Below are 72,089 nucleotides of genomic sequence, written 5' to 3' on the forward strand. Positions count from 1 at the left end.
CCTCAGATACCTCATTCTGTATAGCAGTTTATTCACAGGGCAGTAACACAGAACAAGCTCGAGCTGGTGCCTCCAAAGGAGGACATTCAACAGAGGGGCTCATCCTGGGCTTTTATACCTCCTCTATCTCCCCATGTACAGTTCTCACCCTTCCTTCTCAGACCTCAGCTCCTGTCCCCCTCTCCGTGTTCATTCACCTTGCTGGAGTCACCCATATTCATCCCCTTTAATTATCCAAAATGTCAGGAATTCTCAGCTGCTGCCATGTCTCTCAGCCTCCATTCCCTTGGCTGGTGTTGCCCAGCTTTCCTGCCCCTTGTTATCCCAAAGGTCGGCAGTTCACTGCCTCTTGTCCCAGGCTCCCATCCAGAGCTTGATCTGCATGTCAAACTACATTTCACTCTGCAGCTTGAGCTCCTTGGACCAGATCTATTCCTCATCACTGTCAAAGGCATTTCCAAAGCTTGTGCCTGCCTAATACACTTCACGTATACTATCCTTCTGTCCAAATAAACATCTATTCTGCATCATTTAACTTATTAAATGCCTTATGCCTTATTTACACAAGGTCCAGGGCTTTCATAATGCTATTTGTAAACAGTTTGCCTTGAATAATCCCCAGCTGATCTAAGTAAAGCATTCATCTACACTCTTTCCTAGTTTATCTGACTCCACAGTGCCAAAAGCCGTCTGTCAGCATTCATTCATGACACAGACCTGTACATGTGCAGTTAGCCAAGCTCTCTCACTTTTGGCTATTATAAAAATTATTACTCCCTTCCAGAAGAGGAGGGCTCCTTCATGAATGATCATAAATCTATCAAGGCAGCAGTTCAAATTTCTTTCAGTGTCCTGTAAAATAAAGATCCAGGGAGACACATGTATGTTACCCTATTTATTTTATCCTTTCACAAGCATCCACATAGTTTATGATGCAGGTAAGAATTTTTTTCTTCATAATTCCAAACAAGTGGACAGATACTTTAGATACTGTAATTATTTTATTTGTTCTTCTGGTCTTTTTTTTTATTTCTCTGCATCATATAATTCTTAAAAAAACTTGTATTATGTTCCCTCTTACAAAGTGACTTTTTTCTTATAATTTCACGCCAGAAACCTGTACTAATATCCTACTCTAATTTTTCAATGTTTATATTTAGAATAAAAACACATTACATGCATTTAACATTTATGTTTACATAAATGCTAATGGCATTTTCTCATTTATATATAAATTCTCAGTTTCATATTAAAAGTGCCCATAAAAGGCAGATTTGTTTGCAAACATGCACATCACTTCTTCAGAAAAACATCATACATTTTCTGCTTCATCATTCTGAAGCACAATAGCTTTATGCCTAATTTCATCTCTAATGTTTAAGAAAAAAAAAAAAAGAAAATGTAAGAAGGAAAAAAAAGGAGCTATTTGCTTATTAATTCCTGGAATTGATTATTCATTAATTCCAGGAATGGAAGGGTCTAGGAGACAAGCCTCCTACAGTAATAAAGTTTTAAATTCATTTTGTCTTGGTCCTTTTAGATCAGAAAGTGTCACCAAAAAACAAAAAACTATCAATAATTACATTAAAGATACTCCATAGGATTCCTTGTCCTGAGTTACAACGATAACAGTTAAATTGGTAGCCACTGGATTCTGCTCAAGAATATTACTGAGGATATCACCAAGGATATTACTGGGTTGCCCTTCTCTCAGATCTCATTGTCCAAAAGCTGAGCATGTCCTTTTGCCATACCTCCCAGCATTTTCTGCTTTTTCCAATGTGGTGGACATTTCTGTGTTCTGTGGAATTTCTTGGAGATCAATACCCAGATAAAAAGCATCCACTGCTTCCATAGGCAAAGAAAGACTTTTAGGAATTCCAGCATAAAGGAATATAACTTCCCATTCCATCCACTTTCCCTTCAATCTTGAGGCACAGAGAGCAAATCACCAATGGGTGCAACAATTCCCCCAGCTCACCTGGGCTCAGAACTAAACCAGGGTGCAGTACAACAGGTGCCCAGTGACAATAACATAGAAAAAGGATGAGAACTGGGCTGACAGTCAATATCAAGACTTTTTGCTTCATCTAATCTTGCACACATAATACTTTCAGAAATTTATTTCCTTTTCCCCCCATATTAATAGGTGATATCCAACACATTATATACAATAGGGACATATTTTCATACCAGCAGTAGTTATTCAGCAAGGATCCAAAGCATGAAACTTGTATAACTCCAGACTGAAAGTGGCTAAGCACGAACACACATCTCAAGACAAGACTGCTTCTCAAACTCTTACCTTGATTTGACTATCTGCACTTCTTGAGCATAAGTTTGTCACTATTTCAACATACTTCACAGATGGTACAATGGAAAAGTTCAGTGATTTGGTCTCTCTGGGAATAAAACAATGCAAGTTTTACCAGGCTTATCAAACAACTATTTTCATCATGACAAATTAAGATATCTCTGATTCTTTATTTTGACCCTGAATTTACTTGAGAACAGCATTTTAATTGCTCTGCTAGCAGACCTGGAACTATTTGGAATAACACCTTTTAAAACTGAAGGCTAGAAGAAAATCACAGACTATTGGCCTTTAATTATGGACACAGAAAAAAGCATACTTTCACTGCTGTCTTAAATGACAAATGTGCTTTCCTGAATGTTGCCCAGCTACAAAACCATGCAGCTCTTGCAGGTAGGTTAGCAGACTATTAACTGACATTAATTAAAAAAATAATGTCAAACTAGTTACAATCTGGTCCCCTTCAGTACTAGCAGGCTTTGCACAGCTCTACTTTTACACATCCCACTGAAAGACTGCATCTAAGAGAGCAGAGTAAACAAGAGTGCTCAAAAACACTGGTTTGTACAGAGTCAGCTTGCACCCAGCACAAAGACTGAAAAGGAACCAGGAACAGACCCTAATCAGAGACACTGTAGGATGAAAAGATCTTGGCTGGGACAATGGGATCAAGTGTTGATGTCTGAAAAACTGGGGGCAAAAAAATGCTCCCTGGCATTCTCCTTCCATAACAGTCTGTAATGGCTTTTATCCCTTTTCCTTCAGTTCCTTATTTTTCTCCATCAAAGCCTTTGCAAATATAAAGAGTAAAAAGAGTTCTGTCTCCTTCCAGCTGTGTACCCTTCCAAATTTTTACTCACACCCAACCTTGTCACTGTTAAGGCAGTCTGAGGAGCAGAAAAGTCCTTGACCCTGTGTCAAGAGCAACAGCAGAAACATCCCTAAATAATCAACACAGTTTACAGCACAAGTACAAAACACAGTCCCACACCAATCACTGCAAAGAGAATTAACCCTACCAGAGCCAAAACCAACACAATCACATTTGCAAGCTCTGGTGCTTGAAAGACCAGTGCCTTTCTACCCTTAAAACAGACAAAATTTAGTGTCAGACACATTTAGTGTCACCAAAATCAAAAATGATTGCTCACCCACTGGCTATAAATTAAGTATGTTTATTTTGTCAAGGGCAACATTTACTAGAAATTTTAAATAGCAAGCAAGTCACAAATCACCTAAATCATAATCCCAGCTAATTAAATTCTGCATTTAATGGACTAATATTTATCAACAGCTCACTAAAAATTAATTAAGAAATACAGTATCTGCATTTGCTGAAAACAAAAGTGTTATTAGGGGTTTTTTTCTGGTGTGCCAGTTACTTGAGTTTTTGCTTGGCTGAGATTTATTTTTCAGTTTTTTACAGGTTTTTTGCAAGCACTTAGAAGATTATTGTAAAATTGCTCCAGGCCATACTGCTAACATACAAAAGCCAATTACTGTTCTTTAATCAAAAAACTCATTCCTATTTATTGGAAAATAACTTAGTGGGGCTGTTCTCACCAATTTTTTATTCCTGCTTAAGAGAGTGGACACTTACTAAATATTGAAGCCTAGGAAGGCAATAGAGGGATGTTAGTAAAGCACACGTGCCAATTTACAGTCTGTTAACTTGTTTTGGTCATTTTAGTGTTTCTGACCTATACTTTGGAATTAATTACTGTGAACAGCTTTCTATTAAGCTAATAGCCTTCAAGGTATTTTCAGACTGAGATTTAGCATATGGGTGGCAGGTGATGCTTTATCTTTACTTGCAATGTATACTGACTTCTAACCTACCCATCCATCCACTGGTTTAAGTGTCAAGCCCAGAAACAGAAGACAAAAAATTCTGGCAACAACAACAAAAAAAACCACAACACAACAACAAATCATCGAGCTAAAAGGGAGAGGCACATTAACTAAATAAAAGGAAGGAAGCTCACTGTTCTGTAGTAAAGGGTGACAACGTGGGCACAGATGAAAAAGCAAATGAAAATTACATTAAAAGAGGTCTGAAGGAAGAAAAACGTGCAGCTAACTTAACATAGAAACGTGTTCTTGAAAGCTGTTCAAGGACCAAAAAAAAGATTTTATGGCACATGCAAAAAGGCTATTATTAAAATAACTAGGATGCTGAATGCAGGATCTGTAAATAACCAGATGTATAACAATGCAGAGTACACGAAGGGGAGAAAAAAGCAGTAGGGAAGTCCCAAGGAAAGAAGAACATGCTTCTGAGGTTAACAATAAGTGAAGAAAAAGGAGCTATACCACTAGCATGTGTGCTAATTAATAAGTTTCAGGATTTCTTTGGGAGTCTCTAAGGTGATGACCTAAACTGCAAAGGAGCAAAAAATAAGCAACCAGTTATCTGAAGAGACTTTTATACTAGCAGCAATGGTCAGGACAGAAATTTTGCATATCCTCCTTTAGGTAAGCTATACAAGTGAGTAACAACTGTGCCTTTTATTCCTATTTATTTGCCTAACAGGAGTTTGGTCAGTTCTCTGGGAATATTTTCTACTATGGGTGCCTACACATCCTGAACATGACAGATTCCTCGTCTCAGCTGTATTGTTTTTATTTTAGCACACTTGTCTCCAATACATATGATGTTTAAATCACATTTAAATTACTCAAAACATTACTTGCTTTGCTGTAAAAGCAGTAATCAAACACTTTATTTCACTGACATTTTTTTTCTTCATTAGCCCAAACTGAAGGAGCACTGCTTTCAGCAGTGGAGGATCAGTCACCTTGCAGATCTGCCTCCCAAATACAGAGTTCAGTCATAAAACTTTTTTACATTTTCTGGTTCTTGCATGCATTCACAGCTTCTACTTTACTAAAATTACTTTTTAAATGAACGTGTTCCTACAATAATATCTGAAATTTGTATGTTTTAAATCCAGAGCGCAGAAACACTTTTTGTCACACAAACTCTTCCCCAAAAGCCCTTTCCACAACACTCAGCATGAATTGCCAAGGCTGGAAAAGGAAGCAGAGAGGTAAACTCCAAGGAACCCAAAGCTGTGACCAGCAGCTGGCATTTCATTATCAGGACTCACATCTGTGCTCAGCAGCCACTGTCATTCAGAGAACCTCAAAGAGATTAATATATATATGAAAAAGTCTGTATTTAGTTGTAACAAATATTTATAGTGTACAGTCAAATTTACTTCAGGTGAAATTTCCACTTTGAATGAATACACTGGTCTGTGGGGCCCTACTTCAGAGAGCATGTCTAAAGAACACACAGAAGTTCTTGGATGCTGTTCTAAAGGTTTTCAAAAATCCTTACTCAAGCAAAATTTCCCATCTCTCTCTCTTCTTAAGAAGATAAAGAAGAAAGCTAATAAAAGAGACAAAGATAATATAAAAACTATAAAGTCCTTTCAATTCTTCTTATTCCCAACAAAGCCATCAACCACCCGTGAAAAATACAGCAGGAGTTGTTAACATGCATTGATTTGTAAACATTAGATATTTGATTGCAAGATTGCTGGAGAAAAAAACAAACCATCTTAGTGTAACACAAACCCACTTTACTTTTTTTAAACAGTTTTGGTAACTTTTATTCTCAAGTAACAAGTTTTCTACACCACTAGAGCATCTTTATGGATGTGTGTTACAAGACAGTACCAGTAACAGAATAACAAGAAAAAACTCCATATAAGCAAAAAATTAGTTCAAAGCATGCATACATTGAAAATTCAGCCATCCACTGCTCCAATTAGAGAAACTGCCACTTTTTGTATCAGCTGTCACATGTAAGGATCCTGTGTCTCCACTTGTAGATGCCAGGCAAGGCTCTGCTGCCTCAATATTATTTCACCTCAGTGCAGCAGGAAAAGGCACTCAGCAAACCACAAGTGCAGGAGCAGGTAGCAAAGGGTGTGAAATCTGATGGGCATTAGGTCATGCAAGTGGCAACAGCTGCAGCAGACCAAAAAAAATCCAGTGTGCAGCTTCAAACCACTTCTAAATACTTTATATACGACTCATAGTTTGGAAACATCCACAGCCAGCACCATGAGATACAAAAAAAAACCTGAGGAATAAATGTATACATTCACACACACTCAATAAATGTGATGATGTTTAAACAGGAAAGGATTTACTTCTGAACCCAAGAACCTAATAGAATTAATACACAGTTTTGGGTCTTTTTCAGCTTCCCCAGCATCTCCAGAAAAAGAGTCAATTCCAAGGGGGAAATTGAGTGAATGTATAGTATTTGCTGGTGCTACAGTTGGCAGATATAAGCCACACATAGCCAAATGGATCAGCTTCAAAATCTGCTTCTCTCAAAATCCCCAGCCCAGAGACAACTCCTCTTGGAGAGAAATCCAAAGAACGAAATCAGATTATGTTATCAAATTCTTAAAACACATGAATTTCCTTTGACCCAAATTAAGAAAAGCCCTGGCACTCTGTAAAACCCCTTAAGCAAGATCTGTGCATTTTCTTCTTTCAAAATTGAAAATAAAAACATTGTTCTCCTTTTAGTTACTAATATAAGTGTGTCATGCCTTACTAAGATAACCAGCGTGAACATAAAACACTCTTAAACTGAGCAGCTGCTAACCCACGATTCTCAAAAGCAGACACAAAGGTTGGAAAGTTCAAAGGATACTAAAGTAGTAAGATGCTCAGATCTCTGAATTAAATGAGAGTTTGGCATGCAATTCCTGTGGATTGCTTCTTAAAGGTCTTTGTTGAAAAACCACCAATAATAAACAGAAAATCTATTTTAAAAGCAACCAAGCTATCCATCAGTAGTTGACAAAGAGAAAGAAATTAAATTTAGGCTGGTTCATCTCAAATAATTCCAAATCAGCACACCCTATAAATAAAATTCCAGACCAGATTTCTCAATTGTGTTAATATCTGGTATACCTTTCCATGACATATCTGAGAGATCTGTTTTCTCTAAGCCCTTGTATCTCTTCTGTACAGCATAGACCCCTGGGTTACAGAAAATTCTTTCATCAAGTTCTCCATTATTTACAAATTGTTCAAGATACAAATTATGCTAGCTGTTACATCTGTCAAAAAATATTATTTTAACAGAAATTTATGTTTGCAAATGACAAAAAAAGCATAAGGACAACACTTATAAAATTTACATGAATTTTGTCTCTGAACAGCAGTTATTTAAATTCATTGCAAGAGCTTCACAGTAATTTCCAGTCCCCACAGTTAAAAAAGGATAATGGAGTATTCAATTCACTCTTCATGCAAAGAGATTTTATTATCAAAATATAATGTTTCAAGACATTAACAGTAATTGATTTAAATAATAATGATGGTTATTTTTTATTTAGCTTTAAATTTTTTTCATAAAGCATCATGCAAAACAATTTAAAATTATGGGACCTGTCACATAAAAAGATATTAGCAAACATTTATGATGACAGAAGTATCCTTCGTATTGCTGCCAGAGATAAAAGGGTCTTGGTTCTTTGGTTTATTAAGCTAAAGATCAGAAGAGGTTTGACTCTTGAGCATTTATGCTGCAAAATCATGTAAAAAAATCCCACTCTGCTACTGCACCTACACCCCAAAAGCACTCCAGCCATATCTATTGAACAAATCAAATGCAAGTTTCAAGGAAACTGGGCCAACACAGCCAACTGTGAACAGGGGGCAACAGCAGTAAATTGTCTAGATCTACCTAGCTGATAATAGTTCACAAAAGTTGGGATAATCCTCGTCTTTATTTGATGAGTTATTACATATTTTCCATCACAACCTGGTGTGCCTGTCTCTGCTATTCTCTTTCCTTCCACCTTGCCTCACTCATTTACACCTTGAGCAGTCTGGGGGCAGAGACCAAATCTTTATCAGAAACACCTAAGCTGCCTTACAGAGCCTGACCAGCCCCTTCAAACTCCAGTTTATGTTTAAATCTTGGGGCAGCCACATCGTCAGTATTAGACATTTCACTGAAGTGCCAGAGAACACAATGCCCTCAAGTGAAAAGACAGCCCTCCTTGTTTTATATTTTACTGAAGACTCCTAAATTAACTCATCATTCATTATTCTGTCAGACATTATTCTTTTCCATCTGTAATTGCTACGAAAAGGTCACCTTAAAATCATCTTTACACTCATCTTTATAAAATGAGTGTAAATATCCCTTCTCAATAAGAGAGGGATATTTAGCTGGGAGTCAAATAGTCCAAATTATATCTAATTAATAACAGTTCTGACCATGCCAGCAGACTAATTTGAATTAGATGACACCAAGTAAAACTTTGGATTTCGTATTCAGGTACTACTTTGGATTTTGAGCTTCACGGTCTATACTAGCTCAACAAGAACAGCTGAAGGAAAAGAACTATTTCTACCTCATATCAAATATCGTGCGAGAAAAAAGCCCACTAAACTTTAAGTTGCCCTCTCCAAACCACAAGTACCAGAGTAGCAGGAGCTCCCAGTTACTCCGAAGTTAGAGGACAAGCTAGAAAGTGATATATAGACTTCTGAGAACAGCTGAAATTATTCCCACACAGCATTCTGCTGAATGAATTTGAACAGGCTTACTCTGAGAACATTGACAGGCTGGAGGTAAAACAGTGTCAGTCTGCACAAAATCACGTTCTCTAGGGCCAGGTTTCAGCTTCCCATCGTTGCATTTTTGTGTGCAAAGACTGATGTCAAAGCTATTAAGTACATCTTTCAGTACTCATTTCCTAAATGCAGAAAATACTCCCCTTGGAAGAAGTACCCTGAGTGGTCAATACCCTGAAGCAATCAGGATCTTTTTTCTTTTTCCTCCCAGGAAAAAAAAAAAAAAAAGGAGCACAGTTCAGACTTTGAAAGGATAGGAACAGCTGTTCCCATCTGAACAGCCACGGTGCCTTTGTTATCCAAGATCAGAGGAAAAAACATTACTTTTAAATCTTCAACCAGTAGTACTCTGGAGAGAACGAACTGCTTTCTGAAGAATAAATTAAGGGTTCAATTAAACTTTACAACAGGTAACTACCGTTCTTACACACTTTGGGGGAAATACATTCAATGGTATTATTACAATCCTCTGCAAATAACTCAAATAAATCACATCAAATTGAAAAATTCTCTTCTCAGTTCAAGCAAAACGTTTAATATAAATAATTTGCAGATTTAAGAAGGTAGAGAAATATTAAAATACCCAGAAAACTGGCATTCTATCAGTCCTTGATGCCCCAATTGCAGGACTAAGCGAGCAGACTCATCCATTTCTGTAAAGATCTATGTGTGCACCAGGTCTTCTCATCCCACTTCTCATTTGCTACTTCCCAGAACTACAAATGCATATATAAGAATTGAGGTATTCCCAAACACCAAATAATGTGGCTTTAAAGATTTCATTTGTCTCCATGGATGAAGTATTTAATTCAGGTTAAATGACTATGTTTATGAAATAGCTTCAGGTTTTATTGTATTTCCATGATAACTCATCAAATGCAGTTTAGCTTGAAGGAACGTAAGAAAAAAACTTAATTAACACTAATTTTCAAAGTGCCAAGAGCTGCTATAGGTTAAAGAATTTTATCTTCATATGAGGATGACCTAAATAAATAAACAAAAAAGATACTTCTTCCAGACTACTAAGCCTATTAGTAAAGTTAATTGAGCAATATTGGCTTGGATATTCTAATCATCTAGAAAAGTTAAAGGCAACAGTAGTCTCTGAAGATACAAATTCTTTTAACTTTCTATTAAAACACTGACCATGATGAGTTTATTAGGCAGTGTATTTATCTCTAGATTTGATATATTTTAAGTGATTATCACGTTGGGCACTAGCTGCCATGTTGAAAGGAGTTCTCCAAGCTCAAGAAGGTAAAATAAAGAAAAACAAAACAATGAAACAATTGTTATGTTTTTTACCTGATTTAGTAAAACTGTTTAGGAATAAACTATTAAGGATAAAAGAAAAAAGAATAAAATAATATTTTCATTTGAGTGTAAATCTGAAAAATATTTCATGTACTAATAGGAAATGTTACAACACACTGCCATGACAAACTTCCAATTCTTAAACAGTGTACACATAAATTAGAAGTGAACATCTCCTTTTTATTGCTATGTATCAGACTGTTTTTCTTGGTTTCTAAACCAAAGATGCTGTAGCCTTTAACACTATTAAATTGCTTATTGGGTCAAAGCCCTCTTGAACTGTAATGCTTTTTTAATAAGATGTTTGAAGTGCTTTCATGCAAGCAAATCATTATTACAGGCAGAATCCTTTTTTACAATGAGACCATTTTAAGTGCTAAAACAACGATTTGCAATAAGGAATGGCTGCAGTACAAATAAGGCATAATTTACAGTAACTTTTTCTGCACGAAAGCAAACACTATTTCAGAACACCAAGGAATCAAGTGCAGCCACTTGGGTAAGATTATTAGAATGACTAAACACTATTCATGTAAGTATTGTAAGACTGTGGACACAATCAGCCTAAGTTTAACAATATACATATCTATAATGTGCAGAAAATGAATATACACACATCTTTTTCTCTCAATAGAGTCCCTGACAGTGTGCTACAATCAACCTAACAAGAGAGAGTGTTGCTTAAACAGTGTCTCAAATCAAAACCACAGCAATATATTCCTAGCTGCAGTTAATAGCATCTCTAAAATGTGTCAAACCCTGTAAAGCAAAGCCATGAGATGGCAGGTGAGGATGGCTTCCAGCCTAGAAGAGCTCTTGAAGCTGTTACCACATTTGGTATGGGATTTTGGTAATTGATTCTGCAGGAACCTCTGTAAGTTGTTCTCTGCTGGAAATCACTTATATCCTGTACCATTTGTTATGTCTATTCAGAGACTCTGTGCTGGAGTTGGCAGCTAAAGGAACTAGCAACAAGAATATTGTTGGCATCAACACTTCCTAAGTTTTCCACCCAGAAAATACTAAAAGAGGAGCATACCTACCTAAGCATCCCTTAAGGTTTATCAGATCACACATTTTAATTCTACAGTCAATATAAAATATGCCATGTCAATTTTGTCATTCCAGAAATCATTCAGCACTACCAGAGTTTCTTGGGATTTCTTCCAGTGTAAATATAACATTCAGAAACCTTTCTTGCAAATAACAGGCTGAAGGACAAGCTATTAGTCTTAGCTCAGTCACTGGCATCCTCAACACAATACCCACTCCCCTGGTGAATTCTCTGTCCCCAAAACACTGCAAGCCATCACCAGCAGTCACATACTACCTTGATTCGGAACAAGAAACAAACCACAAAAACTGCATTCCAGATGTCAAGAGCAAGAGCATTTCAGTGGGAACCTCCTTAAATCATGAATTTAATCACAGCCGTTAAGCCAGCGTAATTACACAACAGTAGATGTGATAATTGTCAGAAAGAGGAGGGTAAAGGGAAAGAGATCACAGATAAAAATTACAGCTTGGGTGTTCTTCTAGACTGATAAAAATATGTAGGATTGGATGCAGAAATGTGTTTCCAAAGATGACCTAGGCAAAGACAAATATATGCCTTGAAGGCTTGTCAGCTAACTTTCAAAAGTAGATAAACTGTCTCTGAGCAATTTTTTTTTTTGTAATCTTTATGAAGAAGTAATTTATTGTGGCAGAGATTATTAACTCATAAAATCATTATATATTTACATAGAGAGGGTTCCAAATATTTTACTTCAGCCTTTCAGTTTAAAACCCTTCAGTTAGGCACATACACTCAGATGAAGAATTTGGTCCTCTGTGCAGATCATACATAAGATGCTATAGCACACATTGGTTTAGAAAGTGTCCTTCAACTGACAATATACAATGTAAGTACAGAGACAAAGGCTGCAAATTTTGAAAGAGAGCTTTCTGAATGACCTCTTAGGCATTCACACAGGTTTAGAAGCGGAGGAATTTTTTAAAAAGTATAAATTCACATAACAGTAACAGAAAAAAGAGCAGCCAACTTGGAACAAAAAAAAAAGTCAGCATCAGTAACAGAACTGCAGTTCCTTTTATGTGGTACAAGCCTTCAAAGTTCCTGTACATCCACATCTTCAGAGTCTAAAATCTCTGAATGTTGGAGCAGAAACTTGTGGATGTGTGTGAAATTACATAAAGATAACTAAAAAAAAAGAGGCAAAGAGGATTGACAAGATGAAAAGCAGGAATAAAAAATAAAAAGATCATCCACTAGATTTTTGGTGTTTGCCACATTCATGAATTTCAAGCCAGTCCAAAAAATTACTAAAATATGTAATTTTCTAGTCCAAGAGTTTAAGGCTAGCCTTTTTTGTTTTCTCTTACATTAATCCTCCCAGTTCATCTATTTACACACATGGCCTGTTAAGACAAATCCTGCAAAATGAAAATTTAGGTCCTGAGAAAATAAGGAAAGTCAGATTCCCATCTCCTATTTGTTTTGTTTGAGGATTTTAAGTCTGGTGAGCTGAGGGGTTTTGCTTTTTCTTGATAGTTATTAGGAGGCACTTTCTTTTAATTTGTTTGAGTTTTGCTAGGGTTTTGTGGGTTGTCTTTGTTTTTTTTTCCTCAGCTTCAGAGGCAAATATCTTGCTCTTGTCTGCTGGCTCACTGACCCTGTGATCCCTGCACTGTTTTGCTATAAGGAAACACTCACACAGTCCTGGAGGCAGAAAGCAACTAAAACATCATGATCAAAAGTATAAACTTGCCAAGCTGTCTCACTGCTGGCTTCTTTATGAAAGAATACTAGAAGTACAATTAGTGTTTCATTCTTTAAAAGTAATTTTAAAAAAAGTTAATAGGCCCAAAGCCTACTCATGAAGAGAACAATTTCAATACCCAAGCTACCAGAGAACAAAGGGTTTAAAATCTACATTTCACCTTTTGGCAGTTTATCATTTAGTACAAAGCTTTTGGATTAGCACACACCTGCACCCAAAGAACCATTCACCCAAAAACACTGACAAAACCAGAACACTTGAGAAATTTAGCCAAGTCAAGTAAATTGGCACATTACTTCAATCTTACAATCAAAAATTACAAAATTACTTACAATCTTACTTCATTCGTGTGTCTGTTATCTTTTTTTTTTCTTGTTGAAATGATAAAATTTGAAAGATTTTTCCAGCTTATGCCTGAACATCTTGATCAAATTTCTGCCTGGCAGGTGGTTGAAGACAGTCGCAAGGAAATGGAAAGAGAGTTGTCCTACTAGATGTCTTGCTAGGCTCTGAGTTGATCGATCTCTGCTCTCTCCTGCTAGAAGAGAAAACAAGCTCACCAAAATAACTCCAGCTTTTACTCCCAACTGAAAGACAAAGCTTCCAACTATTTTTCCCCCTTTTGGACAAGAGCCAGAAGAGCTCAAATCTCTCTTCCACTTGAATCACAAGTTCATATCAGAGAGGTCATCAAGAAGACTTGTTCCATCAACAAAATTTCTGACTACTCCAGTATTTTAAACTTTTTTTTTTTTACCCCACGTTTCAGCCATATCTGCACAAAATATAAATCAGGCAAAAAAAAAATTGGATCAGGCAAATCGTCCTTTATAGTAACACCTACTAACTTCAAGCAGTCTAGGAAAAAAATAGAAGCCGTTAAAATGATGTATTTTACCCAACATCACTATGCAAATACTTAGTTCATCACACCATTGAATTTACTTAAATAGTCTATTTCTTGTTAAAGACACTATATTTAGTTTAACAACAAAAGTATTGGTGGGCAGATATAGTATAAAAAATCCAGAAATGAGGCTGCTTTCTGGAGAAAACAAAGAAAATAAAGGGTTCATAAAAATGCTGATAAATTTCCAAGCAATTTATAGAGAATTATGGTGGTTAAAGGTGCAACAAAAACTGTTAACCTGGAGGTAAAAAAAGCAAGAGGCTGTGGAAGATGGAGTGAGGGGGAAAAGCAGACAAAAAATAGGATCCAGTAGAAAGACTACGAAAAAAAAAAGAGGAAAAGGTAGAAAAAGAAAAGCTCTCAGCAGGAAGCAGTACTAGAGGAGGGCAGATGTGAAGAATCCACGCATGACAAGACCTCTGCAATGCACATGCTGTTTTGTGCCAACTGCAACAGCATCCCAAGGTAGTGATATTCAAGATTTCTTTGGTTTAGCAAAAGTGAATTAAAACCATCAGGAACATGCTTGTTTTATTTAGGACCTTCTTTCAGCTCCTTTTTTGCCTAACTCCCAAAAGCCCCAATACAGGATAAAATAAATCTTCTGAGGGATATTTCTGTTCTGAAGGATACTGTCATCTGCTCCTCAGTAGGAATTAGACTTCATTACCACACCTGCAGGGCATGCTGCAAGGCACTTCCAGTTACACAGCCTGCTGTACAGAGTTGGGATTTGATCAAGGTGAGATCAGAACTTGGGAAAACAGCTGCTGATGGGCTGAGTTCTGTAATTGGGTTTGTTTCTGTAATTTGTTTCAGCGATAACGAAGACGTGGAAAACAGTTTTGTGCAAGTGAATCCCAGATGTTCATCTGGCTGAAACATCTCTGTAGACCAGAACAGGGTATTTTCTTTAAGCTTTGTTGCTGCAATGTTCAAGCCATTTATAAGGCTTTATATGAAAGTACAGAACTGCAGGCAGACTAAACTGCGAAGATGTAGAGTCTATCAAATCAAATTGTTCTAATTTTTTTACTAATAAAATCAGCTCTAAGAGATTGAGTCAAGTATTTGGTGTGACTTGAGGATAACACTAGCTATCAACATGAAAACTTTGCTAGTTTCAGTAAACCATGAATGTTCAGCAAACCTCTGCACTCAAGAGGAACAAATCTGTCATGCTCAGAACAGCAGATATCACCAGGCTACTACACCAAAAAAGAGACTTACAAGTAGAGGAGCCATAGGTATCACAAGCTGTGCATTGATCACTAGCATCCACCACACATTCCCAACACTTAATAAAAGTAGGAGAGTTACCAAGGAAAACATCCAGTTTACCCCACCAGCACACAAAGATGAACACTAGAGTGAGAATACACAATTAAGTTGTGGCTTGGAGAAGGAAGGTAGCAGCCTTCATCTACAGAGAGGTTTTTGAATACATTGGCCCCATTTGTTATTTTTTTAAATGCTTATTTCATTTATGCAAGACCACTGCACCCCAGGCTTAAGAATCTGTAAATTCCATATGTACACCTCCACAAAAATAGCAATACCTGGAAGAACTTTTGGTTCTTTTTTTCCTTAGACATGTTTATAAATCCAAGTATTAGATCAAGTCCCATTTAAAATTTGCATTACATAGAGAACTATGTCTAGCATAGTCTAACATTTGGTTAGCTTGAAGCCTCAAAAACCTATTCACAGCAACAAGATTTGACAACTGCTGGCTAATTACTTGTCTTACAGAATATTTTACTCAGTTTTCATTTAATTTATACTTGTTTTGGAGAGTTAATCAGATTACAAGTTTAAATTAAAGGAAAAATTAAGGTTCATGTTTAAACCTCAGTTTTTGCAAATAAAAAATAATCTTTTCAGCAGTTTCTGTCATTTACAGAAAAGATTGTGCAACCAGCTTGGATCAGGAAAAAAAAAAAAAAAAAAAAAAAAAAAAAAAAAGCCAAGCACTAGCCCAGAAAAAACCAAGAGGCTTAAGTGAAAAATATTAATATCACACTTTTAAATCTCTGCTTCTATCATGAAAAATAATGAAACACACTGGCATATAATTTACTATGTTTAATAAGGCAGTTGGAAGTTAAAGAACATCACAACCTGTCAGTCCCACAAAATACCCCTGGTTTCTTCAAGTCAAAAAACCTTTGATCTAGTTCATATTTCATCATCACCAATGAGCAGGGCACAGTCCACTCTCATGGCTCCCTTGCCCCTCTGGGTTTCATGTTGTTTATTAAAACTGAATGTCTTACTAAGACAGCAGAGAGTAAGCAATTAGCTAGAGAAAATATTGGGAGAAAAAAAAAAAAAAAGAGAAAGACAATCTTTAATATATAGGTCAGAACTCTACACAGACATGTTATAGCTCTTGGGACACTGGTTTCAAAGTTTACTTATCATTCCTAAGTCTAGGTTCACATATTCTTCGTAAAAATCATCATGGAGAGTATCTCTCATTACAGCCTGTGACACAAGTTATGCTCTCTCAGTAAAACTGGGGAAAAGAAAATATACCCCAAAGAACAGCAAAGTAATGAAATCTGACATTAAGAAAAAAATAATCATTAAAAAACCTAATAATGGCTCCTAGCACTTTTTAATAAAAGATACTCAACTGCAGCATCTTGAGGAACATAACTTGTTTTAATTATTTATTGAGAGTTGATGGTTTATTTGAAAGAAACTGCAATTATATGCTGACACTTTAATCACTATCAGTTTGTTTTGTTCACCTGATACTGCTAAAAGAAAGATTACCTTCCTGTGGAAATTCTGGCATTTCTGTAATTGGTTTTGCAACTCTTGCAAGAGACTGAAAGCATTCCTTTTATTAAAATCATGCAAAAATTAGAGTTATGATATTATTAAGATTGATGGCCAACATCTCCAATAACCCAAACCTCAAATGGATCAAATATTTTTTTCTTGTTAGACATAAGCTTTATATAGACTTTGGGCATCAAAATTTCCACTGAGACAAATCAAACACAGGCCCTTAACAAACCCATTCAAATCAATCCATTAACCAGAGGAAAATAAATTAAGGAAAAAATAATCAAAGGCTCATAGGATGGAAAAAAACTCTGCTTCAATGAAATAAAATGGAATTTTTCTAAACTTAGGCATTAGGTTAGAGGTTTATTTGTCAGTTGGACAAAATCAGGAAAAATAAATTACACTCTCAAAAACACAGTGCCAAGCTTTGGATAGTTTCAGTATTTAAAGCATTTCGGAAAATTCAGTAAGACATTCAGCTGCATTAAATATATAGCTTCAAAATAAAGTAACTTGCACAGCAGGGAGTCCAACATTTATCCATAACCGTGTGATGAACCTGTTTACCACCCTTCAAGGAGCACTACAAATGCAACTGTAAGAAAGGAAGAGAAGAGGAAAGGAAAAACAACAGAACCATAAGCAACAGAGGTAAGCAGCAGAACCATATCATTAGCCTTTTAGGGCTGACTTCAGTACCCATACAACTGCACTTCCATCTTTTTATTGGCCTGTCCAGGGACTTTGAACACACTAAACTATTCTGCAAGTGAGAGATGGTTACCAGGTCACTTAGAAGTGACCTGAACGTGTCTTGGCCATGGTTCAGAACACAATTTTCAATGGGAGTGATGCTCTGGCTTAGTACATCTATGAAGGCTTACACAGGTCCCGGCCAGTATTGCAGCAGCCCTCTTATTAAGGAAAGAAATAAGCCAAGACAAAGATTTTCATCTAACAGCATGAAAAGGCTCCTGGTTTAGTCTTCTTTACAGCTCAGTTATCCTGACTCTGCTATTCACTGACACTGGCTGCAGCAAGCTCCTACTGCAGGGTCCAACTGCAGTCCCTGACTGCTGGTAATTTCCTGCTGGAATATGACTGCAAGGATTTCCTTACCACCTCTGACCACAGGTTTTACCCAGCTCAGCCATGGCTGCAGGCTCCAACCCCATCAGACCCACACTGACCTCTCAGAAGAGTTTCTACAGAAGCAACTCATCCTTGTTTCATTCTTCTTTGTGTTTCTCTGGATGGTACCTTCTTCCTCAGGGCTCCTCTACCTCCTCCAGGTCTTCCTTGAGTATCTCCTTCTTCAAAGCCCTCAGACCAGCCAACGCAGCCCTTTTATCACACTTACCTTTATCAGTCAGGGCTGTGACCCATTAAGGGCCAGGCTGTTCCTCATCTTTGGTAATTAGTGCAGCTGTGACTTATCAGAGGTCACCTGTAATCCTTTCTTCTACACCTACAGGCCAGTTCAGGAGGGGATCCCTTCCACGCTCTTTGAAGAATTAAAAAAAAAAAGAAAAAGAAAAAGAAAGCCTGCAGGGTCAAGTGAAGCAGATAAAGTGCTATGAGACTTAGACACCATTCCTTTCCCCCTCAGAGTTTCACCACACCTTTGTAGAGGTCAACCAAACATTAAAACATCTAACCCTTATTTTTACCAGACCTGTATTATGTAGCCTTAAAGGCTTACCCAGGACAACCAACAGAGGAAAAAGCAATCAGGAGCTGCAAGAAATTGGATGGACCAGGTGTTCACACAAAGCCTAGCTTTCTAAAAGCAGGCAGAGTGGGAAGAGTCAGTAGAAAAATCTACATCAAATACATCAAAATCACTCTCCATTTATCTAAATTTAAGTTCCCTTTGTGGGATTTGGAGAAAAGCAAGGAAAAGATAAATTTGTGAATATGTCAATTTTCAAACAGAGCCTCTCCAAACAAACCAAACTGTATGAACTTTCAAAGTGATTTAAAATTCACTTAGCTAATATTAAAGTAGCAATAGGAATTTTGAAGAGAAAGATATACTTGTTTAAATTATACCCCATGGTGCCTAAGTACCTCACTTTGGGCCCTCGAAGCTTTCCAAGTGTCACAGTTAGGAAATGATGCTGAGAACTCTGGCCTTTACTTCCTGCACAGGAAGAAACTAACAAAGAGCTGAGCATGTGCAGAATACTAGTTTGGTCATGAAATTCGACAACACCCTACAGGGAATCATCAAAAAATTATTGAAACAGGACATTGCAAAATACATAAATACAAATCTACTGCCCCTTGTTTTGAAAGAAAGACCCTCCTCAGATGTAAACTTCTCAAACTACTTTTTTCTCTGGGTCACATCTGACACCTGAATTAGAGAAACCTCTGCTTGCAGTCCCTATGTTGCATCAATCTTCTGGAAGGAAAAAAAATTCAAAACAAAACAAAGCAAAGAAACAAAAATAACAAAAACAAACAAACAAAAAAATCCCTACAAAACCCAAAAAAACCCAACACAAACAAATCAAAACAATCCATTATACAGAAAGGGAAGTCCTTTAAACAAGAATTGGCACATTTTTTCCAGTATTAAATGTGCTGTATGCCTAATTTAGGAAGTTAATCCCCCTTAATAATCAAGAGAGTGTCTGTGATTTCCCATAAGGACATAATGCAGCCATATACCCTTACATGTCCACCATCCTACACCACATTAGCCTGCAAACAACTTGTTCAGCTGAATTACAGCACTCCACTCGTTTTCTAGTCCTCATGCTGCGAGACACGAAATAACATTTTGCTGCAGCCAAAAAGAGCATTATTGAGTAAAAGAAGGAAAATTGTTGATTCCCTATCTGCTGTTATCTATGATTTGGATTTGTTCTGGTTGGTTTGCTGGATGTTGCTGTGAGCTGGGAGAGCGGCAGGGTTGAAGACAGGACCCAAAAGGAAGGAGGATGAGAGGGGAGGGGACAGAAGAGTAGGCAGTGGGGAGAGAATGTAGGTTCCTGCACACCTATCCAATGGCAGAGGGGACAGGGATCATCCCGGTCTGGAAAAGGATATAAGAAGTTGCTATTTTGTTAAAGAGTCTGGGGAGAGGTAGACACCTTGCTCCACTGAATCATCATTAAAAAAACTAATTTTCTTCAAAGACTTTGTCCTCACTTAATTGTATCAAAACCTGAGTTTACTTCTAACAGTGCAAATAAGATTTTCTGTCACTTGCACTACATGCCTTCTAAACATGTACAACTGATAAAGTTCATCAACTGTAAAGTTATTCTTAAAGCTAACTTAGCCTAGGGGTACACAGCTTTCCACTGAAGTTTGACCATTCCTCCTTGAGAAAAAGGCAAAAATCTTCCTTAGCAGAAATCATAGCCACACCTTGGGCTGGCAAACATGATTTGAAATACACTGCATGACTTCATGGAACTCCCAGGGAAGGGGGAGCAGGAAATCAAAATGTGATTTTTGTATCCTACCTATTTATTCACATAAACCTTATGCCATCAGATCTACTAAATAAAAGGTTGGACTTATCTTTTAACTTCATTTTTCACCTTCGAAGAAAACTTCATTATGTGCTTTACTGGTGCTCTTATTAGATGATTATTTTGCAGGTGCAAGCCATGGAATTGCCATTGCTTTCAGGATTTCCAGGCCACCAGTTCCTGATGTGATACAGCGATCTCAGAAGATTACACATGGAGCAGCAGAACAAAATACCCTGACATGCAAAGACAGACTTGTTCTAAACTAAATACTGTTATGGTATTCTGTCAAGTGTAAACCACTACATCCAACTGCAATAAATATTGATGTGTATCCATTCACCTGATTTAGACGAAAAATTCTCATGAAAGCTTATTTCCTCTGTTTGCTAATGGCACACAAACTTGAGAACTATTTGTTCATTCCCAGCTGCATAGTGGGAAATACCTAGGTCATTCACCTGCATGCTGTTCTTTAATTACATAGCTCTTGATACTCCCATGGAAAGAATACATTCCACTATAAACTAACAAGTACAGCTCTTAAATAACATACATTTTTGAACTGCAGTGGAAAGGTTATGCAATCTGATAGAAATTTCAATTTAAAATGGAGATCAGACTAACAGGTAGACACATGGATGTCTACTAAAAGAGGAAAAGCCACACAGCTCTGTTTACATGTGTATTTTTCATATCAAAACTCTCATATCATAATATTAAGGATGACATTAATTTATCAATTTCACCAATGACTTTTTATACCCATTATCTTCTAATACCTGAACAACAGATCAACATAAATACTGATCAAGTGGTTACTGAATGCAAATTACATAAACTATACAAAATGGATAATGTACAGAAAAAGTGTAAAACATTCAAGGGTTGGACTCAATGATCCTTGTGGGTGCCTTGCAATTTATAATATTCTGTTGTATCTGTGTGGAAAAAGGAAACTGACAAATATTTATTTGTTCAATATCAATATTTTAAATGTCTACTATACTACCATAAATTTCTATTAACTGTTCCAAAGACAAAAAAGCTCAGAGCAGAAGAATTCCCCACTCAATTCTTTTGAATAATTTTGGATTTTTTTTTTATTTTTTTTTTACACAATAGCACTCACATAGTGAAGCTATGATATCATAAGCAGAGAAATCATGAAGATACTGATCACTGCCAGAAATGGAACACAGTCAGAGTCTTATTTCCAGCCATAAATCTCTTAAAATTTAAGTTTGCTCCTCAACTATGTGAACCAAAGTTATTTCTGTAACACTTCTGGTGAAGTTCAAAGCCAAAGAAGGATAAGCCCTGTTTTCTAGATGTACTTCAAAGTTAGCCCAAGCCGATGGAAGCCTTGAGAGATCAGTACTTCTTTTCCTTTTTCCTTTTTTCATCAGTATGATGATAATTCCAGTCTGTCATGTTTAACAGATTATTTCAGCGCAGTTTTCAAACACTTTTTTAATACATATTCTTTCTATATGAAGGGGGGTTTTTAACCTTCCCCAAACTCAACTTACCCACAAACGAAAGAAGAGTGTGTGTTTTCACATTAAATTGGCTTTTTTTTAATGCACTTGTATATTTCTGTAAGAAGCATCTGGGACAACTTCAGGCAACCTTCCAAAATAATGGTAGTCCCTATGGCAGAAAAAATTCCTGGAAACAGAAATAAATTCTCCTGTTTTGGTAATTTAGTTTCACTTGTATTTAAATGAGAAAATAACCAACAGTATTTCTGTAGCCAGCAGCCTGATTTGCTGACACTGTGTGCCTCCAAGCCAAAAGCCACAACAGCCTTCTTCTTGAACTGATCACCTTGTGTTGATAAAGGCCACAAAGTATTGCTCCCTTAAAAGAAGCTGTGCCCAATGAAGACTGGGAATTGCTCCTACAAGCATTAGTCTTTAAGAATATCCTAAATTCTAAACTCCATGATCTACTGAATAAAGGACAACTACCATGAGGCAGCTTCTAGTATACAAAGAAAGGAACATGCAGGTCTGGAATGTAACACAGATATTTTACAGTGGACACACGTTATCCAGAGCTCAGAAAATCTAGGAAGGAGGACAGGAGCCCAGGATTTCCTACTTGCAAGTAAGCATCCTCACACCTAGTCAAGTCTTCTGTCTTGGGGCATTCTTTACTCAAAACAGTCAGTTCTGCCCTTTGATTATATTTTACCTTGCTGAAAGTCTTACCACAGTATATAAGCATCATATTTTATTTGCCAGACTGAAGACAACCTAGGTATTAATAACCTCTACTATCACCATTTCCTTAACTCTGTTAAATAAATAACTCTGCCACATTAAGAATCTAACACATAATTTTCTCTTTTCTTTTTGAATTAATAGTGATCCTGAGGCCTTACATTTAAATTGAATTTTCACAAAATCAGTTCACAATTTTAAGTTAGATGTGCATATTTATTATTATGGTAACACTCTACAGATAGATTCAAGACAAATATTTTACTGAGAGTAATAATCCCAAAGAGGGCAAGCAATTCACAGACACTAGACTTCCCCACTGTGATAACTATTATATAGAAGTTATAGCTGTTATAATAATTTCTATAAAATTATTATATAGAAGTCATAGACAGATACAACTACATTATCTGGACAAGGGTCATGTTGAGAACATACCAGACATTCCTGAATGAGGAGCGACACTGGACATACCATTGTAGCAACTCCTGTGTTGGAAGCATCCTAAATGCATAATTTTGCCTTTAGTAACTTTAGGAAAGAGACATTAGGAAGAAGCTGCTTATAGGTTAAAGGCTACTCTTTTTTCTGAGCTAGTTTCCCAGTGGTGTTTCAGGGAGAGAGAGAAGAGGACAAAAAAGAGAGCGAAGTGCATCAGAAGATGGATCTTTGCACTGCCCACAAGAAAACCCCAAATAGTGAATGTACAGGAATCACCTGTGCTCTATGTAGTTCTCTGTCAGCCCTGAACAGACAGGAAGAGTGAAGCTTCCCCTAACAAAATCGTGCCAACCAAAATCCCATTTTGATTTAAAGCAGCAAGAATTTATTTCCCTTTATTGACTTTTGTCAAGACCTCAAAAGACAGTGAAATTTCATCCCTTCTCTCAAGTTTCACACTTAGTTGCTATAAATGTTTTCCTACATCAAAAAAACTAGTAAAATAATATAATGCTAGTCAGCTACTATGTTTTTCAAAGTATGCTTCTAACACTTACTGAAGTAGTATTTATGCCATTGGCATAGCTGTGTCCTTCACTAGAGGCAACTGCATATATTACCATCTTTTAATGCAAGAAGTTTGCATGTTTATGATATTTTATGCAAGACATTTCATAGTTATAGAGTGCAATCAGTAGGCTTCTTTCCTTAAAAGGCTTTATAAAAATTGTATATGCCTTAGAAGAAATTATGCTGTATCCTGTGTCACAGATTAATGCAACATTATGGTAGCAACCACTTAATATCCCTAAAAATCCACCTCCCTCAATATCCATGAACAAAACATAAAAGTTAAAAATTCCAGCACCAAGGAAAAAAAAAAAGTTTAGTACTTGAACTATGGAGAGAAAAAAAGACTTTCATCAGATTCTTAAAATATCATTTTGAACACGATAAAAGTGTAAAATCTTGAAAAGATTATTTCTATCACCACTTCCCCTATTCTCCGTGGATTACCTAAAGGGCTTCTCTTTTCAGGTGTCAACTACATACTTAATGTAGAGTCGCATTAATCGGAATTCTGGCGTGCAACCTTCAGCTGTCCAGCTGTACTAATCTGTTTATAAGTCTTGCCCTCCTGCTGAACCCCAGCATGCCCACCCATCCAGAACTATCTGTAGGGCACAGGAAATCTTACGTCAGGTCGTGGGTGAATCCTCTTCCCTTTGGAAAAATCTCAAAGGAGAAAGGTGCCACATGCTGCCTTGCCAGCAGCACTTGGCTTCAGGAGGGCAGCGGCTGATCTGGATAATGTTCCCATCAGCAGCAGGTACAAACTAGCTGCTGCATTTTACTTTCCCCTTTTCAAAATTCTTTCCTCCACATGTCACATCACTCACAGAGTTATCAATGCATGGCTGACCAAACTCACCCCTCCCATCAACCCCATTAGAGATCTACAAATAACAGGCAAAGGTTCATCTGGGCGAAATAGGAAGACAACTGAAAGGGATTTCAGAACCTCCAATAACTAAAAGGTCTTGCACCATGATAGCAAGCTGCTTCAGGATGCCATCCATGAGCAGTACAGAACCCAAAGCATTATTTAGAAGGCAGGGGGAGCCAGCTGAAAATCAACTCTGTTTTCTCACAAGATAAATACAGGTTATCCTCAAGCAATCGACTTCAAAGTCATGGTAAGCACCTAATCAAGCCAGAAATTGCTTCCCTGGTGTCAGCTCAGATGGAAAAAGATCATCGCCCCAAATAACTAGTTGGAGTTACATTTCTGCACAATGACAACTTGAAAGCAATACACATATAGAAGACCACAAATCCAAAAATTCTGCCCTGTAGGATTTCTCCGAGGACTCTGATTAGACTAGGAAAAATTCCTATCCTTAAAATTATGTTTAGCACCTGAAATTGAGTATGAGATACATTCTTGAGATACTGTAAAGACTACTGAAGACAACTTCGTGGAAGAACTAAAAGAAAACCAATTGCAGAGAAGGAGCATTTACACATGAAACGTTAACACATAAAAGAGCTTGGAGCTCTGAAAATGTCTGAATCCCCGATGAAACACCTCTGAACGAAAAGTAATACTGTTCAATGTATACTGCAACAGTTGAAAAAGCAATACATTGCTAATCTACATAAGAAAGGGAGTAGAATAAAGTGAAAGATTGCATAAAGTCATCATAGAAATCAAATTCGTATTCAGGTGGTATATTGTGTTCACTTCAAGGGTCTTAATTTCAAAATGAACAGATGATAGCCGATTATTTCAGACACAAGCAAAAGATGTGATTAAGATGTGCTTAGTCTCTATCAGAGTGATAGGGCAAGGAATAACTTCTTGAAGGGATATAATAAACTGATTTAAAATATAGTTTTTTAATTTCTACAAACCTTTTCTTGAAAAAAGAACCCAGTCAGAGAAATTTTGTAAAAACAAAAATTCAAATTCCTCTTTATCTTCCCTTCATCCCTTACATGCAGCAGTTAGTCTGTGAAAGTCATTCCTACAAGGTTATGACCTAAATAGCAACTGCAGAATACATAAATGCTTAAAGCTGATTTTTGTCATCAGTTAGCAGTAATGACAAACAGCAACCAAACAGGAACCTGTGAGGTCAGCCTTGTCAGCTTGCAAGTCTCAGGAGGAGAGCTACTTCCTTCTGTCTTTTGGAGGCATAGTTTTGAAGCTCTCTTTTCCTGTTTCATTTTATCTTTTCTCTCTTGTCACCTTTTTAAGCTACATGTGGACAGAACAAACTTAAGTTTTAGTTCAAAAGCCCAAACACCACCATGGAGGTTTTTAGGTTTACTGCTATCCCAAGCATTTTTCAACATATATACATACATACACACACATTTGGTTTACTGATTGCAGACCTACCTTCATTATTAAATTTCCTGGGGTGGAAGCAGGATGTCTTCTTTCAAGAGATCATTTTTTTTACCACACAATTATAATTTCACAGTGGGCACTGCATAAAAAGGAGATGATTTCATATAGCATTCATACCAGAAACCCACTCTTTACTCCACATATTTCTTTTCCCCCAGGGATAATGTCTTTAAGCCTCTCTAAACTTACTTAACTATCCCTGTATAGAAGCCATTCTGTTACAAAATGGAATCCAGAAAATACAACAACGAAGTGGAATTTTTAAAATAAGAGAGACTGGATTGCACTTCCACTAAAGAAAAGTCTTCATTACACCTATTCCAGTGTTTAATTTTGAACCCATCTTCTCTCCTCTCTTCAGAGGAGCATGCTTCACTCATCTCATTACAATGCATTGCCAAAATATCCAATTTGTTTTCAGTTCAACAGGTTTTGCAGTTGGAAGTGATTATCTACTTTTCCCTTTAGTTTGCTTATTTTCTTTTCCTGGAAGGCTAATTTTCCCCCCAGTTGGCATAAGAAATCAGTCTTCCTTTTCAACTGGGAATTATCTCTACTTACCAGAGAAGAAGGAGAGTCCAACCAGAGAAGAAGGAGAGTCCAACCTATAAGGATCTTTACATGAACTTCATAAAATAAAGCCATGCAACATAGAGCATGAGGATTTAAAGCAGAATTACATCTGTATATGTTACTTGATGCCAAAAGTAACCAAGGTATTTTGCTTTTTAAGAACTGTGAGAAGAAACAAAAGAAGCTCAACCAAATATGGGGGTTTTGTTGAAATTCTAATAAAAGACTGTGAACAGGTATTCTAATTCCTTTAAATGTTAGTGTTAACATACTACATGATCCTTAAGGTCTCTTCCAATTCAGGCCATTCTATAAGACTGCGAGGTTGCTTTATGAGAAGGCGAGGCAGTAAAAACCTTTAGGAATTTTTCAAAAATCACTTTTACTATCAAACGCATCAAATTGATAAACCTGAAACTGAAGGCTAGTATGTATTTGAACACACAGTTCCAAATTTACTTGGAGTAGACAATTTTAAACCTTGTGGCTTGAGCCTGAGATCTCTTTTTTGAGAGTTTTACTCACTACATTTTATTTCTTATGACAGTGTTCACTTGTAAAGGAGGCAGATCACAATTCATCAATTTTTTCCTATATCATTCTCAAAGATAAACTTAGACACAGACTATTGTCTAAAAACAACTCTTCCCAAAATCCCGAGAAACCAGAATTTTCAATGAAGAACGGTTTACCAAATATTTGTGGCACTCTGAAAGAATTAGAGATTCTAATTTAAATTTTATTATACAGAGGCCAGAGGCAACATTAAATTTCTTAAGCCTAGAAGGGACATGTAAAGGCCATCACAAATTCCAATCATACATTGCTGAGACATGTAATCTTCTAAGTGTAAGTATATTTTGGCAAGGAGAAAATCCCTTGAGTAAACATCACAACCTCCATTTCACATCTGGTATCTCCAAATGAAGGGTCACTTTTCCTCTCACTTTCTCTCTTACATTTACCAAAGTTAGCAGGCAAATGTAGATACACATTTATCTCTCGATTGGCCAAGAAGATATGGCAAAGAGAACACAGAGAAAAAAAATCTGGAAAAAATAAAGATCTCCCATTAAGCTACATAGAAAATTTTTACCAGACAAAAAAAATTACAACACCAGCTACACCTTAGAGAGTTGCCTTCATGGTTGTGCTCAGACGACAAGCACAGCAAGCATTTAATAAAAATATTCCCAAGGAACAGCAGTATTATTACACTGTTGTAGGATGACAGGACTTGAAATGCACATGCAAACACTTTCTAGTGACGAGGCAAAACAAAATTTAATATCAACCCAGAGCCTCAGCTGCAGAGCCCATGTGGGCATACGCTGCCCACAACCAGGAAGGGAGGAGGAGAGTCCTGGGGCTGTGCTGGAGCCTCTGCTCACAGGCAGGGGACACTCATCCTCCCTCACACAAACAGGCTCGGCTGTACAATCCCCACCCCGGGAAGGCCACATCCAGGGGGCATTCCCCTGAGGGGCAGCTCAGGAGGCACCATCAATCCGTCAAACAGCCCCAAGGCGCTGCCCACGCTCATTGCCGAGGCCTCGCAGCAGAGCACTGCCCGTGGGCCAAAGGGCTGACACAGATGCAGAGGCTGCTGCAGGACACTCTGGCAAACTTGTCCCTGCCAGGGGAGGCACCTGGGCCTTCCCACCCGGCCCAAGTGTGCATCGGCCCTCTGAACTCCGTGTGTGCGGGGCACCCTCAGCACCAACATCTGATGGAGAGCACATCCCAATGGGACGCCGCTGGGATCCACTGACTGGGGAGGTTTTCTACTCAATCTGTCTCGGCCACTCTCTTTCTCTACCCCTTCCTCTCCTCTATTTCTTTATTGTTCTCTTTCTCTCTGTCTCTCACTTCCTGGTAAATTAAACCCATCCCATAATCTTGGCACACGCTCTCATTTGCACCCCAATTTGGGCAGAGGCATTTGGCACCATTTTAATAACCAGATCATGACAAGGGGCCAGAGGCCCACCAGGCCGGGGGCTGCTGCGGGCCACTTGCAGCGGGCCGGGCTGCTGCAGGGGTGCCGGCCGTGGCCCTTGGTGACACGGCAGCGTTCCGTCGGCGCCCTGGGCGACGTGGAACGTTGTGGGGACACGGCGGGGCCACGCCCGCAGGGCTATATAAGGGGCTCGGGGCCCTGCGTTGCCCAGTCCCAGGAGAGCCAGTTGCTTAGCAGGAAGCAGCTCCCGGGACCCTCTTCTGCATTGCAGCAGAGCAAACATGAAGGAGAAGGCGAATGTGGAGATGCTGCACCCTGCAGATGCCGGTAACTATGAGGAAGGGGCCCAAGGGGAAGCCAGCATTGGGCAGCAGCTGTCCCCAGCAGAAACCAGCAGCCACGCTGAAGGGTCCCAAGGGGAAGCCAGCATTGGGCAGGCCCTCTCCCTAGAAGAGGATGATATATACAACATGCTCTCAGATTGGGATGAATTCGATGAAGAAGAGCTGTCCCTTGGTGATGTTGGGAGCTACCAGGAAGCTTCAGACTGGGAAATATTTTCAGAGCAAGGCCTTTCCCAGGGACAAGTCGCTATCTCCCACAGTCTCTCTGACTGGGAAGATTTCAGCCAGCATCAGCTGTCCCACGGAGACATCGGCACCCACCGAAAAGCGTCGGATTGGGTAGAGTCCATTGGCCAAGAGCTTTCTCAAGAGGAAGTCTCTATTGGCCAGAAGGTGTCTGGAGAAAACGGAAGGAGACCCTCTGCGCTGTCTAATTGGGAAAGCGACGGTGAGCAAGACTTCCTGCAGTACAGCTGGGAACAGAGCATCGGGGAAAAGGCCTTGCTGCACGAGGACGACGACTGGGACGAAATCAGCGTCCTGGAGCTCTCTGAAGAGCCAGAAAGAGAGCAAACACCGGCAGGCTTGGCAGGAGGAGGGTTCCTCGTGCCCGAACCCCGCCAGGCTTGGGTTGAGGATGGGGCATCTCAGCCACGCCTCCAAGGGCTGCTCTGTGCCTCGCCTCCCCACGTGGAAGCCCTGGCCCCCAGAGCACACACGGCCCCTCGGGCCTTCCAGCAGCAGCTGCCAGAGGCCGGCACCATCAGCCAGCAGCGTGCCCCCCGCAAGAAACCTCTCTCCCGGCTCCGGCGGGCGCTGCGGGCGCTGCGCAGCCTGTTCTGCTGCTCCTGCCGGGCCCCGCAGCCCCAGGATTAGGGCTGACACTGCACGCTGCAGAAGAGCAAGTGCACAATGAAGACAATGAAGAAACAGTAGCAGTAAACAAAAATAGGAATAGAATATAAGAAGAGGAAATAGAAATAGGAAACAGGAAGAGGAAATAGGAATAGGAATAAGAAGAGGAAATAGGAATAAGAAGAAGAAAAAAAAAATAGAAATGAGAATAGGAATAGGAAGAAGAATAGGAAGAAGAAAAGGAAGAAGAAAAGGAAGAAGAAAAGGAAGAAGAAAAGGAAGATGAATACCAAAGGAAGAACAAACAGTAGTAGTAGTGGTAGTAGTAGTAATATTCGTTAATCATTCTAATAAAATAAAAATGGAAAAAAAAAATTGCTGGTGATGTTCTTCATAATATCAAGTTAAAATACACAATCACACATGTCCCAGAGTCACAGTGTAGGTTTGGGTTGGGAGGGATCTCAAAAGCATCTAGTTCCTTCTGATTTTCTTACACGCTCCTACTCTCTCTCTGAGTCCTCACTCTGTCCTGGTTTAGGGCAAATTTGGGAGGAAACCGGCCAATGGGGTTCCTCTGCTTGGCAAGCCCAAATGCCCCCCCTCCTCAACCGGTCCGGGAAAAGAACTTCCTCGGAGAAAAGTGGGGAAAACTATTCCTTTGACAAACAAAATGCCCATAAGCATTAACAATGAATAACAGCAAACAATAAAACCTCTCACCGCTCAGAAGACAGATGGCAAAACTGAGAGAAGCCCTTGCCGTCAGTTAGCTCAGCTCTCTCAGTCTCTTAGCAGTCCCAGGCCCTTTGGTGCTCCAAAAGGCCCAGCTCCAGGCCCCAGTGGGCTGCAGGTGCCACATCCTGGTGTCCTTCTGGGTTTTTCACTCCAGGACAGGTTCAAACAATCCCAAGGGAAAAATAAATAAATAAATGAATAAATAAATAGATAGATAGCTAAATAAATACAACAACAACAGCAAAAAAAGAACAGTCATGGGAACTTCTCTGCCTCAGCTAGCTAAAGTAACTAGAAGCAGAAAAAGTTCCCTGTCTGGCCGCTGTCTGTGCCTCCGACGAACACACAGAGTCCCAAGGAAAAAAAACACTGGGTAGGAGCGCAGGCTGTTTTCTAGAAAACACGCTGCGTGCTGCTTCCTTCCCTGCTTCGCTCTCAGAACCAGTTTGAAAGCTACAGACCACAACATACAGCAGACACAGAACAGACAATTGGGGATAGGAGCATCATAAAGTCACCCTAGGATACACTCCCATCTCTTTCGATCTCTCTCCCTCACACTTCTTGGGAAATAAAATCCATGTGAAATAAAATCTCCATGTTGTCATCATATGGTCACTCAACTCAGGCACAGGCATCTCTCCCTTAGACAACTGGAACACATTCTCTGCCCAGCCTGTCTTCATAGCACAGCTGCTCCAGCCCTCTCAGCATCTCCATGGCTCTCCTCTGAACTCATTCGAGCAGGCCCACGTCCTTCGTATGCTGGGGCCCCCACACACGGATGTCGTGCTGCAGGTGGGCTCTGAAATATGGACTAGAGGGCCACGGTCACCTCCCGTGACCTGCTGCCCTTCGCTCCTTTCCATGCAGCCCAGCACAGGCCTGCCTTTCTGGGCTGGCAGCACGGACGGCCGGCTCACGCTGAGCTTCTCCTCCAGCCGCACCCCAAGCGCTTCTGCTCAGCCCCTGCCCCGCTCAGCTCCCTGTCCCCTCAAAGCCCGTGCTGAGGGCCAGCTCCAGCCACTCTCTGTGTCACGGCAAAGCCCTTCCAGAGCCCCGTGGCCAAGGCAGAGCCCTCCCTCAGGGACACCCCTCATCCCCGGCCTGCACATGGAGCCACTGAGCACAGCTCCCCGCCGGTGTCCAGCCGGCCAATTCCTCACGGCCCGCACAGCCCACCCTCCAAAGCCAGGCCCGTGCAGCGTGGGGCTCGGGCCGTCTGCGTGCGCCACGGCGCCTCTCAGGGCCTCGGGCCACATCAGCCGTGGCACACACTGCAATGGGATGGGAAATGGCTTCAACACTGCCGGGAAGGACATCTGCCCATCATGGCAAAACTGAATAAAGAGGCTGAGACCACCCAAGCCCACCCCTCCTTCACCTGACTGCGGCTTTGGGCTGGCCCTTGGGCTGCCCAAGGGAACCTCAGATACAATCAGGGTGACACTAGTGCTCAATTGCCTCTGCTCTGGGCACAGGGAAACAGCACTAAGGCAGGAGAACGCATCCACAGGAAAGCCAAACGCAGCAGCTGCCCTGAAAATCAGCTCGGGCCACGCTCGGGCAGGGGAGGCCAGAGCCCACAGGCTCCTCTGCCAACACCACGTTGGCACACGCTGCCCACAATCGGGAAGCGAGTGGGAGAGTCCTGGGGCTGTGCTGGAGCCTCTGCTCACAGGCAGGGGACACTCATCCTCCCTCACACAAACGGGCTCGCCTGTACAATCCCCACCCCAGGAAGGCCACATCCAGGGGGCATTCCCCTGAGGGGCAGCTCAGGAGGTGCCATCAATCCGTCAAACAGCCCCAAGGCGCTGCCCACGCTCATTGCCGAGGCCTCGCAGCAGAGCACTGCCCGTGGGCCAAAGGGCCCACACAGATGCAGAGGCTGCTGCAGGACACTCTGGCAAACTTGTCCCTGCCAGGGGAGGCACCTGGGCCTTCCCACCCGGCCCAAGTGTGCATCGGCCCTCTGAACTCCGTGTGTGCGGGGCACCCTCAGCACCAACATCTGATGGACAGCACATCCCAATGGGACGCCGCTGGGATCCACTGACTGGGGAGGTTTTCTACTCAATCTGTCTCGGCCACTCTCTTTCTCTACCCCCTCCTCTCCTCTATTTCTTTATTGTTCTCTTTCTCTCTGTCTCTCACTTCCTGGTAAATTAAACCCATCCCATAATCTTGGCACACGCTCTCATTTGCACCCCAATTCGGGCAGAGGCATTTGGCACCATTTTAATAACCAGATCATGACAAGGGGCCAGAGGCCCACCAGGCCGGGGGCTGCTGCGGGCCACTTGCAGCGGGCCGGGCTGCTGCAGGGGTGCCGGCCGTGGCCCTTGGTGACACGGCAGCGTTCCGTCGGCGCCCTGGGCGACGTGGAACGTTGTGGGGCCCGGGGCCCTTGTGACACGGCGGGGCCACGCCCGCAGGCCTATATAAGGGGCGTTAGGCCCTGCGTTGCCCAGTCCCTGGAGAGCCACTTGCCTAGCAGGAAGCAGCTCCTGGGACCCCCTTCTGCGTTGCAGAGGATTAGACTCAGAGGAGGAGAAGGTGAACCCCGACTCCCAGGCGCCCAGCCCCGTGCCCAGCCGCCCAGCACACCAGGCCCTCGGCGGGCAGTGGCTGTGGGCAGGCGGCGGCTCCGGCCTGCCCCTGCCGGACCCTGAGGAGGAAGGGTCCTTTGCCGAGATGGAGAAAGACGTGGATAGTGACATGGATCGAGAGCTCACCCTGAGGCCAGACGTTACCAGCCAAGAGCTCGGCCTTGGGGAAGAGAGGACAGTCCCTTACCAGCAGCAAGAGGTGTCGGTCCAGGAAGACTCCCCACGCGCACCTGTGAGACACCAAGAGGAGCAGCAGTGGGAAGTCGGTGAGAGTGTCCAGCGCCGAGATGGCACACAGCAAGAGCTGGAGATGTACCACTGGGAAGAAGGTGAGACTGTCCAGGAGCTCACCCGGTGGGATGAAGAGGGTGACACATACCAGCAAGTGTCCCAGCAGGAAGGAGAGGAATGTCAGCAACTCTCTTCTTTGGAAGAAGATGTGCAAAGCCATCCACACACGTACCCATGGGAAGGAGACGAGAGAGAGCCAGAGCTGACCCAGGTGGGAGACAACAGCAAGGAGGAGGTGGGCCAAGGAAAAGACTACAGTCTCCAGAAGCTGGCCCCATGGGAAATAGACAGCAGTGACCAACAGCTGTCCCAAAGGGAAGAAAGTGTCAGCAGCCAGGAGCCGTCCCAGGAGGACCAAAGCGTCAGGTACGACATCCGTGATAACCCCATGCACCCCGAGGAGGATGAGGATGCCCAGGGTGGTGGGCAGCAGGGGCCTGGCTCTCCCAGCAGCGTGGGCACCCAGGTGGCAGGAGGGGCAGCCTGTCAGCTGCCCAGCTCCTCTCCTGCCCCGGGCAGTCCCAGAGAGGATGAGCTGGCAGCTGCTGCTGCTGCCGCTGGAGCTGCTGAGGAGGTGGAGGGGCCCCCAGAGCCTCTGGCTGCTGAGGTGGGAATGGCACCGGGTTCTCCTGCTGCCAGTGAGGAGGTGCCATTGGCAGGGACAGAGAGACCAGTCCCTGTCCCACGCAGCCCCCCAGGCTGCTGCCAGGCTCCGCTGGGCTCAGCCGGGCCCGCCAGCTCTGAGCAGGTGCTCCAGGCTGTGCTTGAGGTCCAGCAGCCAGAGGAACAGGGGGCCCCGGAGCAGAGCACGGCTGCAGAACTGCAAGCAGCAGCTGCAGCAGAAAGGGAAGAGAGCCCAACCTCTGCCCTGCCCAGCCCCTGCTGCCCCCCCAGCCCCTCGCCCAGCCCACCGGGAGCCCAGGAGCCCAGTGAACAGCAGGAAGAGGCAGACAGGGAGTCAGTCCTGGCAGAGGAAGAGGGCGAGAAGGGGGCCTTGGCTGAGGAGCCTGAGCATCCTCAGTGCAAAGATGAGGAACACACTGAGCTGTCCCAAGCAGAAACCAACAAATACCAAGAGGGATCCCAGGGGGAAGCCTGCATTGAGCAGGACAACTCCTCAGAAGAAACCAGCAGCTACAGTGAAGGATCCCAAGGGGAAGCCCGCATTGGGCAGGGCAGCTCCCAAGAAGAAACCGAGATCTATAACATGCTCTCAGATTGGGATGAATTCGATGAAGAAGAGCTGTCCCATGGTGATATTGGGAGCTACGAGGAAGTTTCAGACTGGGAAATGTGCCCAGAGCAAGGTATTTCCCAGGGACGAGTCGCTATCTCCCGCAGTCTCTCTGACTGGGAAGATTACAGGCAGCATCAGCTGTCCCACGGAGATGTCGGCAGTTTCCAAGAAGCGTCGGATTGGGAACAGTCCCTTGGCCAAGAGTTCTTTCAACAGGAAGCTTCTATTGGCCAGAAGATGTCCGGAGAAAATGGAAGGAGACCCTCTGTGCTGTCCAACTGGGAAAGTGACAGTGACCAAGACTTCCTGCAGTACAGCTGGGAACAGAGCATCGGGGAAAAGGCCTTGCTGCACGAGGACGACGACTGGGATGAAATCAGTGTCCTGGAGCTCTGTGAGGACGAAGACAGAGAGCAAACACCGGCAGGCTTGGCGGGAGGAGGGTTCCTCGTGCCCGAACCCCGCCAGGCTTGGGTTGAGGTCGGGGCACCTAAGCGGCGCCTCTGGGGGCTGCTCCGTGCCTCGTCTCCCCGCGTGGAACCCCTGGCCCCCAGAGCACACACGGCCCCTCGGGCCTTCCAGCAGCAGCTGCCAGAGGCCGGCACCATCAGCCAGCAGCGTGCCCCCCGCAAGAAACCTCTCTCCCGGCTCCGGCGGGCGCTGCGGGCGCTGCGCAGCCTGTTCTGCTGCTCCTGCCGGGCCCCGCAGCCCCAGGATTAGGGCTGACACTGCACGCTGCAGGACTGCCACACACCAATCCTGCCTAAAATATAAAAGGTATGTTAAGAAATAGTCGTAGGAATAAAAAACAAAAACAAACAACAAAACCCAAACAAACAAAAATACCACTGCAAACACAAAAAATTTAAAAAAACACCCCTAAAAAGTCCCAAAACCAAACCCACGCCCCAAAAAAACCAGAAAAATAACAAAAAAAAAACCATAAAAAAATAAAAAACAAAAACAACAAAAAAATCCCCCCCAAAAACCGCCAAACAATTAAAAAATTCCCTTCACACCTAAAATCCCACTAACTCTGCCAAAGGGAGCACAAATAGTAATAGAATTTAGAACAGGAATAAGCAGAAGACAACGAAGAAGATGAAGAAATGGTAGCAGTAAATAAGAGTAGGACTTAGGAAAAGGAATAGAAAGAGCAAAAGAAGAAAAAGAAGAAATAGAAGACTTAGTAGTAGTCATAGTAAATAAGTATAATAAAAATTAATTTAAAAATCTTATGATGATGATGGTATTATTATATCAATTTGAAATACACCTTCACACATATTCTAGGGTCACTGTGTAGTTTGGGTTGGGAAGGAACTGTAAAATCATCTAGTTCCATCTGGTTATCTGTGAGTGCCACAGCACCTCACAGGGCCTCGGGCCACATCAGCCGTGTCACAGACTGCAATGGGATGGGAAATGGCTTCAACACTGCCGGGAAGGACATCTGCCCATCATGGCAAAACTGAATAAAGAGGCTGAGACCACCCAAGCCCACCCCTCCTTCACCTGACTGCGGCTTTGGGCTGGCCCTTGGGCTGCCCAAGGGAACCTCAGATACAATCAGGGTGACACTAGTGCTCAATTGCCTCTGCTCTGGGCACAGGGAAACAGCACTAAGGCAGGAGAACGCATCCACAGGAAAGCCAAACGCAGCAGCTGCCCTGAAAATCAGCTCGGGCCACGCTCGGGCAGGGGAGGCCAGAGCCCCCAGGCCCCTCTGCTGACGCCACGTTGGCACACGCTGCCCACAACCGGGAAGGGAGAAGGAGAGTCCTGGGGCTGTGCTGGAGCCTCTGCTCACAGGCAGGGGACACTCATCCTCCCTCACACAAACGGGCTCGCCTGTACAATCCCCACCCCGGGAAGGCCACATCCAGGGGACATTCCCCTGAGGGGCAGCTCAGGAGGCGCCATCAATCCGTCAAACAGCCCCAAGGCGCTGCCCACGCTCATTGCCGAGGCCTCGCAGCAGAGCACTGCCCGTGGGCCAAAGGGCCCACACAGATGCAGAGGCTGCTGCAGGACACTCTGGCAAACTTGTCCCTGCCAGGGGAGGCACCTGGGCCTTCCCACCCGGCCCAAGTGTGCATCGGCCCTCTGAACTCCGTGTGTGCGGGGCACCCTCAGCACCAACATCTGATGGACAGCACATCCCAATGGGATGCCGCTGGGATCCACTGACTGGGGAGGTTTTCTACTCAATCTGTCTCGGCCACTCTCTTTCTCTACCCCCTCCTCTCCTCTATTTCTTTATTGTTCTCGTTCTCTCTGTCTCTCACTTCCTGGTAAATTAAACCCATCCCATAATCTTGGCACACGCTCTCATTTGCACCCCAATTCGGGCAGAGGCATTTGGCACCATTTTAATAACCAGATCATGACAAGGGGCCAGAGGCCCACCAGGCCGGGGGCTGCTGCGGGCCACTTGCAGCGGGCCGGGCTGCTGCAGGGGTGCCGGCCGTGGCCCTTGGTGACACGGCAGCGTTCCGTCGGCGCCCTGGGCGACGTGGAACGTTGTGGGGACACGGCGGGGCCACGCCCGCAGGCCTATATAAGGGGCTCGGGGCCCTGCGTTGCCCAGTCCCAGGAGAGCCAGTTGCTTAGCAGGAAGCAGCTCCCGGGACCCTCTTCTGCATTGCAGCAGAGCAAACATGAAGGAGAAGGCGAATGTGGAGATGCTGCACCCTGCAGATGCCGGTAACTATGAGGAAGGGGCCCAAGGGGAAGCCAGCATTGGGCAGCAGCTGTCCCCAGCAGAAACCAGCAGCCACGCTGAAGGGTCCCAAGGGGAAGCCAGCATTGGGCAGGCCCTCTCCCTAGAAGAGGATGATATATACAACATGCTCTCAGATTGGGATGAATTCGATGAAGAAGAGCTGTCCCTTGGTGATGTTGGGAGCTACCAGGAAGCTTCAGACTGGGAAATATTTTCAGAGCAAGGCCTTTCCCAGGGACAAGTCGCTGTCTCCCACAGTCTCTCTGACTGGGAAGATTTCAGCCAGCATCAGCTGTCCCACGGAGACGTCGGCACCCACCGAAAAGCGTCGGATTGGGTAGAGTCCATTGGCCAAGAGCTTTCTCAAGAGGAAGTCTCTATTGGCCAGAAGGTGTCTGGAGAAAACGGAAGGAGACCCTCTGCGCTGTCTAATTGGGAAAGCGACGGTGAGCAAGACTCCCTGCAGTACAGCTGGGAACAGAGCATCGGGGAAAAGGCCCTGCTGCACGAGGACGACGACTGGGACGAAATCAGCGTCCTGGAGCTCTCTGAAGAGCCAGAAAGAGAGCAAACACCGGCAGGCTTGGCAGGAGGAGGGTTCCTCGTGCCCGAACCCCGCCAGGCTTGGGTTGAGGATGGGGCATCTCAGCCACGCCTCCAAGGGCTGCTCTGTGCCTCGCCTCCCCACGTGGAAGCCCTGGCCCCCAGAGGACACACGGCCCCTCGGGCCTTCCAGCAGCAGCTGCCAGAGGCCGGCACCATCAGCCAGCAGCGTGCCCCCCGCAAGAAACCTCTCTCCCGGCTCCGGCGGGCGCTGCGGGCGCTGCGCAGCCTGTTCTGCTGCTCCTGCCGGGCCCCGCAGCCCCAGGATTAGGGCTGACACTGCACGCTGCAGAAGAGCAAGTGCACGATGAAGACAATGAAGAAACAGTAGCAGTAAACAAAAAAAGGAATAGAATATAAGAAGAGGAAATAGAAATAGGAAACAGGAAGAGGAAATAGGAATAGGAATAAGAAGAGGAAATAGGAATAGGAATAAGAAGAGGAAATAGGAATAGGAATAAGAAGAGGAAATAGGAATAAGAAGAAGAAAAAAAAAATAGAAATGAGAATAGGAATAGGAAGAAGAAAAGGAAGAAGAAAAGGAAGAAGAAAAGGAAGAAGAAAAGGAAGAAGAAAAGGAAGAAGAAAAGGAAGAAGAAAAGGAAGAAGAAAAGGAAGAAGAAAAGGAAGAAGAAAAGGAAGAAGAAAAGGAAGAAGAAAAGGAAGAAGAAAAGGAAGAAGAAAAGGAAGAAGAAAAGGAAGAAGAAAAGGAAGAAGAAAAGGAAGAAGAAAAGGAAGAAGAAAAGGAAGAAGAAAAGGAAGAAGAAAAGGAAGAAGAAAAGGAAGAAGAAAAGGAAGAAGAAAAGGAAGAAGAAAAGGAAGAAGAAAAGGAAGAAGAAAAGGAAGAAGAAAAGGAAGAAGAAAAGGAAGAAGAAAAGGAAGAAGAAAAGGAAGAAGAAAAGGAAGAAGAAAAGGAAGAAGAAAAGGAAGAAGAAAAGGAAGAAGAAAAGGAAGAAGAAAAGGAAGAAGAAAAGGAAGAAGAAAAGGAAGAAGAAAAGGAAGAAGAAAAGGAAGAAGAAAAGGAAGAAGAAAAGGAAGAAGAAAAGGAAGAAGAAAAGGAAGAAGAAAAGGAAGAGAAAAGGAAGAAGAAAGGAAGAAGAAAAGGAAGAAGAAAAGGAAGAAGAAAAGGAAGAAGAAAAGGAAGAAGAAAAGGAAGAAGAAAAGGAAGAAGAAAAGGAAGAAGAAAAGGAAGAAGAAAAGGAAGAAGAAAAGGAAGAAGAAAAGGAAGAAGAAAAGGAAGAAGAAAAGGAAGAAGAAAAGGAAGAAGAAAAGGAAGAAGAAAAGGAAGAAGAAAAGGAAGAAGAAAAGGAAGAAGAAAAGGAAGAAGAAAAGGAAGAAGAAAAGGAAGAAGAAAAGGAAGAAGAAAAGGAAGAAGAAAAGGAAGAAGAAAAGGAAGAAGAAAAGGAAGAAGAAAAGGAAGAAGAAAAGGAAGAAGAAAAGGAAGAAGAAAAGGAAGAAGAAAAGGAAGAAGAAAAGGAAGAAGAAAAGGAAGAAGAAAAGGAAGAAGAAAAGGAAGAAGAAAAGGAAGAAGAAAAGGAAGAAGAAAAGGAAGAAGAAAAGGAAGAAGAAAAGGAAGAAGAAAAGGAAGAAGAAAAGGAAGAAGAAAAGGAAGAAGAAAAGGAAGAAGAAAAGGAAGAAGAAAAGGAAGATGAATACCAAAGGAAGAACAAACAGTAGTAGTAGTGGTAGTAGTAGTAATATTCGTTAATCATTCTAATAAAATAAAAATGGAAAAAAAAAATTGCTGGTGATGTTCTTCATAATATCAAGTTAAAATACACAATCACACATGTCCCAGAGTCACAGTGTAGGTTTGGGTTGGGAGGGATCTCAAAAGCATCTAGTTCCTTCTGATTTTCTTACACACTCCTACTCTCTCTCTGAGTCCTCACTCTGTCCTGGTTTAGGGCAAATTTGGGAGGAAACCGGCCAATGGGGTTCCTCTGCTTGGCAAGCCCAAATGCCCCCCCTCCTCAACCGGTCCGGGAAAAGAACTTCCTCGGAGAAAAGTGGGGAAAACTATTCCTTTGACAAACAAAATGCCCATAAGCATTAACAATGAATAACAGCAAACAATAAAACCTCTCACCGCTCAGAAGACAGATGGCAAAACTGAGAGAAGCCCTTGCCGTCAGTTAGCTCAGCTCTCAGTCTCTTAGCAGTCCCAGGCCCTTTGGTGCTCCAAAAGGCCCAGCTCCAGGCCCCAGTGGGCTGCAGGTGCCACATCCTGGTGTCCTTCTGGGTTTTTCACTCCAGGACAGGTTCAAACAATCCCAAGGGAAAAATAAATAAATAAATGAATAAATAAATAGATAGCTAGCTAAATAAATACAACAACAACAGCAAAAAAAGAACAGTCATGGGAACTTCTCTGCCTCAGCTAGCTAAAGTAACTAGAAGCAGAAAAAGTTCCCTGTCTGGCCGCTGTCTGTGCCTCCGACGAACACACAGAGTCCCAAGGAAAAAAAAACACTGGGTAGGAGCGCAGGCTGTTTTCTAGAAAACACGCTGCGTGCTGCTTCCTTCCCTGCTTCGCTCTCAGAACCAGTTTGAAAGCTACAGACCACAACATACAGCACAGAACAGACAACTGGGGATAGGAGCATCATAAAGTCACCCTAGGATACACTCCCATCTCTTTCGATCTCTCTCCCTCACACTTCTTGGGAAATAAAATCCATGTGAAATAAAATCTCCATGTTGTCATCATATGGTCACTCAACTCAGGCACAGGCATCTCTCCCTTAGACAACTGGAACACATTCTCTGCCCAGCCTGTCTTCATAGCACAGCTGCTCCAGCCCTCTCAGCATCTCCATGGCTCTCCTCTGAACTCATTCGAGCAGGCCCACGTCCTTCGTATGCTGGGGCCCCCACACACGGATGTCGTGCTGCAGGTGGGCTCTGAAATATGGACTAGAGGGCCACGGTCACCTCCCGTGACCTGCTGCCCTTCGCTCCTTTCCATGCAGCCCAGCACAGGCCTGCCTTTCTGGGCTGGCAGCACGGACGGCCGGCTCACGCTGAGCTTCTCCTCCAGCCGCACCCCAAGCGCTTCTGCTCAGCCCCTGCCCCGCTCAGCTCCCTGTCCCCTCAAAGCCCGTGCTGAGGGCCAGCTCCAGCCACTCTCTGTGTCACGGCAAAGCCCTTCCAGAGCCCCGTGGCCAAGGCAGAGCCCTCCCTCAGGGACACCCCTCATCCCCGGCCTGCACATGGAGCCACTGAGCACAGCTCCCCGCCGGCGTCCAGCTGGCCAATTCCTCACGGCCCGCACAGCCCACCCTCCAAAGCCAGGCCCGTGCAGCGTGGGGCTCGGGCCGTCTGCGTGCGCCACGGCGCCTCTCAGGGCCTCGGGCCACATCAGCCGTGGCACACACTGCAATGGGATGGGAAATGGCTTCGACACTGCCGGGAAGGACATCTGCCCATCATGGCAAAACTGAATAAAGAGGCTGAGACCACCCAAGCCCACCCCTCCTTCACCTGACTGCGGCTTTGGGCTGGCCCTTGGGCTGCCCAAGGGAACCTCAGATACAATCAGGGTGACACTAGTGCTCAATTGCCTCTGCTCTGGGCACAGGGAAACAGCACTAAGGCAGGAGAACGCATCCACAGGAAAGCCAAACCCAGCAGCTGCCCTGAAAATCAGCTCGGGCCACGCTCGGGCAGGGGAGGCCAGAGCCCACAGGCTCCTCTGCCAACACCACGTTGGCACACGCTGCCCACAACCGGGAAGCGAGGGGGAGAGTCCTGGGGCTGTGCTGGAGCCTCTGCTCACAGGCAGGGGACACTCATCCTCCCTCACACAAACGGGCTCGCCTGTACAATCCCCACCCCAGGAAGGCCACATCCAGGGGGCATTCCCCTGAGGGGCAGCTCAGGAGGCGCCATCAATCCGTCAAACAGCCCCAAGGCGCTGCCCACGCTCATTGCCGAGGCCTCGCAGCAGAGCACTGCCCGTGGGCCAAAGGGCCCACACAGATGCAGAGGCTGCTGCAGGACACTCTGGCAAACTTGTCCCTGCCAGGGGAGGCACCTGGGCCTTCCCACCCGGCCCAAGTGTGCATCGGCCCTCTGAACTCCGTGTGTGCGGGGCACCCTCAGCACCAACATCTGATGGACAGCACATCCCAATGGGACGCCGCTGGGATCCACTGACTGGGGAGGTTTTCTACTCAATCTGCCCCGGCCACTCTCTTTCTCTACCCCCTCCTCTCCTCTATTTCTTTATTGTTCTCGTTCTCTCTGTCTCTCACTTCCTGGTAAATTAAACCCATCCCATAATCTTGGCACACGCTCTCATTTGCACCCCAATTCGGGCAGAGGCATTTGGCACCATTTTAATAACCAGATCATGACAAGGGGCCAGAGGCCCACCAGGCCGGGGGCTGCTGCGGGCCACTTGCAGCGGGCCGGGCTGCTGCAGGGGTGCCGGCCGTGGCCCTTGGTGACACGGCAGCGTTCCGTCGGCGCCCTGGGCGACGTGGAACGTTGTGGGGCCCGGGGCCCTTGTGACACGGCGGGGCCACGCCCGCAGGCCTATATAAGGGGCGTTAGGCCCTGCGTTGCCCAGTCCCTGGAGAGCCACTTGCCTAGCAGGAAGCAGCTCCTGGGACCCCCCTTCTGCGTTGCAGAGGATTAGACTCAGAGGAGGAGAAGGTGAACCCCGACTCCCAGGCGCCCAGCCCCGTGCCCAGCCGCCCAGCACACCAGGCCCTCGGCGGGCAGTGGCTGTGGGCAGGCGGCGGCTCCGGCCTGCCCCTGCCGGACCCTGAGGAGGAAGGGTCCTTTGCCGAGATGGAGAAAGACGTGGATAGTGACATGGATCGAGAGCTCACCCTGAGGCCAGACGTTACCAGCCAAGAGCTCGGCCTTGGGGAAGAGAGGACAGTCCCTTACCAGCAGCAAGAGGTGTCGGTCCAGGAAGACTCCCCACGCGCACCTGTGAGACACCAAGAGGAGCAGCAGTGGGAAGTCGGTGAGAGTGTCCAGCGCCGAGATGGCACACAGCAAGAGCTGGAGATGTACCACTGGGAAGAAGGTGAGACTGTCCAGGAGCTCACCCGGTGGGATGAAGAGGGTGACACATACCAGCAAGTGTCCCAGCAGGAAGGAGAGGAATGTCAGCAACTCTCTTCTTTGGAAGAAGATGTGCAAAGCCATCCACACACGTACCCATGGGAAGGAGACGAGAGAGAGCCAGAGCTGACCCAGGTGGGAGACAACAGCAAGGAGGAGGTGGGCCAAGGAAAAGACTACAGTCTCCAGAAGCTGGCCCCATGGGAAATAGACAGCAGTGACCAACAGCTGTCCCAAAGGGAAGAAAGTGTCAGCAGCCAGGAGCCGTCCCAGGAGGACCAAAGCGTCAGGTACGACATCCGTGATAACCCCATGCACCCCGAGGAGGATGAGGATGCCCAGGGTGGTGGGCAGCAGGGGCCTGGCTCTCCCAGCAGCGTGGGCACCCAGGTGGCAGGAGGGGCAGCCTGTCAGCTGCCCAGCTCCTCTCCTGCCCCGGGCAGTCCCAGAGAGGATGAGCTGGCAGCTGCTGCTGCTGCCGCTGGAGCTGCTGAGGAGGTGGAGGGGCCCCCAGAGCCTCTGGCTGCTGAGGTGGGAATGGCACCGGGTTCTCCTGCTGCCAGTGAGGAGGTGCCATTGGCAGGGACAGAGAGACCAGTCCCTGTCCCACGCAGCCCCCCAGGCTGCTGCCAGGCTCCGCTGGGCTCAGCCGGGCCCGCCAGCTCTGAGCAGGTGCTCCAGGCTGTGCTTGAGGTCCAGCAGCCAGAGGAACAGGGGGCCCCGGAGCAGAGCACGGCTGCAGAACTGCAAGCAGCAGCTGCAGCAGAAAGGGAAGAGAGCCCAACCTCTGCCCTGCCCAGCCCCTGCTGCCCCCCCAGCCCCTCGCCCAGCCCAGCGGGAGCCCAGGAGCCCAGTGAACAGCAGGAAGAGGCAGACAGGGAGTCAGTCCTGGCAGAGGAAGAGGGCGAGAAGGGGGCCTTGGCTGAGGAGCCTGAGCATCCTCAGTGCAAAGATGAGGAACACACTGAGCTGTCCCAAGCAGAAACCAACAAATACCAAGAGGGATCCCAGGGGGAAGCCTGCATTGAGCAGGACAACTCCTCAGAAGAAACCAGCAGCTACAGTGAAGGATCCCAAGGGGAAGCCCGCATTGGGCAGGGCAGCTCCCAAGAAGAAACCGAGATCTATAACATGCTCTCAGATTGGGATGAATTCGATGAAGAAGAGCTGTCCCATGGTGATATTGGGAGCTACGAGGAAGTTTCAGACTGGGAAATGTGCCCAGAGCAAGGTATTTCCCAGGGACGAGTCGCTATCTCCCGCAGTCTCTCTGACTGGGAAGATTACAGGCAGCATCAGCTGTCCCACGGAGATGTCGGCAGTTTCCAAGAAGCGTCGGATTGGGAACAGTCCCTTGGCCAAGAGTTCTTTCAACAGGAAGCTTCTATTGGCCAGAAGATGTCCGGAGAAAATGGAAGGAGACCCTCTGTGCTGTCCAACTGGGAAAGTGACAGTGACCAAGACTTCCTGCAGTACAGCTGGGAACAGAGCATCGGGGAAAAGGCCTTGCTGCACGAGGACGACGACTGGGATGAAATCAGTGTCCTGGAGCTCTGTGAGGACGAAGACAGAGAGCAAACACCGGCAGGCTTGGCGGGAGGAGGGTTCCTCGTGCCCGAACCCCGCCAGGCTTGGGTTGAGGTCGGGGCACCTAAGCGGCGCCTCTGGGGGCTGCTCCGTGCCTCGTCTCCCCGCGTGGAACCCCTGGCCCCCAGAGCACACACGGCCCCTCGGGCCTTCCAGCAGCAGCTGCCAGAGGCCGGCACCATCAGCCAGCAGCGTGCCCCCCGCAAGAAACCTCTCTCCCGGCTCCGGCGGGCGCTGCGGGCGCTGCGCAGCCTGTTCTGCTGCTCCTGCCGGGCCCCGCAGCCCCAGGATTAGGGCTGACACTGCACGCTGCAGGACTGCCACACACCAATCCTGCCTAAAATATAAAAGGTATGTTAAGAAATAGTCGTAGGAATAAAAAACAAAAACAAACAACAAAACCCAAACAAACAAAAATACCACTGCAAACACAAAAAATTTAAAAAAACACCCCTAAAAAGTCCCAAAACCAAACCCACGCCCCAAAAAAACCAGAAAAAAAAAAAAAAAAAAAAAAAAAAACAAACCAAAAAAAAAAAACACACAAAAAAAAAAAAAAAAAACATAAAAAAATAAAAAACAAAAACAACAAAAAAATCCCCCCCCAAAAACCGCCAAACAATTAAAAAATTCCCTTCACACCTAAAATCCCACTAACTCTGCCAAAGGGAGCACAAATAGTAATAGAATTTAGAACAGGAATAAGCAGAAGACAACGAAGAAGATGAAGAAATGGTAGCAGTAAATAAGAGTAGGACTTAGGAAAAGGAATAGAAAGAGCAAAAGAAGAAAAAGAAGAAATAGAAGACTTAGTAGTAGTCATAGTAAATAAGTATAATAAAAATTAATTTAAAAATCTTATGATGATGATGGTATTATTATATCAATTTGAAATACACCTTCACACATATTCTAGGGTCACTGTGTAGTTTGGGTTGGGAAGGAACTGTAAAATCATCTAGTTCCATCTGGTTATCTGTGAGTGCCACAGCACCTCACAGGGCCTCGGGCCACATCAGCCGTGTCACAGACTGCAATGGGATGGGAAATGGCTTCAACACTGCCGGGAAGGACATCTGCCCATCATGGCAAAACTGAATAAAGAGGCTGAGACCACCCAAGCCCACCCCTCCTTCACCTGACTGCGGCTTTGGGCTGGCCCTTGGGCTGCCCAAGGGAACCTCAGATACAATCAGGGTGACACTAGTGCTCAATTGCCTCTGCTCTGGGCACAGGGAAACAGCACTAAGGCAGGAGAACGCATCCACAGGAAAGCCAAACGCAGCAGCTGCCCTGAAAATCAGCTCGGGCCACGCTCGGGCAGGGGAGGCCAGAGCCCCCAGGCCCCTCTGCTGACGCCACGTTGGCACACGCTGCCCACAACCGGGAAGGGAGAAGGAGAGTCCTGGGGCTGTGCTGGAGCCTCTGCTCACAGGCAGGGGACACTCATCCTCCCTCACACAAACGGGCTCGCCTGTACAATCCCCACCCCGGGAAGGCCACATCCAGGGGACATTCCCCTGAGGGGCAGCTCAGGAGGCGCCATCAATCCGTCAAACAGCCCCAAGGCGCTGCCCACGCTCATTGCCGAGGCCTCGCAGCAGAGCACTGCCCGTGGGCCAAAGGGCCCACACAGATGCAGAGGCTGCTGCAGGACACTCTGGCAAACTTGTCCCTGCCAGGGGAGGCACCTGGGCCTTCCCACCCGGCCCAAGTGTGCATCGGCCCTCTGAACTCCGTGTGTGCGGGGCACCCTCAGCACCAACATCTGATGGACAGCACATCCCAATGGGATGCCGCTGGGATCCACTGACTGGGGAGGTTTTCTACTCAATCTGTCTCGGCCACTCTCTTTCTCTACCCCCTCCTCTCCTCTATTTCTTTATTGTTCTCGTTCTCTCTGTCTCTCACTTCCTGGTAAATTAAACCCATCCCATAATCTTGGCACACGCTCTCATTTGCACCCCAATTCGGGCAGAGGCATTTGGCACCATTTTAATAACCAGATCATGACAAGGGGCCAGAGGCCCACCAGGCCGGGGGCTGCTGCGGGCCACTTGCAGCGGGCCGGGCTGCTGCAGGGGTGCCGGCCGTGGCCCTTGGTGACACGGCAGCGTTCCGTCGGCGCCCTGGGCGACGTGGAACGTTGTGGGGACACGGCGGGGCCACGCCCGCAGGCCTATATAAGGGGCTCGGGGCCCTGCGTTGCCCAGTCCCAGGAGAGCCAGTTGCTTAGCAGGAAGCAGCTCCCGGGACCCTCTTCTGCATTGCAGCAGAGCAAACATGAAGGAGAAGGCGAATGTGGAGATGCTGCACCCTGCAGATGCCGGTAACTATGAGGAAGGGGCCCAAGGGGAAGCCAGCATTGGGCAGCAGCTGTCCCCAGCAGAAACCAGCAGCCACGCTGAAGGGTCCCAAGGGGAAGCCAGCATTGGGCAGGCCCTCTCCCTAGAAGAGGATGATATATACAACATGCTCTCAGATTGGGATGAATTCGATGAAGAAGAGCTGTCCCTTGGTGATGTTGGGAGCTACCAGGAAGCTTCAGACTGGGAAATATTTTCAGAGCAAGGCCTTTCCCAGGGACAAGTCGCTGTCTCCCACAGTCTCTCTGACTGGGAAGATTTCAGCCAGCATCAGCTGTCCCACGGAGACGTCGGCACCCACCGAAAAGCGTCGGATTGGGTAGAGTCCATTGGCCAAGAGCTTTCTCAAGAGGAAGTCTCTATTGGCCAGAAGGTGTCTGGAGAAAACGGAAGGAGACCCTCTGCGCTGTCTAATTGGGAAAGCGACGGTGAGCAAGACTCCCTGCAGTACAGCTGGGAACAGAGCATCGGGGAAAAGGCCCTGCTGCACGAGGACGACGACTGGGACGAAATCAGCGTCCTGGAGCTCTCTGAAGAGCCAGAAAGAGAGCAAACACCGGCAGGCTTGGCAGGAGGAGGGTTCCTCGTGCCCGAACCCCGCCAGGCTTGGGTTGAGGATGGGGCATCTCAGCCACGCCTCCAAGGGCTGCTCTGTGCCTCGCCTCCCCACGTGGAAGCCCTGGCCCCCAGAGGACACACGGCCCCTCGGGCCTTCCAGCAGCAGCTGCCAGAGGCCGGCACCATCAGCCAGCAGCGTGCCCCCCGCAAGAAACCTCTCTCCCGGCTCCGGCGGGCGCTGCGGGCGCTGCGCAGCCTGTTCTGCTGCTCCTGCCGGGCCCCGCAGCCCCAGGATTAGGGCTGACACTGCACGCTGCAGAAGAGCAAGTGCACGATGAAGACAATGAAGAAACAGTAGCAGTAAACAAAAAAAGGAATAGAATATAAGAAGAGGAAATAGAAATAGGAAACAGGAAGAGGAAATAGGAATAGGAATAAGAAGAGGAAATAGGAATAGGAATAAGAAGAGGAAATAGGAATAGGAATAAGAAGAGGAAATAGGAATAAGAAGAAGAAAAAAAAAATAGAAATGAGAATAGGAATAGGAAGAAGAAAAGGAAGAAGAAAAGGAAGAAGAAAAGGAAGAAGAAAAGGAAGAAGAAAAGGAAGAAGAAAAGGAAGAAGAAAAGGAAGAAGAAAAGGAAGAAGAAAAGGAAGAAGAAAAGGAAGAAGAAAAGGAAGAAGAAAAGGAAGAAGAAAAGGAAGAAGAAAGGAAGAAGAAAAGGAAGAAGAAAAGGAAGAAGAAAAGGAAGAAGAAAAGGAAGAAGAAAAGGAAGAAGAAAAGGAAGAAGAAAAGGAAGAAGAAAAGGAAGAAGAAAAGGAAGAAGAAAAGGAAGAAGAAAAGGAAGAAGAAAAGGAAGAAGAAAAGGAAGAAGAAAAGGAAGAAGAAAAGGAAGAAGAAAAGGAAGAAGAAAAGGAAGAAGAAAAGGAAGAAGAAAAGGAAGAAGAAAAGGAAGAAGAAAAGGAAGAAGAAAAGGAAGAAGAAAAGGAAGAAGAAAAGGAAGAAGAAAAGGAAGAAGAAAAGGAAGAAGAAAAGGAAGAAGAAAAGGAAGAAGAAAAGGAAGAAGAAGAAGAAAAGGAAGAAGAAAAGGAAAGAAGAAAAGGAAGAAGAAAAGGAAGAAGAAAAGGAAGAAGAAAGAAGAAGAAAAGGAAGAAGAAAAGGAAGAAGAAAAGTAAGAAGAAAATGAAGAAGAAAGGAAGAAGAAAAGGAAGAAGAAAAGGAAGAAGAAAAGGAAGAAGAAAAGGAAGAAGAAAAGGAAGAAGAAAAGGAAGAAGAAAAGGAAGAGAAAAGGAAGAAGAAAAGGAAGAAGAAAAGGAAGAAGAAAAGGAAGAAGAAAAGGAAGAAGAAAAGGAAGAAGAAAAGGAAGAAGAAAGGAAGAAGAAAAAGGAAGAAGAAAAGGAAGAAGAAAAGGAAGAAGAAAAGGAAGAAGAAAAGGAGAAGAAAAGGAGAAGAAAAAGGAAGAAGAAAAGGAAGAAGAAAAGGAAGAAGAAAAGGAAGAAGAAAAGGAAGAAGAAAAGGAAGAAGAAAAGGAAGAAGAAAAGGAAGAAGAAAAGGAAGAAGAAAAGGAAGAAGAAAAGGAAGAAGAAAAGGAAGAAGAAAAGGAAGAAGAAAAGGAAGAAGAAAAGGAAGAAGAAAAGGAAGAAGAAAAGGAAGAAGAAAAGGAAGAAGAAAAGGAAGAAGAAAGGAAGAAGAAAAGGAAGAAGAAAAGGAAGAAGAAAAGGAAGATGAATACCAAAGGAAGAACAAACAGTAAGTAGTAGTGGTAGTAGTAGTAATATTCGTTAATCATTCTAATAAAATAAAAATGGAAAAAAAAAAATTGCTGGTGATGTTCTTCATAATATCAAGTTAAAATACACAATCACACATGTCCCAGAGTCACAGTGTAGGTTTGGGTTGGGAGGGATCTCAAAAGCATCTAGTTCCTTCTGATTTTCTTACACACTCCTACTCTCTCTCTGAGTCCTCACTCTGTCCTGGTTTAGGGCAAATTTGGGAGGAAACCGGCCAATGGGGTTCCTCTGCTTGGCAAGCCCAAATGCCCCCCTCCTCAACCGGTCCGGGAAAAGAACTTCCTCGGAGAAAAGTGGGGAAAACTATTCCTTTGACAAACAAAATGCCCATAAGCATTAACAATGAATAACAGCAAACAATAAAACCTCTCACCGCTCAGAAGACAGATGGCAAAACTGAGAGAAGCCCTTGCCGTCAGTTAGCTCAGCTCTCAGTCTCTTAGCAGTCCCAGGCCCTTTGGTGCTCCAAAAGGCCCAGCTCCAGGCCCCAGTGGGCTGCAGGTGCCACATCCTGGTGTCCTTCTGGGTTTTTCACTCCAGGACAGGTTCAAACAATCCCAAGGGAAAAATAAATAAATAAATGAATAAATAAATAGATAGCTAGCTAAATAAATACAACAACAACAGCAAAAAAAGAACAGTCATGGGAACTTCTCTGCCTCAGCTAGCTAAAGTAACTAGAAGCAGAAAAAGTTCCCTGTCTGGCCGCTGTCTGTGCCTCCGACGAACACACAGAGTCCCAAGGAAAAAAAACACTGGGTAGGAGCGCAGGCTGTTTTCTAGAAAACACGCTGCGTGCTGCTTCCTTCCCTGCTTCGCTCTCAGAACCAGTTTGAAAGCTACAGACCACAACATACAGCACAGAACAGACAACTGGGGATAGGAGCATCATAAAGTCACCCTAGGATACACTCCCATCTCTTTCGATCTCTCTCCCTCACACTTCTTGGGAAATAAAATCCATGTGAAATAAAATCTCCATGTTGTCATCATATGGTCACTCAACTCAGGCACAGGCATCTCTCCCTTAGACAACTGGAACACATTCTCTGCCCAGCCTGTCTTCATAGCACAGCTGCTCCAGCCCTCTCAGCATCTCCATGGCTCTCCTCTGAACTCATTCGAGCAGGCCCACGTCCTTCGTATGCTGGGGCCCCCACACACGGATGTCGTGCTGCAGGTGGGCTCTGAAATATGGACTAGAGGGCCACGGTCACCTCCCGTGACCTGCTGCCCTTCGCTCCTTTCCATGCAGCCCAGCACAGGCCTGCCTTTCTGGGCTGGCAGCACGGACGGCCGGCTCACGCTGAGCTTCTCCTCCAGCCGCACCCCAAGCGCTTCTGCTCAGCCCCTGCCCCGCTCAGCTCCCTGTCCCCTCAAAGCCCGTGCTGAGGGCCAGCTCCAGCCACTCTCTGTGTCACGGCAAAGCCCTTCCAGAGCCCCGTGGCCAAGGCAGAGCCCTCCCTCAGGGACACCCCTCATCCCCGGCCTGCACATGGAGCCACTGAGCACAGCTCCCCGCCGGCGTCCAGCTGGCCAATTCCTCACGGCCCGCACAGCCCACCCTCCAAAGCCAGGCCCGTGCAGCGTGGGGCTCGGGCCGTCTGCGTGCGCCACGGCGCCTCTCAGGGCCTCGGGCCACATCAGCCGTGGCACACACTGCAATGGGATGGGAAATGGCTTCGACACTGCCGGGAAGGACATCTGCCCATCATGGCAAAACTGAATAAAGAGGCTGAGACCACCCAAGCCCACCCCTCCTTCACCTGACTGCGGCTTTGGGCTGGCCCTTGGGCTGCCCAAGGGAACCTCAGATACAATCAGGGTGACACTAGTGCTCAATTGCCTCTGCTCTGGGCACAGGGAAACAGCACTAAGGCAGGAGAACGCATCCACAGGAAAGCCAAACCCAGCAGCTGCCCTGAAAATCAGCTCGGGCCACGCTCGGGCAGGGGAGGCCAGAGCCCACAGGCTCCTCTGCCAACACCACGTTGGCACACGCTGCCCACAACCGGGAAGCGAGGGGGAGAGTCCTGGGGCTGTGCTGGAGCCTCTGCTCACAGGCAGGGGACACTCATCCTCCCTCACACAAACGGGCTCGCCTGTACAATCCCCACCCCAGGAAGGCCACATCCAGGGGGCATTCCCCTGAGGGGCAGCTCAGGAGGCGCCATCAATCCGTCAAACAGCCCCAAGGCGCTGCCCACGCTCATTGCCGAGGCCTCGCAGCAGAGCACTGCCCGTGGGCCAAAGGGCCGACACAGATGCAGAGGCTGCTGCAGGACACTCTGGCAAACTTGTCCCTGCCAGGGGAGGCACCTGGGCCTTCCCACCCGGCCCAAGTGTGCATCGGCCCTCTGAACTCCGTGTGTGCGGGGCACCCTCAGCACCAACATCTGATGGACAGCACATCCCAATGGGACGCCGCTGGGATCCACTGACTGGGGAGGTTTTCTACTCAATCTGCCCCGGCCACTCTCTTTCTCTACCCCCTCCTCTCCTCTATTTCTTTATTGTTCTCGTTCTCTCTGTCTCTCACTTCCTGGTAAATTAAACCCATCCCATAATCTTGGCACACGCTCTCATTTGCACCCCAATTCGGGCAGAGGCATTTGGCACCATTTTAATAACCAGATCATGACAAGGGGCCAGAGGCCCACCAGGCCGGGGGCTGCTGCGGGCCACTTGCAGCGGGCCGGGCTGCTGCAGGGGTGCCGGCCGTGGCCCTTGGTGACACGGCAGCGTTCCGTCGGCGCCCTGGGCGACGTGGAACGTTGTGGGGGCCCGGGGCCCTTGTGACACGGCGGGGCCACGCCCGCAGGCCTATATAAGGGGCGTTAGGCCCTGCGTTGCCCAGTCCCTGGAGAGCCACTTGCCTAGCAGGAAGCAGCTCCTGGGACCCCCTTCTGCGTTGCAGAGGATTAGACTCAGAGGAGGAGAAGGTGAACCCCGACTCCCAGGCGCCCAGCCCCGTGCCCAGCCGCCCAGCACACCAGGCCCTCGGCGGGCAGTGGCTGTGGGCAGGCGGCGGCTCCGGCCTGCCCCTGCCGGACCCTGAGGAGGAAGGGTCCTTTGCCGAGATGGAGAAAGACGTGGATAGTGACATGGATCGAGAGCTCACCCTGAGGCCAGACGTTACCAGCCAAGAGCTCGGCCTTGGGGAAGAGAGGACAGTCCCTTACCAGCAGCAAGAGGTGTCGGTCCAGGAAGACTCCCCACGCGCACCTGTGAGACACCAAGAGGAGCAGCAGTGGGAAGTCGGTGAGAGTGTCCAGCGCCGAGATGGCACACAGCAAGAGCTGGAGATGTACCACTGGGAAGAAGGTGAGACTGTCCAGGAGCTCACCCGGTGGGATGAAGAGGGTGACACATACCAGCAAGTGTCCCAGCAGGAAGGAGAGGAATGTCAGCAACTCTCTTCTTTGGAAGAAGATGTGCAAAGCCATCCACACACGTACCCATGGGAAGGAGACGAGAGAGAGCCAGAGCTGACCCAGGTGGGAGACAACAGCAAGGAGGAGGTGGGCCAAGGAAAAGACTACAGTCTCCAGAAGCTGGCCCCATGGGAAATAGACAGCAGTGACCAACAGCTGTCCCAAAGGGAAGAAAGTGTCAGCAGCCAGGAGCCGTCCCAGGAGGACCAAAGCGTCAGGTACGACATCCGTGATAACCCCATGCACCCCGAGGAGGATGAGGATGCCCAGGGTGGTGGGCAGCAGGGGCCTGGCTCTCCCAGCAGCGTGGGCACCCAGGTGGCAGGAGGGGCAGCCTGTCAGCTGCCCAGCTCCTCTCCTGCCCCGGGCAGTCCCAGAGAGGATGAGCTGGCAGCTGCTGCTGCTGCCGCTGGAGCTGCTGAGGAGGTGGAGGGGCCCCCAGAGCCTCTGGCTGCTGAGGTGGGAATGGCACCGGGTTCTCCTGCTGCCAGTGAGGAGGTGCCATTGGCAGGGACAGAGAGACCAGTCCCTGTCCCACGCAGCCCCCCAGGCTGCTGCCAGGCTCCGCTGGGCTCAGCCGGGCCCGCCAGCTCTGAGCAGGTGCTCCAGGCTGTGCTTGAGGTCCAGCAGCCAGAGGAACAGGGGGCCCCGGAGCAGAGCACGGCTGCAGAACTGCAAGCAGCAGCTGCAGCAGAAAGGGAAGAGAGCCCAACCTCTGCCCTGCCCAGCCCCTGCTGCCCCCCAGCCCCTCGCCCAGCCCAGCGGGAGCCCAGGAGCCCAGTGAACAGCAGGAAGAGGCAGACAGGGAGTCAGTCCTGGCAGAGGAAGAGGGCGAGAAGGGGGCCTTGGCTGAGGAGCCTGAGCATCCTCAGTGCAAAGATGAGGAACACACTGAGCTGTCCCAAGCAGAAACCAACAAATACCAAGAGGGATCCCAGGGGGAAGCCTGCATTGAGCAGGACAACTCCTCAGAAGAAACCAGCAGCTACAGTGAAGGATCCCAAGGGGAAGCCCGCATTGGGCAGGGCAGCTCCCAAGAAGAAACCGAGATCTATAACATGCTCTCAGATTGGGATGAATTCGATGAAGAAGAGCTGTCCCATGGTGATATTGGGAGCTACGAGGAAGTTTCAGACTGGGAAATGTGCCCAGAGCAAGGTATTTCCCAGGGACGAGTCGCTATCTCCCGCAGTCTCTCTGACTGGGAAGATTACAGGCAGCATCAGCTGTCCCACGGAGATGTCGGCAGTTTCCAAGAAGCGTCGGATTGGGAACAGTCCCTTGGCCAAGAGTTCTTTCAACAGGAAGCTTCTATTGGCCAGAAGATGTCCGGAGAAAATGGAAGGAGACCCTCTGTGCTGTCCAACTGGGAAAGTGACAGTGACCAAGACTTCCTGCAGTACAGCTGGGAACAGAGCATCGGGGAAAAGGCCTTGCTGCACGAGGACGACGACTGGGATGAAATCAGTGTCCTGGAGCTCTGTGAGGACGAAGACAGAGAGCAAACACCGGCAGGCTTGGCGGGAGGAGGGTTCCTCGTGCCCGAACCCCGCCAGGCTTGGGTTGAGGTCGGGGCACCTAAGCGGCGCCTCTGGGGGCTGCTCCGTGCCTCGTCTCCCCGCGTGGAACCCCTGGCCCCAGAGCACACACGGCCCCTCGGGCCTTCCAGCAGCAGCTGCCAGAGGCCGGCACCATCAGCCAGCAGCGTGCCCCCCGCAAGAAACCTCTCTCCCGGCTCCGGCGGGCGCTGCGGGCGCTGCGCAGCCTGTTCTGCTGCTCCTGCCGGGCCCCGCAGCCCCAGGATTAGGGCTGACACTGCACGCTGCAGGACTGCCACACACCAATCCTGCCTAAATATAAAAGGTATGTTAAGAAATAGTCGTAGGAATAAAAAACAAAAACAAACAACAAAACCCAAACAAACAAAAATACCACTGCAAACACAAAAAATTTAAAAAAACACCCCTAAAAAGTCCCAAAACCAAACCCACGCCCCAAAAAAACCAGAAAAATAAGAAAAAAAAAAAAAAACAAAAAACACACCAAAAAAAAAAACAAAACAAACAAAAAAAAAAACTTAAAAAAATAAAAAACAAAACAACAAAAAAATCCCCCCCAAAAACCGCCAAACAATTAAAAAATTCCCTTCACACCTAAAATCCCACTAACTCTGCCAAAGGGAGCACAAATAGTAATAGAATTTAGAACAGGAATAAGCAGAAGACAACGAAGAAGATGAAGAAATGGTAGCAGTAAATAAGAGTAGGACTTAGGAAAAGGAATAGAAAGAGCAAAAGAAGAAAAAGAAGAAATAGAAGACTTAGTAGTAGTCATAGTAAATAAGTACAATAAAAATTAAATTAAAAATCTTATGATGATGATGGTATTATTATATCAATTGAAATACACCTTCACACATATTCTAGGGTCACTGTGTAGTTTGGGTTGGGAAGGAACTGTAAAATCATCTAGTTCCATCTGGTTATCTGTGAGTGCCACAGCACCTCACAGGGCCTCGGGCCACATCAGCCGTGTCACAGACTGCAATGGGATGGGAAATGGCTTCAACACTGCCGGGAAGGACATCTGCCCATCATGGCAAAACTGAATAAAGAGGCTGAGACCACCCAAGCCCACCCCTCCTTCACCTGACTGCGGCTTTGGGCTGGCCCTTGGGCTGCCCAAGGGAACCTCAGATACCATCAAGGTGACACTAGTGCTCAATTGCCTCTGCTCTGGGCACAGGGAAACAGCACTAAGGCAGGAGAACGAATCCACAGGAAAGCCAAACGCAGCAGCTGCCCTGAAAATCAGCTCGGGCCACGCTCGGGCAGGGGAGGCCAGAGCCCACAGGCTCCTCTGCCAACGCCACGTTGGCACACGCTGCCCACAACCGGGAAGGGAGAAGGAGAGTCCTGGGGCTGTGCTGGAGCCTCTGCTCACAGGCAGGGGACACTCATCCTCCCTCACACAAACGGGCTCGCCTGTACAATCCCCACCCTGGGAAGGCCACATCCAGGGGGCATTCCCCTGAGGGGCAGCTCAGGAGGTGCCATCAATCCGTCAAACAGCCCCAAGGCGCTGCCCACGCTCATTGCCGAGGCCTCGCAGCAGAGCACTGCCCGTGGGCCAAAGGGCCGACACAGATGCAGAGGCTGCTGCAGGACACTCTGGCAAACTTGTCCCTGCCAGGGGAGGCACCTGGGCCTTCCCACCCGGCCCAAGTGTGCATCGGCCCTCTGAACTCCGTGTGTGCGGGGCACCCTCAGCACCAACATCTGATGGACAGCACATCCCAATGGGACGCCGCTGGGATCCACTGACTGGGGAGGTTTTCTACTCAATCTGTCTCGGCCACTCTCTTTCTCTACCCTGCATCTCTTTTCTTTTTTTTTCTGTCATAATCTCTCCGTCTCTCTCGCATTTTGTGTGAAGTATCACCCGTACTATTGGCTTTGGCATATGGTCTTATTTTCATCTTAATTCAGCCTGAAGCGTCTCTCTACAAATTTTTTAACAAGATTTTAATGTCAATATTGAAATGTCATTGTATTCAATCACGTATGTCAGAAATTAAAAACGTATCTTGATTAGTTTAGTGTGACTCCTATAATAATTACTACTTTAATGTACTCCAAGATTAACCCCCTTACCTAAATATAGGTTAAGACATTTTAAGTCAATATAGCCTTCTGCTACAGTTTTCTCAAATTCTCAGGTTATAATCACATGATTATGAGGTTATTTAACTTTTTTTTTTTTTCCCTTTTAAAAATCTATTTACAGATTTTTTGATTGAAGAAAAGTTTCAAAACTGAGTTTACCTATTCCCAAACACCCTTCAGCTATGGTCTTCCAAATGATCTGTTCAAACTCCTGAAAATTTTTCCAGTCAATTTCATAACTGGAGAATTTTAAAAGCCAAGATTTTACTGGTTTGCCTGACTGTAAGTCATCAAGCAGAGCAATCAGCCTTCAGTTTTGTTTTGTCTAGCCAAGAAGAGTAAATATACATACAGTCACTCAGGATTTAAGAGGAATCAATAACTGAGAACATTGTAAACATTGAACACAAATATTTGAGTTTGGTTGTTTGAAACAGTGTTCTCCCTGTCACACTGGATGCAGATGTCAAGCTATTACATAGCCAGAGAAATGTGTCATGGATAACTTCCTTAGCACTGTGGCAATTAAAAAGGATTTCCCCTTTCCTCAACACTGTGGAAGTTAAGATGATATCCCCTTTCCTGAGCACTTCTCTAATTTTTGGACAAGAAATAAAGAAAATAATTTGGTCCTTATTTCAGGAGTAGTACAAGAAAAACTTGCCTGGATTTAAATTCTGTAAAAAATAATATATGGACTATGACTGTAGTTTATTTGTACAATTTTTCCTTCATATGGAAAAATTACTTGGGGGATATTTTTCTTGTGGTCAGCCTCAGATTTATTTCAGAATATTTCCTTTCATGTTCCAGCAAATAAAACTGGAGTCACAAGGTGCTTCTTCAACTCCATTATAGCCAAATGTCTCAGGGTTTGTTCAGCACTACTAATACTAGACTTGCTGGGTGCTTAATGGTTAAAAACAGTTCCCAGGGTAGTCCGGGGACTTCATATCCAAACTCATGTTTGATTTCGAGCATTACCTGTTTAGGTATGCAAGGAAGTTCAACGGCTCAAAAGGAAAAATGGATCCATATCTGAGCCAGACAACTTTGTGTATCTCTCCACATCTACATCAGTGCCCAGATTGCCAGGCCAGCTTTTTCTACCTATTCGCTGGAGCCAGTCACATTATGCTCTCTGCAGACTGTACTTGCTATAATGTCTCAACCCAAAGTAGGATCTTTCCTCAACTGAATGCTGCTGGAAATCCCTGTGGTCTCTTTTATGTCCTCAGCTTTCAAAGAGTTCCTTCGATTCAGATCTCTAAAAAACTTTTAAATTAAACGAAACATTAAAATGTGGGAATTAGAGAGATTTCATATTCAGTCCTACTGAAGAATGAATCCCTTCTGAAATCTGTCACTAAGTAATTTAGCTACAAAATTAATTAATGTAATCCGAAACTTAAGATTGATCTGCATGGGTCATAAGTGACCTGTAATTTATCTTCACTATGAATCAATAACTTTATCCTTCCACTTGATATTTTTGAAGGGCTTGGGCAGTTGCAACAATTCTTGCTCACATCAAATATCAAAACAAATAGTGATTAACCAAACTCTGTAAGCTCTTTTATTCTTTGTGTCCCTTCTGTTCTTTTTGACCTACATACAAAAAAAACACCAATAATTTCTATATAGTACAGATAAACCATATTTTATTTTCCTCCTTAGTATGCTCCTTCTCTTTACTTACCTTTCTAGCATATGACCATACATTATATGAATGAAATTATTAATATTATTTTGAAGTTATATATAGTAGCTAATATTAATGTTCTAATTACTGTACCCTTAACTGTTCATTTAAAAAATACTATAGTTATGCTATACTCCATCTATAAATCTACACCCTAATTTATTACAACTGCCCTTCAGTACCTAGTGCTCTGAATTTACACCAGTTCTATAATTGTGCCAGTCTCCAAAACATCTTTGTATTTCCTTTGGTACCTAACTATTTAAGGACCATGTGAAACTTTAAACATGTACATTTTCTGAGTTACCAATCAGTATATGTATTAAGCATCTTAAAATCAAACAACCCACAACTATGTGCCTGCATCAGCTGGTTTTGTCCTCAGAAAGATGAATTACAATCCTCAAATCTCATACTGAGTCAGAGAATATATTTTGCTCTAATACATTATTCTCTTTTTATGTCCTAATACAGTGAATTTCATCAGCATTACTCTGCCAGGCAGATGGCTATGTTTGTGTTTAAAGGGTAGGGGAAATTGCACATTAACAAGTTCCTCTTCCATTTTGATTCAATGGACTCAAGAGGGGTGCAAAAGGCTGCTGGAGAGTCATGGCTCCCAGAGAGCAGGCTCATGGATTGCATGTAGGCACAGGCCCTCCAAGCACTGAAGGACCTCAGAACTACTCTTCACAACACAATGCAAAAACAAATTGGAAGTAACAAAACAAAGCAGGATGCAAACAAAAAGCTGAGCTCCACTTTGATTGAGAGCATCAAAAGCACCAGACCTTTGTCACCAAATTCTCCAAAAGGACATGATTATCTCTAGTAATGCTATGTAAATATGACAGCTGAAAACCATATTTGCTTTCAAACACATTCCTCATTCACATTTCCACACGTTGTGAAAGAAAGCCAATGTTTCTAGGGTCATGTTTAATAGGCACGGTACATTAATCATAACTCTAAAGAGACTTAGACAACTCCAGCTCTCAAACAGTCCAGGACCTAAATGCTAACTGAAGGCCTGAAACCAAAACTAGGTCCTTCAACTGAAACAATGAGAGGAGAAAAGCAGAAATCAATGCACAAAAAATAAGTACTGAAGCACTGGAACAAATGTTTCCTATCACATGAAAACCTATTTAAATAAGAAAAAAAAAAAGGTATGAACAAGATTTTAAAATATTCTGAAAATGCTAATGAACTCTAGTATTTGTTTCTTCATTATTAGAGATACCAATGTCTTTTGTAAGTTGAAGTGAACAGCAAAACAGCACAGCTTTTAAGGTAAGAATTAATCTTATCTCCAAGATAATAAAAAGAGCAAACCTCCAGGCTCTCCATAGGTCTGCAAGGATTTGGTGTGCTCACCTATAGCAATCATCCATAAAAATAATGTCTCCATGTTTCACAATAAGAATTCTTTGGTGGTACTTTGGTTGTAGCAAAGATATTAATACAGGGCAGTTAAAAAACACACTATGGACAGAAACTTGTCCTGAAGCAAAACATCCTTTTCCCCAACTAAAACTACACTAAATAGGGCAAATTTAGTTCCTTGCCAATGAAGGACTTTGGTAACACAGAAGTGGTGTAACCTAGGCTGACAGCAAGTGCAGATAAAACCTTGTGAATCAAAGCAAAAACCCCATAGTTTTTCAAATCCACTATTTAGCATATAATGCTAACATGACTAGCTTGCTAATGATAAATCCAAGTGTCAAAGTGTAGTAGGTTTTGAAAGGTGTTAAGATCATTGTAGATGATTATTTGCAAATCTTTCTGTTTTCTTCTGTTCAGGTTATGATTCACTAGATCTTATTTGCAGGATCAATTTCTCACCTGAGAGACTCATATTTAAGTAACTCAGCTGCTGGGATTTACCACTTGAAAATACAGAACTATAGCCTACATTGGCAAAGCTTACCAATTTTGACCATAAAAAATATATGTACTTCCTACTATAATACATAAACTATATTTGGGATCATGCTATCAAAATCATTTAAAGAGCCCAATTAATTTTGAAGTAGTTCTTCCTGTCAGAAATTGAAGCTATCTGTTGAAGGCCAAGAAGTCATATAAATTAAGAAGAATTAACATCAGACAACAAAGTGTAATTAATTAATGTATTGTTGGATTAGTGCTTAGTAGTGATATTTATTAACTCCTAAAGGAATTAACACTAACTCTGCACTAAATATCAAAGAAACCCCACACTTTAGGATCACAAAAAGATAAACAATATCTTTTTTAGGTTTTTCTCGGTTTGAGAATTTTCTCTTTAGTTATTCTTAAATGATGCCCATCCTTCCTTCAGATTCTTCTATGAGACCCTTCAAATGATAAGCAGCACACCTTCCTTTTTCTAGCAAGCAAATTTTCTGAAAAGTGACCAAATGACACGAACCCTCGATTTGCTTTCCAATGCCATTCAATTTTCTGACTATTCAAATAAATCCAGTCTATAAGGAACACAAAGGTTTGTCGTTTGGTGTTTTTTGAATACTACATTAAAATGTGACATTAACACCAGTCTGCTTAGCAGAATGAGCAGGACAAATGGTGCAACTACAAATAAATCAGGAGTAACAATGACCAGTACTGCTATAATCCCAAGGTCAGAGAAAAGAAAGACCAAGCTTTTCAAAAGTATTAACATTAAACTTGGGCAACCAGAACTCCAGGCAGTGTTGCAAAGTGAAGCCTAAAATTCATTTTATCTTAATCTTTCCTTAAAATTCTAGCCAGAGGAAGAAATTCAGGGGTATTCTTTCTGCAGAACAATACCATCATTTATCATCCAGGCTGAGGTGCAAAGAGACACAAGATATTGAAAACCCCTTTAAAGCATATGGAATAAAATCTTAGATTCCTTGAAATTTCTAACAAAATCTGCATGACAATTCATTGGACCAAGTTGCAATCAGTGGTCCTTTATCCCAAACACTATGATTACAAAGCTTCACTTTGCAAGGAAGTCTCCTAAAATATCAGTGCATAATTCTTGCAGATATTTTTTCACATGTATTCTAAGACTCCTTTTCTACAGCACAGATTTTTATTATTATTTTTCCCCTCAAAAATGAAATATTCAAAATGTTTGCTGTTTTTCAATGCACAACATCAAATGTTAAAGGCTGACATACTTGTTAATTATAAAGTTGATCAGGTGAAAACGAAATCAGTGGTAATACTGTAAAAATTACAGTGGCAATTATAATGACAACTATGAACTGAGCAGATCTTTGATCGAAGTCCAACAGCTAAGGAAGTGTGCAGACAGAACACAAGACAGATGTGTGTAGAGACAACTTGGGAGGAGGACAAGGGATTTTTCCAAAATTAATTCCAGAAATTAAAAGAAAAAAAAACAACAACAACAACAACAACAACAACAAAAAAAAAAAAAAAAAAAAAAAAAAAAAAAAAACCCACCCTAAAAGATAGAAGGGAAGTGGCTTTGTCAAAAGGGGATGAAAAGAGAAAATGAAAGGTTAATTATTACTCATGCAAGGTAAGTAGAGGTTGTTGCAGCAGCCCTCTCATTAGGGGGCCAAGACACAGTCTCATTTAACAAGGGGAGAAATGTCCCAGTTTATTCTTTACAGCTCAGACATTCTGACTCTGACTACAGCAAGCTCCTACTGCAGAGTCCAACTGCAGTCCCTGACTGCTGGTAATTTCCTGCTGGAATATGACTGCAAGGATTTCCTTACCACCTCTGACCACAGGTTTTACCCAGCTCAGCCATGGCTGCAGGCTCCAACCCCATCAGAGCCACACTGACCTCACAGCACATCTCCTACAGCAGCAGCCCTCTTCCTTGTTTCATCCTTCTCTGCATTTCTCTGGATTGTTCCTTCTACCTGCTCCAGGGTCTTCCTTCAGTATCTCCTTCTTCAAAGCCCTCAGACCACCCAACCCACCCCTTTATCACACTTACCTTTATCAGTCAGGGCTGTGACCCATTAAGGGCCAGGCTGTTCCTCATCTTTGGTAATTAGTGCAGCTGTGATTTATCAGGGCTGAGGTCACCTGTAATCCGTTCTTTTATACCTACAGAGGCAAAATGGATGATAAGAGAGATTCAAGTCTGGAATGTTTGATGCAGAGCTGAGACTTTGAGATTATTAATTTTAAGTGGCTGTATGAAGCTGGCCAGAGATGAACACGAAGTACAGTGTGATAAAGCTGGCAGAACTATGCACTCCTTGCTTAGTAAAGAATGATCTACAGGCAATACTACCATCTGCCAGGCAAAGTTAGGGAGCATAAAAGGAAAACTTCATAACACTTTTACATCATTATTCTTCAAGAATCAGACACTATAAAACTGGTGAGACTAAGACAAAATATTTCATTGGAAATACAAGAGAGGATTCTGTTAGATGGCAATGGAGGAAAATCTGGGTCACCGTGTACTCCTGTGCTGTGACCACTGCATGGTAAGCAGGTTGAGAAATGTGAATTTGGGCAAACTATAAGTCTTCACAAAAACATGACTTTGTATATGCTACAGTGTGATCTAATTTAATCTCATCATTTGAGTTAAATTCCCCACAGAATGAGGCCATTGTAGGCATGTTCTAGGAGCTGCAGAATCTAAGCAGGGCTTCCACGTATTTTGCCTCCTCTGGACCACAAGGTCTCTTTGGGATGGCCTTTCTTGTGAAGAAATCAGCAGAACAGAAGAATGAGTAAGATTTAAAAGACAGATGAGACAAGACTTAAACATTAGCCACATGACTGTGTAAATGGAATGGAATAAAATGCAGCAAACAGAAGTTAATGATTTTTTTTAAAAGGCCAAATTTAGCAAAGAGACTACAGGCCAAAGCAGTTGGCAGTAGGCACAGGAAACAGGGACCACCAGCCTGTCAAGAAGGCTAAGTCAGTAGTCAGAAAGAGAGGTGGGATGAGACACTACTTTCTAAATAATGAAAAAACTAACAAACTTCAATCTGGATGACATAGACACTACATGTGAGACATGATAGGTTTCTTTACTACCAGAAATGTACAGGGTGATGAGAATGTTTATAAACAAAAAATAATGATTATATGCTGATTAGTTTGGAAAATAGGAAAATTAGGGGAAATAACACTCAAGCAGTAAATAATGCCACACATGCATACACACGGATACTCCTGTAAAATATACATATTGCTGAATCAACAGGGCTATTGTGAATAAAGACTTCGGGAGGAAAAAACCCACCATGCCAAGCAGAAAAATCCATGTGAACATTTACAACAGATTTTCAGCCCAATTTAGCATTTAGACAGCAATCAAAACAGCTTAAGATTGCCCTCAAATCATGTCAGAAAAAGCTAGGATGTGCTAGCTGAAAAAAAATAATACAAATTCTTTCCCTTTTTCATACTTCTCTTGAGTAGTGAGGCACTCATGAAGCTGCTGTTTGCTCCACTAGGATGCATTAATATGTACACAGAGCCTCCCATATGACCATACTGCTATTTGCCACCTCAGAGTAAGCTAATAGCATTTTCAAAATGCAATTAGAACCTTTCAAGAGAAAGCTCAAGTTGTGTTTGGATAATATGAAGTTAACTCTCTACTACATTTCACAGACAGGCACACCAAAGCTAATAAATTCTTCTCATGTCTCCAGATTATTAACACACCTACTGGCAATGTCAAGACGTTAGTTTAAAGAATTTCAAATATGAAACAGTTCAATAATCTGGTTTACGACAGCTGACTGACAAAGCTAATTAACTGCCTGGAGAAGATCCTTTATAAATGAAGCAACTCTGTCTGAACGCATTTTCAAGAACAACAAAGTATTTACTTTGTCTTGTCTCTTCTCTCATATTTTCTCCCTTCCAGCCTTCCCCGTCTCATGTAATCTTTGATAAAAGTTTCCTTGACAGTATTTATATATTGCCCTTCCTCTGACTTGGTGGCTTCTTGTTCTCTGTGTCCTTTTATCATCCTGCTGGAAATTTCTCCTCCTCTCCTCCACGCCTTTTCAGGCCCTCTCCACAGAGCCCTTTCAGCTTTTGTGCCCTGCATCCCTACGTTCTCTTCAGCTGCCAGGTTGCTGTTTCAGCACCTCCCTCTGCTTCAGGTATTTTTTCCTCATTGAGAGACTTTCACCCTGCATCATTTCCAAAAATAAAGGAACCCGTTTGCCTCCACCTTTAGTTGCACGTAAGAAAAACTGTACTTCAGGAATTGTTTTTTCCCCTACTTGACTCACTGAATATTACAATTTGGAGGATAATTTTTATGCAGAGGAAGCTGACACTGGCAGCTCTGGTTTCTAATAGCCTCTTTTGTAAGAAGGCACTATGATGCATCTGTTTTGCCCTGAAAGACATCCTGCTGCCCATTAGATGATCTCCCCTCAGTGAGAGCAACCTATTTATTATACCAGATAATGTACTAGTTTAATGGAATGAACAGAGCTAGGGAAATTACCTATTGCATAATATCCAGTACAAATTAGGGAACTGAAGTACTGAGATTAGAAAACACCTCTAAAGTTCAAAACAAAACACTTGCAACAAGAGGAGGAGTTATTTATGAAGATGAACATTAACAGACTTTTATTCCCATCAGAACCCAACTGAATGTAAGTATTGCTGCATTACAGGCAGAATAACAGCAGGACTGGATATACTTATTTTTAGGCTCTTGCTACATGATTCCTGTGTCACAGAGCATCAGCAGTAGATTAATTTTATCTGGAATGCTTTTTTTACCATAAATTCATTTTAAAATGTAGATAGTCTCCTTATGAAGTAATATAAGCCTTGGATTTTTTAGCACCTGAAAAAAATGGACTAAAATAAATAGTGCATCTCTGCGTAAATATCAAAACACTGAGGGATCAGATTTCCAGCTGGATTTGCAGAAGTACTTGCAAAAATTCTGTTTACAGGTCCGTTTTTGTCTAATCCTGCTCCATCCCTCTCAGAATGAGGGACACCCACTGGAGAGAAATTCTCCTATGACTCCCTGTCTTGTTCACCTCTCTGCCCTTTCACTTGCTGACAGCACATGCAGAAAAGAATCATGATTTCAAACTGAATCCTCACTTCAGCAAATGACTGGCATTATCCTCATGTTCCAGAGCATCAAGGAAGGGAGGCAGGTTAAAACAACTCGAGTATTACTGAGTCCCCTCTCACATCTGTTCTCTTCAAGAGGAGTAATTCTGTTGATCTTACTACATTCCTCCTCTTAGCTTTTTGTGGAACACATATTCACTCTCTTCAAAGGGTCTACACCTCCCACCATTCAAAATACAGGAGGGACACACGTTTGTTAGGTATTTATAGGAGGCTAAAGGAGACATGGAAAACCACTTGAAGTGCTGCAAAACGGAGAAACCGTGTATTGTCACTGTCCTTCCCCACTCTACCCTCTCCACAAGTCAGATATATCCACATTTGAAGCCCTGCTTAGACTCTACACTTTAATTCATGGAATGTATCGCTTCAGAATCAGATATTTTGCACAAGTTCAATCAAAAATTAGACTGTCCTTTCTGCTGCCAGGTAAGACAGATGTGACAACCATTCTTAACAGAACATCTAGGCATTAAATTCGGGGGAAAATAAAAGCATATGAACATATGATTAAGGATGCATATATTATTAAAGGATAATTGGTAAATCGTTGTTATTAATGAGCTTATCAGACTCAAGCCTGAGAATCCATCCACAGATGAGCCATTCCTTCCCATCCCTCTTTAAAACTCACTGATTGTGCTTTGCTTTTATAGGGCTGTACTAGCTAATTAGGGAATTTCAGTAATCTATTTTTAATATGTACATCTTCTGTTCTGTTTAGTGCAGCCTTAAGATAGACTTTTATCTTTACTGCTGTGCACAGATCATCCGAAAATATAAGTTCTCTGCTACATGACAACTTATAATGAGCCTTAATGAAGCTTGGGAACAGCTGTTAAAAACTCCAGTTGAATAGGTTTGCCCAAGCAGCAGTGGCTTACAGTGCTTTTTCTCTTACAGCACTGTTGAGTCATCTGCTACCGTACACATAATGAGAAAAATCAAAAATGAAACACCAAAGCTGGTTAATCCTTTTTTTCCCAGACATTTTATTTTAATCAGAGTTTTAATAAGTACATTATGAACCATCATCTCTTAAGCCTTTCACCTTTTTAATTATATTACTGCTCTGAACATCGACAAAAGCAAATGTTATTATGCAAATTTTGCTCCAAATTCGTGTCCTTACCAAGAGCATCAGAAAGAGAGTTCAAACACCTTTTTTAATTATACTATAGTAAAATGAGCTGCAAATCATTAAAATTACAATAACATCTCATGATTTTACGTGTTCCCTTAGCTAGAAAACAGAAGATTGTATATTTTGAGTAGGATAAAGGATTCTAAACATTCCAACAATCAGACATGATTGAAACAAACAAATTCCCTTTCTTCATATTGTTTGTCTTACCTTTTTGACCTTTAAATGCTGACACTAAACTATCTGGCATAAAGGACACTCAATGCTTTTGAATTGCTTTTCTCCTTACAAGGATGTGTAGGTTTCCTGAAGCCTCTTCAATTTACTTTTTTAATATCCTTTGCCAGTCATTCCATCAGAACATATGGGAGCAGTTCACTTTCATGTATCAAATCCAAAGCATGAAATATGAGGGGGTGAGTTTTTTCCCCTGCAGTATCCTTGTTATCTGGTTTTGTTTCAGTAACACCTATGGGCTTAATTCCTGCTCTGCATGGCATGGAACAGCCACAACAAAAAGTACAGATCAAAAGCACATAGCTTAACTCTAGAGCAAATGGATGGCTAAGAACTCAAGACAGGACACAGGAGAAAAAGGAAATAGATTATTCCACTAAACCTGATAAGCAGAATCCACAGAACACCTGATAAATTTTTTTCTCTTCTTTCCTCAGTCGATGTTTTCAAAAAGAAATTTCAAAAAGCCAGGACTTGTTGATGTTGCCAATATTTTGGATGATTCATATCAACCCAACAGAGCTAAAAACTAGACACAGGCATTGGGCTCCACCTCATTATTTAATGTGTCTGAGCATTGAATATTTACTATTAAATGTTCAGTTGTTCTGTAGGAAAACTGCCAGAGAGAGGATTCTTACTCATTCTGTAAATATTGTGCAAATCTGAAGACACCCTGGTCCAGGGAAGTTTCTACTGCAATGGCATCAGAAATTTTTCTTTTCTTTACCAGTTCTGAACTCCAGTGCAATTTGACTGGCTTGCACAGAGACCAGGAACTGTATGGTTGCAGAAAGAGCATTATTTGCTGAGTTTGAAAAAGTTCCAGTTCCGTGAATTTTCATGCCAGTTAAGCCAATGTTTTACTTTCATGACGGTTGGGAGGACACTACACAATTATCACAACTCCACAGACAAGTAACAAAGACATAACTGGAAAGAAATGGATCTGTACAATCTAGACCTGAGCTTGACAGCTTATGCATTTTCCAAATTGTGACTGTCCTAGGAACATTGTTCTTCTAAGCTCTCTGCAAAAAAACAAAACAAAACAAATAAAACCCACATCTGATAACTCTGCAAAAGAAAAATAAACACTAAGACCCTGAGTCTTAGTTATAAGGAGCTTATCTGAAGTAGTTTCACTGAAAAGAGGTGTAAAGCATCATTATCATAATACGTGATAAGAAGTGCAGTAACAGTGAAATTTTCGAACAGGCACAGAAAAGGAACATATTTTAATTCGAAAGACATTCACAAGAAGCTTCTCATGCATGAGAAAAGCCTACAAAAAAATACTCTTCACAATTTGGAGAAGAGAAATATCTTCACACACAATAAGAGGGCAAGGAATATGAGTCAGCCCCCTAAAATGACATTTAAAGCCCAGAAGCTTAAAAAAAATAAATAAAAAGGATTAAGATTTTCCCAGTTTTGCCTAGTTATAAACCTTGTCTCAAAGCAAGACTTTCCTCAGGTCTATCAGGCCTTATTTATCTAAGATAATACCTGGTGCCTTCAAGAATTGTTTATGAAATAATTTTTAGTCCCTCTAAAGAAAATTCAACTGTTTGCATTGTAAGGAACAAAGAGAAAAGAAGGGCAGGAGAAACCTACTGGTTCCCAGCCTATTTTGTGTAACTCTCTTTTTCCTTGAGATTTGTAGAGAAGTGTTTGGATCTTGATATACACATCAGGTTCTGGGAAGGGAGGGAAGGGCAGTGGAAGACTGGAAGAACACAAGAGAAAAAAGAAGAATTTTTCTGCCAGATCAGATATAGCTTATCTGGAGTTATCTGGAATTAACTTGTAATTCATTTTTTGCATAGTTTTTTAAGGGAAGCAAAGGTATCTATCCCAACTGCCAATGTGATCAGAAGCCGTAAGTAAAATCTGGCTGAAATATGAAAACCAAAGTAATAATCTCTGACACCAAATGCTCCATTGCCATGTGAATATCAGCTGCAGAACAGAGACTAGATATCCTAGCAAGCTTAGGTCTATAGAACACTACATTACTTTACAATTAAAATTATTTTTAATTAATCTTCTCATTCAAAACTCTTTCACAAATGAACTGCTGCATAAATTCATAGCTTGCACAGAGACACACTCATGCACCAAGTAAACATCAAAAATTTAGGCTTTATATATCTAGATTAGAAGCACAAGACAGACTTTTGAAAGATAACCCATACACCTATGGTAACATCCTGCACCAGGAATTCCACTGTCATTTTTCCAGTATTATTTCCAGAAAAAAAGGCTTGAAACACTCTTTTTTCTAAACTAAAGCATAGTTTTTTTGCCAACCATGAAAACTGTGCATTTGGCAATTTTTCTCTCCTAAAAGTCATCAATGAATGGCTGATGCTATCCCATTGCATTTTCTATTTATTAAAGTATTAAGAGCAATTACCAGGGGAAAAAAAAAAGTTATCTATCATCTTTTACAAAATATGGCTTCAATACTATCAAGTCACATAAATACAGAAGTGACAAATTTCCATAAATACTACACACAGACAAACTTAAATAGGAGCCTATTAAATTTTACTTCTATTATTCCCCAGAATTCTGTGCAGTGTATATAGGCACTTCTCTCTTTACATCATTACTGTGGGGGTTTTTTTGTTGTTTTGTTTTTTTGGGTTTTTTTTTTTTTGGTTCAGCTTACATACGGCAAAGACCATTAGCCAGAGAAAGAATTTATTTCAGTAGAGAGCAGCATGTGAAATGTCCCAGCTCAAGGCAGCAGAGTACTTGCAGGGTGACAGGCAGTTAAATTTCCTCACCCATAACTACAGTAAGTACAGAACTTTTATGTTATCTTTACTCACTTACTGATGACACTCTGACCAGTTTAAAATTATTCAAGCCCACCAAAAAAATCTCTTAAGTGCTATTTATCTGTAACATGATTTTAGTGGCCCTGGTGAAAATACCAGCAGTAGTTTAAATCACATTTTTCAAAGACCTCTTTTAAAGCTACAAAGGACAAATACATTGTCATTTAAAATAAAATATTCATAATTGCTTATTAATAAGGGGATAGAGCACCAAAAACATGACCACAGTAACTGTACAAACACTTAATCCTTCTCATTTTATATCATGATACTACTTATTTTAAATAAAATATCTTTACATGATGCTGATAACAGTCACAGAGTAACCATGCTCTTAATCACCTTATGACTTGTGAAGGAATCATAAAACATAGGCCTTGTGCTATTGATTCCCAAACACGTCCCTCTATATGTTTTCTCACACAGATCACAGTTAAATTTTAGGGATTGTACCAAGGCCATCTCCTGAAACTGAAGAAATATTGACAAAACACAATCTGAACACTATTGGGATACCCAGGTTTTTCAAATAAAAGACTTGGGCTTTAAAGCTCCAACACAGTTCGCAAATATTCCCTAAGGGAAGAATTTAAAAGGAAAAACTTAAAAGATCTTGGCAAGTGAACCTCATTCTACACAATTTTTAACTATGATAAAGCAGTTACCGTGCTCTCTATACAAACAACACAGGTTTTGCTTAAAATAATGAGCCAACTTAAACCTAAATGCACTTCCAGGGAATCAATTAAAGCTAAGCCATTGCTAAATGTGACCCACTCTACACCACTGGCTTAAAATGGGCTATTTTATATGGGTAAACGTCTGATTTCATGCTGACATTTTGCCAAGCAACCAACTCAGCAAAAATTGAAAGTCTTTAATCAAAATTTCAGTCAAACTATATTATTCATCAAAATATGTTCGTGCCAAACAATAAACAGAGAGACACCAGCCTCACAAATTCAAAGTGCAGCTACTCAGAGCTATTGCCAAATAACCAAAGTAATGTGAATTTATAAACATGGCCTCACAAGGAGCCTTTTCCTTGAGAGAAGGCATGCTGCCATACGCAGGCATAAGACACAAAATGACAGTCTGCTTTCTAGAACAGACCTTTCCTTCCAACCATAAATGTCAAAAATTTGTATTTAACAATATGCATTTTCATAGCTAAGCTTCATAATTTGTATTGTGATGGAGAGCATTCTGTCAGGAAACTCCCAATTAGTTCTCTTGGCTGTGAAGTCCTAATGTACTATGAAAAAGCAAGAGTATGTGTGAAAGTAGATCAGCAGGGATCAAATAGTGATAAAGAGCAAACACTTGGGACTGCACACTAGGGACAGGAAAAAGCATTTGCTTCACTGTATCAATTAGTAGAGATGGATATGCTAAGCACTGAAAATAAAATATTTACACTTAGGTACTTCTCCAACTTTTAAAAACTTTGCAAGAAGTGTAAACTTTTCATTTAACTTGCACCTTTTAAACAGCAGATACAAGGTCAGAAGGGTGAATACAGCTTCATTTCTCTGGCTAGTGCACACCTGACAAGAAAATATCTCGTCAAAGAAATCCTATTTAAGAGAAAAAGAAGCAATTCTTTGAGCAGCAACACAGAAAGACTTTTTTTTTTTTAAGATAAATTATTGCAGCTGGACACTTTCTTTTGTCAGCTGTCATTTCTCTTCTCACAGTTTGCAGATATCCCTTGGTTCCTCAAATGCTTAAGACTCCATGGGCTAAATTTCCCAGAGTAAAGGATGCAGGGTAATATTTTAAATTCTGGTAGAAGTAAAGGGCAAGTCATTCCCTATTGTACTGCTGTGAAAACATGCTTCAATAAGTAGCTGCATGCTGTTATTTTAGCGCTCTTAATAAACTGTCATCAGTAGAGATAAAAAAAAGATTAAGTTATTTGATTTAAAATTGTGCTTTAGGTCATTTATTTTATTTGCTGTTACTGACTTTTGTTTGCAACAGTGACATACAAAATAGTCATTTATATGATTTGGACACCTAGCCATCTCCTTTTCACTCTTCATACTCTAAGAAAAGGCAAAATATGCACACGATACTGACAATTTAAATTCAGCAGAGCTGCTACATGACATCTCAATCTGTTGAGATGTACCATACAATTACCACTGTAGGCCACTTCAGAATTATCCTCCTTTCTTTCATAATGCCATGTGGGGAGGGAGACACGCTGGCTTCTTAAGTTCTTGCACTTCCTTGCTGTAAAGATCTCCACTGAGTCAAAATATCTGCCAGTCTGCAGATTACATTATCTACTTTCAACATACTGATTTGCACTGAGACAAAATTTGGGGTTTTTTTTATTTTTTAAGCTGCCTTATATGTCAACAGAGATGCCAAAGTAGCAGCAAAACTAGACCTGTTCATATAAAAAAGTCTCTACACAGCTACATTTCTTTTATGCTAAGTAAATCAGTTTGACTCTCTTCCAAAAGGGTCTTGGCACATTAGATTAGATTACATGTTTCCTCTGCACTTTCTTATGCATGTGTTATAACAAATCAATGAAAACCAAAAAGTGACTTTAGAGAAACCGCCCTGTTTACTAGACTTGATGAATTTTCCTAATATTAATGACTGCTGTAAAAACTCTTCACACACATTTTGCCAAAATTTTTGTCCTTCTAATACACAAAACCAGCCTGGCAAGAACAAGACAAAAACTTAAGCACATGGCATCCACTCAGAAATTAACAGATACCTTTCATTCTACCCTGCTGAATCTATCTCCTCTCAGCACATCTAGAGTCAAGGTGAGACCCAAACATAGAGTTTTTA

The sequence above is a fragment of the Sylvia atricapilla genome, chromosome 4 (genome assembly GCF_009819655.1).
Source record: "Sylvia atricapilla isolate bSylAtr1 chromosome 4, bSylAtr1.pri, whole genome shotgun sequence".
In the NCBI taxonomy this organism is placed as follows: Eukaryota; Metazoa; Chordata; class Aves; order Passeriformes; family Sylviidae; genus Sylvia; species Sylvia atricapilla.